Source organism: Pan troglodytes, chromosome 22 (assembly GCF_028858775.2).
Source record: "Pan troglodytes isolate AG18354 chromosome 22, NHGRI_mPanTro3-v2.0_pri, whole genome shotgun sequence".
In the NCBI taxonomy this organism is placed as follows: Eukaryota; Metazoa; Chordata; class Mammalia; order Primates; family Hominidae; genus Pan; species Pan troglodytes.
Genome location: NC_072420.2, coordinates 14,047,137 through 14,119,225, shown reverse-complemented (window position 1 = coordinate 14,119,225; position 72,089 = coordinate 14,047,137).

Sequence of the window (72,089 nt, the reverse complement as noted above, 5' to 3'; positions counted from 1 at the left end):
ATTTGAAAACACTGTTTTTGTAGAATCTGCAAGTGGACATTTGGAGCACTTTGCAGCCAATGGTAGAAAAGGAAATATCTTGACATAAAATCTACACAGAAGCAATCTGGGAAACTTCTTTGTGATGTGCACCCTCATCTCACAGAGTTAAACCTTTCTTTTGATTGAGCAGTTTTGAAACTCTCTTTTTGTAGATTCTGCAAGTGAACATTTGGAGCGGTTTGAGACCTGTGGTGGAAAAGGAAATATATTCACATAAAAACTAGATAGAATCAATATGAGAAACTACTTTGTGATATGTGCATTCATCTCCCAGATTTGAACCTTTCTTTTGATGGGCCAGTTATTTATTACTCTTTTTGTGGAATCTGCAAGTGGACATTTCAAGCCCCTTGAGGCCTACCGTGGAAAATGAAATACATTCACATAAAAACTAGACAGAAGAAATCTGAGAAACATCTATGTGATGTGTGCGTTCAACTCACAGAGTTAAACTTTTTTTGATCGAGCAGTTTGGAAACACACTTTTTGAACAATCTGCAAGTGGACATTTGAAGCTCTTTGAGAACTGTGGTGGAAAAGGAAATATCTTCACATAAAAACTAGACAGAAGAATACTGTGAAATCACTTTGTGATGCGAGCGTTCATCACACAGAGTTGAAAGTTTCTTTTCATTGGGCTGTTTGGAAACACTCTTTTTGTAGAATCTACATGTGGACAATTTTAGCACTTTGCAGCCTATGGTAGAAAAGGAAATATCTTCACATAAAATCTAGACAGAAGCAATCAGACAAACTTCTTTGTGATGTGTGCATTCATCTCACAGAGTTAAACCTTTCTTTTTATTGAGCAGTTTTGAAACTCTCTTTTTGTAGTATCTGCAAGTGGACATTTCGAGCCCTTTTAGGCCTGTGGTAGAAAAGGAAATCTCTTCACATAAAAACTAGACAGAAGAATTCTGAAAAACTTCTTTGTGATGCGTGCTTTCATCTCCCATAGTTGAAACTTTCTTTTGATACAGCCGGTTGGAAACACTCTTTTGTAGAATCTGCAAGTGCACATTCGGAGCGCTTTGCGGCCTGTAGTAGAAAAGGAAATATCTTCACATAGAGTCTAGACAGAAGAAATCTGAGAAACTTCTTTGTGATGTGTGCATTCATCTCATGGAGTTAAACTTTTCTTCTGATTGAGCAATATTGAAGCTCTGTTTTTGTAGAATCCGCTAGTGGATATTTGGAGTTCTTTGAGGCCAACAGTGGAAAAGGAAATATCTGCACATAAAAACTAGACAGAAGAATTCTGAGAAACTTCTTTGGGACTTGTGCATTCATCTCACAGATTTGAACCTATCTTTTGATTGAACAGTTTGGAAACACTCTTTCTGTAGAATATGCAAGTGGACATTTGGAGAACTTTGTGGCATATGGTAGAAAAGGAAATATCTTCACATAAAATCTAGACAGAAGCAATCTCAGAAACTTCTTTGTGATGTGTGCATTCATCTCACAGAGTTAAACCTTTCTTTTGATTGAGAAGTTTGGAAACACTCTTTTTGTAGAATCTCGTAGTGGACATTTGGAGGGCTTAGAGGCCTATGGTGGAAAAGGAAATATCTTCACATAAAAACTAGACAGAAGAATTCTGATAATCTTCTTTGTGATGTGTGCGTTCATCTCACAAAGCTGAAATTTTCTTTTGATTGAGCAGTTTGGAAACACTCTTTTTGTAGAATCTGCAAGTGGACATTTGCAATGCTTTGTGGCCTATGGTTGAAACAGAAATATCTTCACATAAAATCTAGACAGAAACAATCTGAGAAACTTCTTTGTGATGTATGCATTCATCTCACAGAGTTAAACCTTTCTTTTGATTGAACGGTTTTGAAACTCTCTTTTCGTAGAATCTGCAAGTGGACATTTAGAGCGCTTTGAGGCCTATGGTGGAAAAGGTAATATCTTCACATAAAAACTAGACAGAAGAATTCTGACAAACTTCTTGGGAATGTGTGCATTCATCTCACAGACTTGAACTTTCTTTTGATTGAGCAGTTTGGAAACACTCTTTTTTGTAGAATCTGCAAATGGACATTTGAAGCGCTTTGCGACCTATGGTAGAAAAAGTAATACCTTCACATAAAATCTAGAGAGAAGCAATCGGAGAAACTTCTTAGTGATGGGTGCATTCATCTCACAGAGTTTAAACTTTCTTTTGATTCAGCAGTTTTGAAACTCTCTTTTTATAGAATCTGCAAGTGGACATTTGGAACGCTTTGAGGCCTATGGTGGAAAAGGAAATATCTTCACATAAAAACTAGAAAGAAGAATTCTGACAAACTTCTTTGTGATGTGTGCGTTCTTCTCACAGAGTGGAACCGTTCTTTCAATTGAGCAGTTTGGTACCACTCTTTCTTGTAGAGTCTGCAAGTGGACATTTGGAGCGCTTTGCGGTCTATGGTAGAAAAGTAAATATCTTCACATAAAATCTAGATAGAAGCAATATGAGAAACTTGTTTGTGATATATGCATTCATCTCACAGAGATAACCCTTCCTTTTGATTGAGCAGTTTTGAAACTCTCTTTTTGTAGAATCTGCAAGCGGACATTTAGAGCGTCTTGAGGCTCATGGTGGAACAGGAAATATCTTCACATAAAAATTAGACAGAAGAATTCTGAGAAACTTCTTTGTGATGAGTGTGTTCATCTCACAGAGTTGAACGTTTCTTTTGATTAAGTAGTTTGGAAACACTCTTTTTGTAGAATCTGCAAGTGAACATTTAGAACTCTTTGCGGCCAATGGTAGAAAAGGAAATATCTTCACATAAAATCTAGACAGAAGCAATCTGAGAAACTTCTTTGTGATGCGTGCATTAATCTCACCGAGTTAAACCTTTCTTTTGATTGAGCAGATTGGAAACTCTCTTTTTGTAGAATCTGCAAGTGGACATTTGGCAGCGCTTTGAGGCCTGTGGTGGAGAAGGAAGTATCTTCACATAAAAAGTAGATAGAAGCATTCTGAGAAAGTTCTCTGTGATGTCTGCATTCATCTCCTGGAGTTCCAACTTTCTTTAGGAGAACCAGTTTTCATATACTCTTTTTGGAGAATCTGCAAGGGGACATTTCAAGCACCTTGAGGCTTAAGTTGGAAAAGGAAATATCTTCACAAAAAAAAACAGAAGAATTCTGAGAATCTTTTTTATGATATGTACGTTCATCTAACAGAGTTGAAACTTTCTTTTGATTGTGTAGTTTGGAAACACCCTTTTTGTAGAATCGGCAAGTGGACATTTGGAGCGCTTTGCGGCCTATGATAGAAAAGGAAATATCTTCACATAAAATCTAGAAGGAAGCAATTTCAGAAACTCCTTTGTGATGTGTGCATTCATCTCACAGAGTTGAAACTTTCTTTTGATTGAGCAGTTTTGAAACACTCTCTTCGTGGAATCTGCAAGTGGATATTTGGAGCCCTTTGAGGCCTATTGTGGAAAAGGAAATATCTTCACATAAAAACTACTCAGAAACATTCTGAGAAACACCACAGTGATGTTTACATTCAACTCACAGAGTTGAAACTACATTTTGTTTGAGCAGTTTTGAATCTCTCTTTTTGCAGAAACTACAAGTGTATGTTTGGAAAGCTTTGAGGCCTATTGTGGAAAAGGAAATATCTTCACATAAAAACTACACAGAAGCATTCTGAGAAACTACTTTGTGAGGTGTGCATTCAACTCACAGAGTTGAAATTATCTTCTCTTTGAGGAGTTTTCAGTCTCTCTTTTTGTAGAATCTGCAAGTGGATATTTGAAGACCTTTGCACCGTATGGTGGCAAAGGAAATATCTTGAAATAAAAACTATGCAGTAGGATTCAGAGAAACTTCTTTGTGATATGTGCACTCAACTCACAGAGTTGAACCTATCTTTTGATTGAGCAGTTTTGAATCTCTCTTTTTGCACTATCTAAAGGTGGATATTTCCAGCCCTTTGAGGCCTACAGTGGAAAAGCAAATATCTTCACATAAAAACTATGCAGAAGCATTGTGAGAAACTACTTTGTGAGGTGTGCATTCAACTCACAGAGTTGAACTTATCTTCTCATTGAGCAATTTTTGAATTTATCTTTTGGTAGAATATCCACGTGGATATTTGGAGCCCTTTGCACCCTATGGTGGAAAAGGAAATATCTTCAAATAAAAACTACACAGAATCACTCAGAGAAACTGCTTTGTGATGTGTGCATTCATCTCACAGAGTTGAAACTTTCTTTCGATTGAGCAGTTTTGAAACACTCTTTCTGTTGAATCTGCAAGTGGATATTTGGAGCCCTCTGCAGCTTATGGTAGAAAAGGAAATGTCTTCAAATAAAAACTACACAGAAGCATTCTCAGAAACTTCTTCATGATGTATGCGTTCAATTCACAGAGTTGAACCTATCTTTTGATTGAACAGTTTTGAATCTCTCTTTTTGTAGAATCTGCAAGTGGATATTTGGAGTGCTGTGAGGCCTACTGTGGAAAATCAAATATGTACACATAAAAACTACAGAGAAGCATTCTGAGAAACTTCTTTGTGCTGGGTGCATTCAACACACAGAGTTCAACCTGTCTTTCAATTGAGCAGTTTTGAATCTCTCTTTTTGCAGAATCTGCAAGTGGATGTTGGGAGAGCTTTGAGGCCTATGGTGGAAAAGGAAATATCTTCACATAAAAACTACAGAGAAGCATTCTGAGAAACTTCTTTGTGATATGGGCATTCAACTCACAGAGTTGAACCTATCTTTTGATTGAGCAACTTAGAGTCACTCTTTTTCTAGAATCTGCAAGTAGATATTTGGAGCCCTTTGCACCCTATGGTTGAAAAGGAAATATCTTCAATAAAAACTACACAGAAGCATTCTAAGAAACTTCTTCATGATGTGTGCATTCAACTGACTGAGTTGAACTTATCTTCTCATTGAGTAGTTTTCAATCTTTGTTTTGTAGAATCTGGAAGTGGATGTTTGGAGCCCTTTCACCCTATTGTGGAAAAGGAAATATCTGCAAATAAAACTACGCAGAACCATTCAGAGAAACTTCTTTGTGATGTATACACTCAACTCACAGAGTTGATCCTATCTTTTGATTGAGCAGTTTTGAATCCCTCTTTTTGCAGAATCTGCAGGTGGATATTTGGAGCCTTTTGAGGCTTACTGTGGAAAATCAAATATGTTCACATAAAAACTACACAGAAAGATTCTGAGAAACTTCTTTGCGTTGTGTGCATTCAAGTCACAGAGTTGAACCTATCTTTTGATTGAGCAGTTTTGAATCTCTCTTTTTGTAGAATCTGCAAGTGGATATTTGGAGCCCTTTGAGCCCTGTGGTGCAAAAGGAAATATCTTGAAATAAAAACTACAAGGAAGCATTCAGACAAACTTCTTTGTGATGTATGCATTCAACTCACAGAGTTGAACGTATCTTTTGATTGAGCAGTTTTGAATCTCTCTTTTTGCAAAATCTGCAGGTAGATATTTGGAGCCCTTTGAGGCCTACTGTGGAAAAGCAAATATCTTCACATAAAAATTACACAGAAGCATTCTGAGAAACTACTTCATGACGGGTGCATTCATTTCACAGGGTTGAATCTATCTCATGATTGAGCAGTTTTGAAACACACTTTTTGTAGAATATGGAAGTGGATATTTGGAGCCCATTGAGGCCTATAGTGGAAAGGAAATATCTTCACATAAAAACAACACAGAAGGATTCTGAGAAACTTCTTTGTGATATGTGCATTCATCTCACTGAGTTGAACCTTTCTGATGTTCAACTCTGAGTTGAACTCTTTCTGATGTATGCATTCAACTCACAGAGTTGAACCTATCTTTTGATTGAGCAGTTTTGAATACCTCTTTTTGCAGAATCTGCAGGTGGATATTTGGAGCCTTTTGAGGCCTGCTGTGGAAAATCAAATATGTTCACATAAAAACTACACAGAAAGATTCTGAGAAACTTCTTTGTGATGTGTGCATTCAACTCACAGAGGTGAACTTATCTTTTGTTTGAGCAGTTTTGAATCTCTCTTTATGCAGAATCTGCAGGTGGATATTTGGAGACCTTCAAGACCTACTGAGGAAAAGGAAATAACTTCAAATAAAAACTACACAGAAGCATTCTCAGAAACTTCTCCGTGATGTATGCATTCAACTCACAGAGTTGAACCTATCTTTTGATTGAACAGTTTTGAATCTCTCTTTTTGCACAATCTGCAAGTGGATATTTGGAGCGTTGTGAGGCCTACTGTGGAAAATCAAATATGTTCACATAAAAACTAAACAGAAGCATTCTGAGAAACTTCTTTGTGATGTGTGCATTCAACTCACAGAGTTGTACCTATCTTTTGATTGAGCAGTTTTGAATCTCTCTTTTTGCAGAATCTGTTAGTGGTTGTTTGGAGAGCTTTGAGGACTATTGTGGAAAAGGAAATATCTTCACATAAAAACTACACAGAAGCATTCTGAGAAACTTCTTTGTGAGGTGTGCATTCAACTCACAGAGTTGATCTTATCTTCTCATTGAGCAGTTTTGAATCTCTCTTTTTGTAGAATCTGCAAGTGGATATTTGGAGCCCTTTGAGCCCTATGGTGGAAAAGGAAATATCTTGAAATGAAAACTACACAGAAGCATTCAGACAAACTTCTTTGTGATGTGTGCATTCAACTCACAGAGTTGAAAGTATCTTTTGATTGAGCAGTTTTGAACCTCTCTTTTTGCAGAATCTGCAGGTGGATATTTGGAGCCCTTTGAGGCCTACTGTGGAAAAGCAAATATCCTCACATAAAAATTACACAGAAGCATTCTGAGAAACTACTTCGTGACGTGTGAATTCATCTCACAGGGATGAATTTATCTCATGATTGAGCAGTTTTGAAACACTCTTTTTGTAGAATATGGAAGTGGATATTTGGAGCCCACTGAGGCCCATAGTGGTAAGGAAATATCTTCAGATAAAAACAACACAGAAGCATTCTGAGAAACTTCTTTGTGATGTGTGCATTCATCTCACAGGGTTGAAACTTTCTTTTCATTGCGCAGTTTTGAAACACCGTTTTTGTAGAATCTTCAAGTGGATATTTGGAGAACTTTGAGGCATATTGTGGAAAAGGAAACATCTTCACATAAAAACTACTCAGAAGCATTCTGAGAAACTTCTTTGTGATGTGGGCATTCAACTTACAGAGTTGAACCTATCTGTTGATTGAGCAGTTTAGAGTTTCTCTTTTTCTAGAATCTGCAAGAGGATATTTGGAGCCCTATGCGCCCTATGGTGGAAAAGGAAATATCTTCAATAAAAACTGCACAGAAGCATTCTAAGAAACTTCTTCATGATGTGTACATTCAAATCACTGAGTTGAAATTATCTTCTCAATGAGCAGTTTTGAATCTCTGGTTTTGTAGAATCTACAAGTGGATATTTGGAGCCATTTGTGCCCTATGGTGGAAAAGGAATTATCTTTAAATAAAACTACACTGAACCATTCAGAGAAACTGCTTTGTGATGTATGCATTCAACTCACAGAGATGAACCTATCTTTTGATTGGTCAGTTTAGAATCTCTTTTTTGAAGAAACTGCAAGTGCATATTTGGAGCCCTTTGGGCTCTGTGTTGGAAAAGGAAATATCTTTAAATAAAAACAACACAGAAGTAGTCAGAGAAACTTCTTTGTGCTGTGTGCATTAAACTCAGAGAGTTGAAACTTCCTTTTGGTAGAGCAGTTTTGAAACACTCTTTTTGTAGAATCTGCAGGTGGATATTTGGAGCGCTTTGAGGCCTATGGTAGAAAAGGAAATATGTTCATACAGAAACTAGATAGAAGCATTCACAGAAACTACTTTGTGATGTGTGCATTCAACTCAAAGAGTTGAACATTCCTTTAGTCAGAGCAGTTTTGCAGAATTCTTTTTGTAGAATCTGCAAGTGGATACTTCGACTGCTCTGAGGCCTATGTTGGAAAAGGAAATATCATCACACAAAAACTAGACAGAAGCATTCTAAGAAACTTCTTTGTGATTTGTGATTCAACTCACGAAGTTCGCCATTCCTCTTGACAGAACAGTTTTGAAACACACTTTTTGTAGAATCTGCAAGTGGATATTTGGAGTGCTTTGAGGCCTTCAGTGGAAACGGGAATACCTTCACATAAACACTAGACAGAAGCATTCTCAGAAACTTCTTTGTGATGTGTGCATTCAATTCACAGAGTTGAACCTTCTTTTTGATAGAGCAGTTTTGAGACACTGTTTTTGTATAATCTGCAAGTGGACATTTGGATCGCTCTGAGGCCTACGGTGGAAATGGAAATATTTTTACATAAAAACCAGACAGAAGAATCCTTGGAAACTTCTTTGTGATGTGTGCATCCAACTCAGAGAGTTGAACTTTTCTTTTGATAGAGCAGGTTTGAAATACTCTTTTTGTAGAATCTGCAAGTGGACATTTGCAGTGCTTTGAGGCCAATGGTGGAAAAGGAAATAACTTCACATAAAAACTAGACAGAAGCATTCTCAGAAACTTCTTTGTGATGTTTGCATTCAACTCACATATTTGAACATACCTTATCATAGAGCAGTTTTGAAACACTCTTTTAGTAGACTTCGTAAGTGGATATTTGGACCGCTCTGAGGCCTTTGTTGGAAACGGGAATACCTTCACATAAAGACTAGACAGAAGCATTCTCTGAAACCTCTTAGTGAGGTTCAACTCACAGAGTTGAACTTTTCTTTTGATAGAGCAGATTTGAAACACTCTTTTTGTAGAATCTGCAAGTTCGCATTTGGAGACCTTTGAGGCATATGGTGGAAAAGGAAATATCTTCACACAAAAACTAGACAGAAGCATTCTCAGAAACTTCTTCAGGATGTTTGCATTTAACTCACAGAGTTGAACATACCTTTTTATGGAGCAGTTTGGAAACACACTTTTTGTAGAATCTGCAATTGGATATTTAGACCGCTTTGAGGCCTTCGCTGGAAACGGGAATATCTACACATAAACACTAGAGAGAAGCATTCTCAGAAACTCCTTTGTGATGTGTGCATTCAAATCACAGAGTTGAACCTTTCCTTTGATAGAGCTGGTTTGAAACACTCTCTTTGTAGAATCTGCAAGTGGACATTTGGAGTGATTTGAGGCCTATGGTGGAAAAGGAAATATCTTCACATAAAAACTAGACAGAAGCATTCTCAGAAACTTCTTTGTGGTGTTTTCATTAAACTCACAGAGTTAAACTTTCCTTTTCATAGAGCAGTTTTGAAACACTCTTTTCGTAGGATCTACAAGTTGACATTTGAACTGCTTTGAGGCCTATGGTGGAAAAGGAAATAGCTTCACATAAAAACTAGACAGAAGCAATCTGAGAAACTTCTTTGTGATGTGCGAATTAAACTCACAGAGTTGAACCTTTGTTTTTATAGAGCAGGTTTGAAACACTCTTTTGCAGAACCTACAAGTGGACATTTCGAGCTCTTTGAGGCCTACGGTGGAAAAGGAAATATCTTCACATAAAAAGTATACAGAAGCATTCTCTAAGACTACTTTGTGATGTGTGCATTCAACTCATGGAGTTGAACAGACTTTATCTTAGAACAGTTTTGAAACACTCTTTTAGTAGAATCTGTAGGTGGATATTTGGACAGCTTTGAGGCCTTCCTTGGAAACTGGAGTATCTTCACATAATCACTAGACAGAAGCTTTCTCAGAAACATCTTTGTGCTGTGTGGATTGAACATACAGATTTGAAACTTTCTTTTGATAGAGCAGCTTTGACACAATCTTTTTGTAGAATCTGCAAGTGGACATTTGGAGCGCTTTGAGGTCTATGGTGGAAAAGGAAATATCTTCACATAAAACGTGGAAAGAAGCATTCTCAGAAACCCCTTTGTAATGTGTGCATTTAACTCACAGAGTTGAAACTTTCTTTTGATAAAACAGCTTTGAAACACACTTTTTGTAAAATCTGCAATTGGACATTTGGAGAGCTTTGAGGCCTATGGTAGAAAAGGAAATGTCTTTACATAAAAACTAGACAGAAGCATTCTCAGAAACTTCTTTGTGCTGTGTGCATTCAACTCACAGAGTTGAACCTTTCTTTTGATAGAGCAGGTTTGAAACACTCTTTTTGTAGAATCTGCAGGTGGACATTTGGAGCGCTTTGAGGCTTATGGTGGAAAAGGAAATATCTTCACATAAAAACTCGACAGAAACTTTCTCAGAAACTTCTTTGTGATGTGTGCATTCAACTAACAGAGTTGAATCTTTCTTTTCATAGAGCAGTTTTCAAACACACTTTTGGTAGAATATACAAGTGGACATTTGGAGAGCTTTGAGGCCTATGGCAGAAAAAAAAATCTCCACATAAAAACTACATGGAAACATTCTGAGAAACTTCTTTGTGATGTGTGTATTCAACTCACAGAGTTGAAACTTTCTTTTGATAGAGCAGGTTTGAAACACTCTTTTTGTAGAATCTGAAAGTGGACATTTGGAGAGCTTTGAGGACCATGGTGGAAAAGAAATATCTTCACACAAAAAATAGACAGAAGCATTCTCAGAAACTTCTTTGTGATGTTTGCATTCAACTCTCAGAGTTGAACATACCTTTTCATGGAACAGTTTAGAAACACTCCTTTTGTAGAATCTGCAAGTGGATATTTGGACCGCTTTGAGGCCTTTGTTGGAAACGGGAATATCCTCACATAAACACTAGAGAGAAGCATTCTCAGAAACTACTTTCTGATGCGTGCATTCAACTCACAGAGTTGAACCTTTCCTTTGATAGAGCAGGTTTGAAACACTCTTTTTGTAGTATCTGCAAGTGGACATTTGGAGCGCTTTGGGGCCTCTGGTGGAAAAGAAAATGTCGTCACATAAAAACTAGACAGAAACATTCTCAGAAACTTCTTTGTGATGTCTGCATTTAACTCACAGAGTTAAACCTTTCTTTTGAAAGAGCAGTTTTGAAACACTCTTTGTAAAATCTGCAACTGCACATTTGGAGAGCTTTGAGGCCTATGGTAGAAAAGGAAATGTCTTCACCTAAAAACTAGACAGAAGCATTCTCAGAAATTCCTTTGTGATGTGGGCATTCAACTCACAGAGTTGAAAATTTCTTTTGATAGAGCAGGTTCGAAACACTCTTTTTGTAGAATCCGCAAGTGGACATTTGGAGAGCTTTGAGGCCTATGTTGGTAAAGGAAATATCTTCATATAAAAACTAGACAGAAGCATTCTCAGAAACTTCTTTGTGATGTGTGCATTCAACTCACAGAGTTGAACCTTTCTTTTCGTAAAGCAGGTTTCATACACACTTTTTGTAGAATCTGCAAGTGGATATTTGGACCGCTTTGAGGCCTATGGTGGAAAAGGAAGTATCTTCCCTTAAAAACTAGACAGAAACATTCTCAGAAACTTCTTTGTGATGTTTGCCTTCAACTCACAGAGTTCAACGTACCTTATCATATAGCAGTTTTGAAACCCTCTTTTAGTAGAATCTGCAAGTGGATATTTGGAACGCTTTGAGGCCTTGGTTGGAAACGAGAACATCTTCACATAAACACTAGACAGAAACATTCTCAGAAACTTCTTTTCATGTGTGCATTCAACACACAGAGTTGAACCTTTCTTTTGATAGAGCAGTTTGAAACACTCTTTTTGAATAATATGCAAGTGGACAATTGGAGCACTTTGAGTGCTATGGTTGAAAAGCAAATATCTTCACATAAATTCTAGACAGAGGCATTCTCAGGAACTCCTTTGTGATGTTTGCATTCAACTCACAGAGTTTAACACACCTTATCATAGAGCAGTTTTGAAACAGTGTTTTAGTAGAATTTCCCAGTGGATATTTGGACCGCTTTGAGGCCTTCTTTGGAAACGGGAATATATTCATATAAAAACTAGACAGAAGCATTCTCAGAAACTTCTTGGTGATGTCTGCATTCCACTCACAGAATTGAACCTTTCTTTTCATATAGCATGTTTGAAACACTGTTTTTGTAGAATCAACAAGTGGTCATTTAGAGAGCTTTAAGGACCATGGTGGAAACGGAAAAATCTTTATGTAAAAACCAGACAGAAGAATTCTCAGAAACTACGTTGTGATGTTTCCATTCAACTCACAGAGTTGAACATACCTTTTCATAGAGCAGTTTTGAAACACTCTTTTTGTAGAATTTGCAAGTGGATATTTGTACCGCTTTGAGGCCTTCGTTGGAAACGGGAATATCTTCACATAAACACTAGACAGAAGCATTCTCAGAAACTTCTTTGTGATGTGTGCATTCAACTCACAGAGTTGAACGTTGCTTTTGATAGAGCAGTTTTGACACACTCTTTTTGTAAAATCTGCAATTGGATATTTGGAGAGCTTTGAGGCCTATGGTCGAAAAGGAAATATCTTCCCATAAAAGCTACAGAGAAGCATTCTCAGAAACTTCTTTGTGATGTGTGCTTTCAACTCACAGAATTGAACCTTGCTTTTGATAGAGCAGGTTTGAAACACTCTTTTTGTGGAATCTGCAAGTGGATATTTGGACCACTTTGAGGCCTTCATTGGAAACGGGAATATCTTCACATAATCACTAGACAGAAGCTTTCTCAGAAACTTCTTTGTGCTGTGTGCATTCAGCTCAGAGAGTAGAACTTTTCTTTTGATAGAGCAGGTTTGAAACTCTTTTTTCATGGAATCTGCATGGGGATATTTGGACCGCTTTGAGGCCTTCGTTGGAAACGGGAGTATTTTCACTTAAACACTAGACAGAAGAATTCTCAGAAACTAATTTGTGATGTGTGCATTCAACTCACAGAGTTGAACCTTCCTTTAGATAAAGCACGTTTGAAACACTCATTTTGTAGAATCTGGAAGTGGACATTTGAAGAAATTTGAGGCCTACAGTGGGAAAGGAAATGTCATCACATAAAAACTAGACAGAAGCATTCTCAGAAACGTCTTTGAGATGTGTGCATTAAACTCACAGAGGTGTACATTCCTTTTCATAGAGCATTTTTTTAAACACACTTTTCGTAGATTCTGCAAGTGGATATTTGGACCGCTTTGAGGCCTTCGTTAGAAACGGGAATATCTTCACATAAAAACTAGACAGAAGCATTTCAGAAACTTCTTTGTGATGTGTGCATTCAACTCACAGAGTTGAACCTTTCTTTTGATGGAGAAGGTGTTAAACACTGTTTTTGCAGGATATAAAAGTGGACATTTGGTGCACTTTGAGGCCTGTGGTGGAAAAGGAAACATCTTCACATAAAAACTAGACAGAATCATTCTCAGAATCTTGTTTTTGATGGGTGCATTCAATTCACAGATTTGAACATGCTTTATATAGAGCAATTTTGAAACACTCTTTTAGTAGAATCTGTAAGTGGATATTTGGACCGCTTTAAGGCCTTCTTTGGAAACAGGAATATCTTCACATAAACCCTAGACAGAAGCATTCTCAGAAACTTCTTCATACTGTGTGCATTCAACTCGGTGAGTTGAACCTTTCTTTTGATAGAGCAGTTTTGAAACACTCTTTTTGAAGAATCTGCATGTGGATATTTGGACCGCTTTGAGACCTTCTTTGGAAACGGTAATATCTTGACATAAACACTAGACAGAAGCATTCTCAGAAACTTCTTTCTGATGTGTGCATTCAACTCACAAATTTGAACGTACCTTATCATGGAGCTGTTTTGAAACTCTCTTTTAGTGGAATCTGCAAGTGGATATTTGGACCGCTTTGAGGTCTTCGTTGGAAACAGGAATATCTTCACATAAACACTAGACAGAAGCATTCTCAGAAATTTCTTATTGATGAGTGCATTCAACTCACAGAATTGATCTTTTCTTTTGACAGAGCACGTTTGAAACACTCTTTTTGTAGATTCTGCAAGTGGACATTTGGAGAGATTTGAGGCCTGTGGTGGAAAAGGAAATATCTTCATATAAAAACTAGACAGAAGAACTCTCCGAGACATCTTTGTGATGTTTGCATTCAATTCACAGAGTTGAACATATCTTTTCATAGAGCAGTTTTGAAACACTCTTTTCGTAGAATCTGCAAGTGGATATTTGGAATGCTTTGAGGCTTACGTGGGAAACGGAAATATCTTCACATAAAAACTATACAGAAGCATTCTCAGAAACATCTTTGTAATGTGTGCATTAAACTCACAGAGTTGAATCTTTCTTTATATAGAGCAGGTTTGAAACACTCTTTTTGTAGAATCTGCAAGTGGACATTTGGAGCACTTTGATTCCTATCGTGGAAAAGGTAATATCATCACATAAAGACTAGACTGTAGCTTTCTCAGAAACTTCTCTGTGATGTTTGCATTCAACTCACAGAGTTGAACATACCTCTTCATAGCGCAATTTAGAAACTCTCTTTTTGTAGAATGTGCAAGTTGATATTTGGAATTCTGTGAGGCCTTCGTTGGAAACGGGAATATCTTCACATAAACACTAGACAGAAGCTTTCTCAGAAACTTCTTAGTGATGTGTGCATTCAACTCACAGAGTTGAACCTTTCTTTTGATAGAGCAGGTTTGAAACAATCTTTTTAGAGGATCTGCAATTGAACTTTTGGAGAGCTTTGAGGCCTATGGTGGAAAAGGAAGTATCTGTATATAAAAAGCAGGCAGAAGAATTCTCAGAAAATTCTTTGTGATCTTGCATTCAACTCACAGAGTTGAACATACCTCTTGATAGAGCAGTTTTGAAACACTCTTTTAGTAGAATCTGCATGTGGATATTTTAACCGCTTTGAGGCCTTCGTTGGAAACGGGAATATCTTCACATAAAAAATAGACAGAAGCATTCTCAGAAACTTCTTTGTGATGTTTTTTTCAACTCACAGATTTCAACGTACCTTATCATAGAGTAGCTTTGAAACACTCTTTTAGCAGAATCTGCACGTGCACATTTGGAGAGATTTGAGACCTGTGGTGGAAAAGGAAATATCATCATATAAAAACTAGACAGAAGAATTCTCAGAAACATCTTTGTGATGTTTGCATTCAACTCAAAGAGTTGAACATACCTTTTAATAGAGCAGTTTTGGAACACTCTTCGTGGAATCTGCAAGTGGATATTTGGAACGCTTTGAGGCCTTCGTTGGAAACAGGAATATCTTCCCATAAAAACTAGACAGAAGCATTCTCAGAAAATTCTTTAGGGTGGTTGCATTCAACACACAGAGTTGAACATACCTTGTCCTAGAGCAGTTTTGAAACACTCTTTTTGTAGAATCTGCCAGTGGATATTTGGACCGCTTTGAGGCTTTCGTTGGAAACAGGAATATCTTCACATAAACAGTAGACACAAGGATTCTCAGACTCTTCTTTGTAATGTGTGCTTTCAACTCACAGAGTTTAACATTTCTTTTGATAGACAAGGTTTGAAACACTCTTTTTGTAGGATCTGCAATTTGACATTTTGAGAGCTTTGAAGCCTATGTTTCAAAAGGAAATATCATCACATAAAAAGTAGACAGAAGCATTCTCAGAAACTACATTGTGATGTTTGCATTCAACACACAGAGTTGAACATGACTTTTCATGGAGCAGTTTTGAAACACTCCTTATGTAGAAGCTGCAAGTGGATATTTGGATAGCTTTCAGGACTTCGTTGGAAACGGGAATATCTTCACATAAAAATTAGACAGAAGCATTCTCAGAAACTAGTTTGTGAGGTTTGCATTCAACTCACAGAGTTGAACATACTTTATCATAGAGCAGTTTTGAAACACTCTTGTAGTAGAAGCTGCAAGTGGATATTTGGACCGCTTTGAGGTCATCGTTGGAAATGGGATTATCTTTACATAATCACTAGACAGATGCTTTCTCAAAAACTTCTTTGTGCTGAGTGCATTCAACTCACAGAGTTAACCTTATTTCATAGAGCAGGTATGAAACACTCTTTTTGTAGAATCTGCAACCGGACATTTGGAAGGCTTTGAGGCCTGTGGTGGAATAGGAAATATCTTCATATAAAAACTAGGCAGAAGCATTCTCAGAAACATCTTTGTGATGTTTGCATTCAACTCACAGAGTTCAAAATCCCTTTTCATAGAGCAGTTTTGAAACACTCATTTTGTAGACTCTACAAGTGGATATTTGGACTCCTTTGAGGCCTTCGTTTTAAAAGGGAATATCTTCACATAAAAACTAGACAGAAGCATTCTCAGAAACTTCTTTGTGATGTGTGCATTCAACTCACCGAGTTGAACATACTTTGACATAGAGCAGTTTTGAAGCACTCTTTTAGTTGAATCTGCAAGTGGATATTTGGACCGCTTTGAGGCCTTCATTGGAAACGGGAATATCTTCACATAAAAACTAGACAGATGCATTCTCAGAAACTTCTTTGTGATGTGTGTATTCAACATCAAGATTTGAACTTTTCTTTTAATAGAGCAGGTTTGAAACACTCTTTTTGTAGAATCTGCAAGTGGACATTTGGAGAGCTTTGAGGCCTATGGTGGAAAAGGAAATATCTTCACACAAAAACTAGACAGAAGCGTTCTCAGAAACGTCTTTGTGATGTTTGCATTCAACTCACAGAGTTGAAGATACCTTTCCATGGAGCAGTTTTGAGACACTCTTTTTGTAGAATCTGCAGGTGGATATTTGGACTTCTATGAGGCCTTCGTTAGAAACGGAAATATCTTCTCATAAACACTAGACAGAAGCATTCTCAAAAACTTCTTTTTCATGCGTGCATTAAACTCAAAGAGTTGAACCTTTCTTTTGATAGAGCAGCTTTGAAACACTCTTTTTGTAGAATCTGCAAGTTGACATTTGGAGAGCTTTGAGGCCTATGGTATAAAAGGTTATATCTTCATTAAAAAATTAGAGAGAAGAATTCTCAGAAACTTCTTTGTGATGTTTGCATTCAACTCAGAGTTGAACATACCTTTCCATAGAGCAGTTTTGAAACACTCTTTTCGTAGATTCTGCAAGTGCATATTTGGAATGCTTTGAGGCCTTCTTTGGAAACGGGATTATGTTCACACAAAAACAGGCAGAAGCATTCTCAGAAACTTCTTTGTGATGTGTGCATTCAACTCAAAGAGTTGAAACTTTCTTTTGATAGAGCATGTTTGAAACACTTTTTTTGTAGAATCGGCACCGGATATTTTTAGAGCTATGAGGCCTATGGTGGAAAAGGAAATATCTTCAAATAAAAACCAGACAGAGGAATTCTAAGGAACTACATTGTGATGTTTGCATTCAACTCATAGAGTTGAACATACCTTTTCATAGAGCAGTTTTGAAACACTCTTCTTGTAGAATCTGCAAGTGAATATTTGGACCGCTTTGAGGCCTTCATTGGAAACGGGAATATCTTCACATAATCACTAGACAGAGGCTTTCTCAAAAAATTTTCGGACTGTGTGCATTCAACTCAGGGACTTGTACCTTTCTTTTGATGGAGCAGGTTTGAAACACTCTTTTTCTAGAATCTGCAAGTGGACATTTGGAGTGCTTTGAGGCCTATGCTGGAAAAGGAAATATCTTCCCATAAAAACTAGACAGAAGCATTCTCAGAAAGTTCTTATGATGTGTGAATTCAATTCACAGAGTTGAACATACCTTATCATAGAGCACTTTTGAAACACTCTTTTCGTAGAATCTGCAAGTGGATATTTGGACCACTTTGAGGCCTTCATTGGAAACGGGAGTATCTTCACATAAACCCACGACAGAAGCATTCTCAGAAACTCCTTTGTGATGTGTGCATTCAACTCACAGAGTTGAACCTTCCTGTTCATAGAGCAGGGTTGAAACACTCCTTTTGCAGGATCTGCAAGTGGACATTTGGAGCTCTTTGAGGCCTATGGTGGAGAAGGATATATCTTCACATAAAAACTAGACAGAAGAATTCTTATAAAATTATTTGTGATGTGCACATTCAAATCACAGAGTTGAATCTTTATTTTGGTAGAGCAGGTTTGAAACATTCATTTTGTAGAATCTGAAGTGGACATTTGGAGAGCTTTGAGGCCTATGGTGGAAAAGGAAGTATCTTCACATAAAAACTAGAGAGAAGCGTTCTCAGAAACTTCTTTGTGATGTGTGCATTCAACTCATAGAGTTGAACCTCTCTTTTCATAGAGCAGGTTTGAAACACTCTTTTTGTAGATTCTGAAAGTGGACATTTGGAGAGCTTTGAGGCCTATGGTGGAAAAGGTTATATCTTCACACAAAAACTAGACAGAAGCTTTCTCAGAAACGTCTTTGTGATGTTTGCATTCAACTCACAGAGTTGAAGATACCTTTCCATGGAGCAGTTTTGAGACACTCTTTTTGTAGAATCTGCAAGTGGATATTTAGACCGCTATGAGGTCTTCGTTAGAAACGGAAATATCTTCTCATAAACACTAGACAGAAGCATTCTCAAAAACTTCTTTGTCATGTGTGCATTAAACTCAAAGAGTTGAACCTTTCTTTTGATAGAGCAGCTTTGAATCACTCTTTTTGTAGAATCTGCAAGTTGACATTTGGAGAGCTTTGAGGCCTATGGTATAAAAGGTTATATCTTCATATAAAAATTAGAGAGAAGAATTCTCAGAAACTTCTTTGTGATGTTTGCCTTCAATTAAGAGTTGAACATACCTTTCCATAGAGCAGTTTTGAAACACTCTTTTCGTAGAATATGCAAGTGGATATTTGGAACGCTTTGAGGCCTTTGTTGGAAACGGGAATATGTTCACACAAAAACAGGCAGAAGCATTCTCAGAAACTTCTTTGTGATGTGTGCATTCAACTCAAAGAGTTGAAACTTTCTTTTGATAGAGCACGTTTGAAACACTCTTTTTGTAGAATCGGCACCGGACATTTTTAGAGCTATGAGGCCTATGGTGGAAAAGGAAATATCTTTACATAAAAACCAGACAGAAGAATTCTAAGGAACTACATTGTGATGTTTGCATTCAACTCATAGAGTTGAACATACCTTTTCATAGAGCAGTTTTGAAACACGCTTTTTGTAGAATCTGCAAGTGAATATTTGGACCGCTTTGAGGCCTTCGTTGGAAACGGGGTTATCTTCAAATAATCACTAGACAGAAGCTTTCTCAAAAACTTTTTTGTACTGTGTGCATTCAACTCACAGAGTTGTACCTTTCTTTTGATGGAGCAGGTTTGAAACACTCTTTTTCTAGTATCTGCAAGTGGACATTTGGAGTGCTTTGAGGTCTATAGTGGAAAAGGAAATATTTTCCCATAAAAACTAGGCAGAAGCATTCTCAAAAAGTTCTTATGATGTTGCCATTCAATTCAGAGAGTTGAACATACCTTATCATAGAGCACTTTTGAAACACTCTTTCAGTAGATTCTGCAAGTGGATATTTGCACTGCTTTGAGGCCTTCTTTGGCAACGGGATTATCTTCACATAAACAATAGACAGAAGCATTCTCAGAAACTCCTTTGTGATGTGTGCATTCAACTCACAGAGTTGAACCTTTCTTTTCATAGAGCAGGTTTGAAACCCTCTTTTTGTAGAATCTTCAAGTGGACATATGGCAAGCTTTGAGGCCTATGACGGAAAAGGAAATATCATTATATAAAAACCAGACAGAATAATTCTTAGGAACTACTTTGTGATGTTTGCTTTCAAATCACAGGGTTGAACATACCTCTTCATAGAGCAGTTCTGAAGCACTCTTTTTGCAGAATCTGCAAGTGGATATTTGGAATGCTTTGAAGCCTTCAATGGAAACGGGAATATCTTCAAATAAACACTAGATAGAAGCATTTCAGAAACTTCTTTGTGATGTCTGCATTCAACTCAAAGAGTTGAAGCTTTCTTTTGATAGAGCAGGTTTGAAACACTCTTTTTGTAGAATCTGCAAGTGGATATTTGAACTGCTTTGAGGCCTTCGTTGGAAAAGGGGATATCTTCACATAAACACTAGACAGAATCGTTCTCAGAAACCTCTTTGTGATGTGCGCATTCCACTCACAGAGTTGAACCTTTGTTTTGATAGAGCAGGTTTGAAACACTTTTTTTGTAGAATCTGCAAGTTGACAGTTGGAGAGCTTTGAGGTCTATGGTGGAAAAGGAAATATCTATAAATAAAAACTAGACAGAAGCATTGTCAGAAACTTCTTTGTGATGTTTGCATTCAACTCACAGAGTTAAACCTCCTTTTTCATAGAGCAATTTTGAAACACTCTTTTCTTATTATCTGCAAGTGGATATTTGGACTGCTTTGAGGCCTTCATTGGAAACGGGAATATCCTCACATAAAAACTAGACAGAAGCATTCTGAGAAACTACTTTTGATGTATGCATTCAACTCACAGAGTTGAACCCTTCTTTTCATAGAGCAGGGTTGAAACACTCTTTTTGCAGGATCTGCAAGTGGATATTTGGAGCTCTTTGAGGCCTATGGTGGAAAAGGATATATCTTCACATAAAAACTAGACGGAAGCATTCTCATAAACTTATTTGTGATGTGTGCATTCAAATCACAGAGTTGAACCTTTCTTTTGATAGAGCAGGTTTGAAACATTCATTTTGTAGAATCTGGAGTGGACATTTGGAGAGCTTTGAGGCCTATGGTGGAAAAGGAAGTATCTTCACATAAAAACTAGAGAGAAGCGTTCTCAGAAACTTCTTTGTGATGTGTGCATTCAACTCACAGAGTTGAACCTCTCTTTTCATAGAGCAGGTTTGAAACATTTTTTTCTTAGTATCTGCAAGTGGACATTTGGAGAGCTTTGAGTCCTATGGTGGAAAAGAAAATATCTTCACACAAAAACTAGACAGAAGCGTTCTCAGAAACGTCTTTGTGATGTTTGCATTCAACTCACAAAGTTGAAGATACCTTCCCTTGGAGCAATTTTGAGACACTCTTTTTATAGAATCTGCAAGTGGATATTTGGACCGCTATGAGGCCTTCGTTGGAAACGGGAATGTCTTCACATAAACACTAGACAGAAGCATTCTCAAAAACTTCTTTGTCATGTATGCATTAAACTCAAAGAGTTGAACCTTTCTTTTGATAGAGCAGCTTTGAAACACTCTTTTTGTAGAATCTGCAAGTTGACATTTGGAGAGCTTTGAGGCCTATGGTGGAAAAGGTTATATCTTCATATAAAAATAAGAGAGAAGAATTCTCAGAAAATTCTTTATGATGTTTGCATTCAACTCACAGAGTTGAAGATACCTTTCCATAGAGCAGTTTTGAGACACTCTTTTCATAAAATATGCAAGTGGATGTTTGAAATGCTTTGAGGCCTTTGTTGGAAACGGGAATATGTTCACACAAAAACAGGCAGAGTCATTCTCAGAAACATCTTTGTGATGTGTGCATTCAACCCCAAGAGTTGAAACTTTCTTTTTATAGAGCATGTTTGAAACACTCTTTTTGTAGAATCTGCAAGTGGACATTTGAGAGCATTGAGGCCTATGGTGGAAAAGTAAATATCTTCACATAAAAACTAGAGAGAAGCATGCTCAGAAACTTCTTTGCGATGTGTGCATTCTACTCACAGAGTTGTACCTTTCTTTTGATAGAGCAGTTTTGAAACACTCTTTTTGTAGAATCTGGAAATGTATATTTGGGCCGCTTGGAGGCCTTCTTTGGAAACGGGAATATCTTCACAAAAACACTAGACAGAAGCATTCTCCGAAACTTCTTTGTGATGTGTGCATTCAACTCACAGAGTTGAATCTTTCTTTTGATAGAGGAGGTTTGAAACACTCTCTGTAGAATCGGCACCAGAGATTTTTAGAGCTATGTGGCCTATGGTGGATAATGAAATATATTTAAATAAAAAACAGACAGAAGTATTCTAAGGAACTACATTGTGATGTTTGCATTCAACGCATAGAGTTGAACACACCTTTTCATAGAGCAGTTTTGAAACACTCTTTTTGTAGAATCTGCAAGTGAATATTTGGACCGATTTGAGGCCTTTGTTGGAAAGGGAAATATCTTCACATAATCACTAGACAGAAGCTTTCTCAAAAACTTTTTTGAACTGTGTGCATTCAACTCACAGAGTTGAACCTTTCTTTTGATAGAGCAGGTTTGAAACACTCTTTTTGTAGAATCTGCAAGTGGATATTTGAACCGCTTTGAGGCCTTCATTGGAAAAGGAGATATCTTCACATAAACACCAGACGGAATCATTCTCAGAAACCTCTCTGTGATGTGTGCATTCCACTCACAGAATTGAACCTTTCTTTTGATAGAGCAGGTTTGAAGCACTTTTTTTGAAGAATCTGCAAGCAGACATTTGGAGAGCTTGGAGGCCTATGGTGGAAAAGGAAATATCTATAAATAAAAACTAGACAGAAGCATTGTCAGAAACTTCTTTGTGATGTTTGCATTCAACTCACAGAGCTGAACCTCCCTTTTCATAGAGTAGTTTTGAAACACTATTTTCGTAGAATCTGCAAGTGGATATTTGGACCGCTTTGAGGCCTTCGTTGGAAACCAGAATATCTTCACATAAAAACTAGACAGAAGCATTCTCAGAAACTACTTTGTGATGTGTCCATTCAACTCACAGAGTTGAATCTTCCTTTTCATAGAGCAGGGTTGAAACACTCTTTTTGCAGGATCCGCAAGTGGACATTTGGAGCTCTTTGAGGCCTATGGTGGAAAAGGATATATCTTCACATAAAAACTAGACAGAAGCATTCTCATAAACTTATTTTTGACGTTTGCATTCACCTCTCAGAGTCTAACATACTTTATCATACAGCAGTTTTGAAACACTCTTTTAGTAGTATCTGCAAGTGGATAATTGGAGGGCTTTGAGGCCTTCGTTGGAAAAGGGAGTATCTTTACATAATGATGCTTTCTCAGAAACTTCTTTGTGATGTGTGTATTCAACTCACAGAGTTGAACATTTTTTATAGAGCAGGTTTGAAACACTCTTTTGCAGAATCTACAAGTGGACATTAGGAGCGCTTTGTGGCCTATGGAGGAAAAGGAAATATCTTCACATAAAAACTAGACAGAAGCATTCTCATAAACTTATTTGTGACGTTTGCATTCAACTCTCAGAGTTCAACATACTTTATCATAGATCAGTTTTGAAACACTCTTTTTGTAGTATCTGCAAGTGTATAATTGGACCGCTTTGAGGCCTTCGTTGGAAACGGGAGTATCTTCACACAATGAAGCGTTCTCAGAAACTTCTTTGTGCTGTGTGCATTCAACTCACAGAGTTGAAATTTTCTTTTGATGGAGCAGATTTGAAACACTCTTTTTGTAGAATTTGCAAGTGGATATTTGGACAGCTTTGAGGCCTTCCCTGGAAATGGGAGTTTCTTCACATAAAAACTAGACAGAAGCATTCTAGGAAAATTCTTTTTGATGTGTGCATTCAACTCAGAGAGTTGACCTTTTCTATTGATAGAGCAGGTTTAACACTCTTTTTGCAGAATCTGCAAGTGGACATTATGAGCGATTTGATGCCTATGGTGGAAAAGGAAATATCTTCACATTAAAACTAAACAGCAGCATTCTCAGAAACTTCTTTGTGATGTTTGCCTTCAATCCTTGGAGGTGAACATACTTTATCCTAGAGCAGTTTTGAAACACTCTTTTAGTAGTATCTCCAAGTGGATATTTGGACCACTTTGAGGACATCATTGGAAACGGGAGTACCTTCACATGATCACGACACAGAAGCATTCTCGGAAACTTCTTTGTGATGGGTGCATTCAGCTCACGGATTTGAACCATTCTTTTGATAGAGCAGGTTTGAAACACTCTTTTTGTGGAATCTGCAAGTGGACATTTGGAGAGCTTTGAGGCCTGTGGTGGAAAAGGAAATATCTTCACACAAAAACTAGACAGAAGCATTCTCAGAAACTTCTATGGGTTGTGCGCATTCAACTCACAGATTTGAACATATCTTTCCATGGAGCAGTTTAGAAACACTCTTTTTGTGGAATCTGCAAGTGGATATTTGAACCGCTTTGAGGCCTTCGTTAGAAATGGGGATATCTTCACATAAACACTAGACAGAAGCATTCTCAGAAACTTCTTTGTGATGTGTGCATTCAACTCACAGAGTTGAACCTTTCTTTTGATAGAGCAGGTTTGAAACACTCTTTTCGTAGAATCTGAAACTGGACATTTGGGGTACTTTGAGGCCTATGGTGGAAAATGAAATATCTTCTCATAAAAACTAGACAGAGGCATTCTATGAAACTTCTTTGTGATGTTTGCATTCAACTCACAGAGTTGAACATTCCTTACCATAGAGCAGTTTTGAAACACTCTTTTTGAAGAATCTGCAAGTGGATATTTGGACAGATTTGAGGCCTTTGTTAGAAACAGGAATACCTTCACATAAAAACTAGACAGCAGCATTCTCAGAAACTTCTTTGTGATGTGTGCATTCAACTCACAGAGTTGAACTTTTGTTTTGATAGTGCACGTTTGAAACACTCTTTTTGCAGAATCTGCATATGTGCATTTGGAGAGCTTTGAGGCGTATGGTGGGAAAGGAAATATCTTCACACAAAAACTAGACAGAAGCATTCTCAGAAACTTCTTTGTGATGCGTGCATATAACTCACCAAGTTGAACCTTCCTTTTCATAGAGAAGGTATGAAACACACTTTTTGTAGGATCTGCAAGTGGACATTTGGAGCGCTTCTATTCCAATGGTGGAAAACGAAATATCTTCTCATAAAAACTACACAGAAGCATTCTCAGAAACTTCTTTGTGACGCTTTCATTCAACTCTCAGAGTTGAACAAACTTTATCACAGAGCATTTTTGAAACACTCTTTTAGTAGTCTCTGCATGTGGGTAATTGAACCGCTTTCATGTCTTTGTTGGAAAGGAGAGTATCTTCACATAAAAACTAGAGCAAATTATTCTCGGAAACTTCTTTGTGATGTGTGCATTAAACTCACAGAGTTTAACCTTTATTTTGATAGAGCAGGTTTGAAACACTCTTTTGCAGAAACTACAAGTGGACATTTGGATTGCTTTGAGGCCTAAAGTTGAAAAGAAAATAACTTAACATAAAAATTAGACAGAAGCATTCTGAGAAACTGCTTTGTGATGTGTGCATTCAACTCACGGAGTTGAACAGACTTTATCATAGAGTAGTTTTGAAATACTCTTTTAGTAGAATCTGCAAGTGGAAATTTGGACCTCTTTGAGGCCTTCATTGGAAAAGGGAATAGCTTCATGTAAATACTAGACAGAAGCATTCTCAGAAACTACTTTGTGATGTGTGCATTCAACTCACAGAGTTGAACATACCTTATTATAGAGTAGTTTTGAAGCACTCTTATAGAGGAATCTGCAACGGGATATTTGGACAAATTTGAGGCCTTCGATGGAAACGAGAATATCTTCACATAATCACTAGATAGAAGCTTTCTCAGAAACTTCTTTGTGCTGTGTGGAGTCAACTCACGGAGTTGAACCTTTCTTTTGATAGAGCGGGTTTAAAACCCTCTTTTTGTAGAATCTGCAAGTAGACATTTGGGGCGGTTTGAGGCCTATGTTGGAAAAGGAAATGTCTTCATATAAAAACTAGACGGAAGCGTTCTCAGAAACTTCTTTGTGATGTTTGCATTCAACTCACAGAGTTGAACATACCTTATCATAGAGCAGTGTTGAAACACTCTTTCAGTAGAATTTGCAAGTGGATATTTGGACCGCTTTGAGGCCTTCGTGGAAACGTGAATATCTTCACATAAACACTTGACAGAAGCATTCTCAAAAACTCCTTAGTGATGTGTGCATTCCATTGACAGAGTTGAACCTTTCTTTTGATAGAGCAGGTTTGAAACACTCTTTTTGTAGATTCTGCTAGTGGATATTTGGACCGCTTTGAGGCCTTCGTTAGAAACGGGTATATCTTCACATAAACACTAGACAGAAGCATTTTCAGAAACTTCTTTTTGATGTTTGCATTCAACTCACAGAGTTGAACCTTCCTTTTCATAGAGCAGTTTTGAAACACTCTTTTCGTAGAATTTGCCTGTGTATATTTAGACGGCTTTGAGGCCTTCATTGGAAATGGGAATATCATCACACAAAGAGTAGACAGAAGCATTCTCAAAAACTTCTTTGTGATGTGTCCATTCAACTCACAGAGTTGAACCTTCCTTTTGACGTAGCAGTTTGAAACACTCTTTTTGTAAAATCTGCTTTTGGACATTTGGAGAGCTTGAGGCCTCTGGTAGAAAAGGAAATATCTTCGCATAAAAACTAAACAGAAGCATTCTCAGAAATTTCTTTGTGATGTATGCATTCATCTCACAGAGTTGAACCTTGCTTTTGATAGAGCAGGTTTGAAACACTCTTTTTGGAGAATCTGCAAGTGGATATTTCGACCGCTTTGAGGCCTTCATTGGAAACGGGTGTATCTTCACAGAAATACTAGACAGAAGCCTTCTCAGAAACTTCTTTGTGATGTTTGCATTCAACTCACAAAGCTGAACCTTTCTTTTGATAGAGCAGGTTTGCAACACTCTTTGTGCAGAATCTGCATGTGGACATTTGGAGAGCTTTGAGGCCTATGGTGGAAAAGGAAATATCTTCACATAAAAACTATACAGAAGCATTCTCAGAAATTTCTTTCTGATGTTTGCATTCAACTCACAGAATTGGACATACTTTATCACAGGCCATTTTTGAAAAACTCCTTCAGGAGGATCTGCAAGTGGATATTTGGAACGCCTAGAGGCCTTCATTGGAAACGGGAATATCTTCACATAAATACTAGACAGCAGCATTCTCAGAAACTTCCTTGGATGTGTACATTCAACTCACAGAGTTGAACATTTCTTTTGATAGAGCAGTTTTGAAACACTCTTTTTGCAGAATCTGCAAGTGGATATGTGGACTGCTTTGAGGCCTTCGTTGGATACAGGAATATCTTCACGAAAAAACTAGACAGAAGCATTCTCAGAAACTTCTTTATGATGTGTGCATTCAACTCACAGAGTTGAAACTTTCTTTAGATAGAGCAGATTTGAAACACTCTTTTTGTAGAATGTGCAAGGGGATATTTGGACAGATTTGAGGCCTTCACTGGAAGAGGGAGTATCTTTATATAAAAACTAGACAGAAGAATTCTCAGAAACTGCTTTGTGATGTTTGCATTCAACTCACAGAGTTGAACATTCCTTTTGATAGAGAAGTTTTGAAACAATCTTTTTGTAGTATCTGCAAGTGGACATTTGGAGTTCTTTGAGGCCTATGGTGAAAAAGGAAATATCTTCACATAAAAAGCAGACAGAAGCATTCGCAGAAACTACTTTGTGATGTGTGCATTCAACTCACAGAGTTGAATCTTCCTTTCCATAGGGCAGTTTTGAAACACTCTTTTTATAGAATCTGCAAGTGGACATTTGGAGTGCTTTGAGGCCTTCGTTCGAAACGGGAATATCTTCACATAATAATTAGAGAGACGCATTCTCAGAAAATTCTTTGTGATGTTTGCATTCAACTCACAGAGTTGAACATTCCTTTTCATAGAGCAGTTTTGAAACACTCTTTTTGTAGAATCTGCAAGTAGACATTTGGAGCGCTTGGGGACCTAAGGTGAAAAAGGAAATATCTTGAAATAAAAACTAGACAGAAGCATTCTCAGAAACTTCTTTGTGATGTGTGTACTCAACTCACAGAGTTAAACTTTTCTTTTGATAGAGCAGTTTTGAAACACTCTTGTTGTAGAATTTACAAATGGATATTTGGGCAGCTTTGAGGCTTTCGTTGGAAACGCGAATATCTTCACATGGAAACTAGACAGATGCATTTTCCAAAATTTCTTTGTGAAGTGTGCATTCAAGTCGCTGTGTTGAAGGTTTCTTTTTATAGAGCAGATTGGAAACACTGTTTTTGTGGGATTTGCAAGTGGATATTCCGACAGCTTTGAGGCCTTCGCTGGAAACGGCAGTATCTTTATATAAAAAGTAGACAGCAGCATTCTCAGAAACTTCTTTGTAATGTTTGCATTCATCTCACAGAGTTGAACATTCCTTTTCATAGAGCAGTTTTGAAACACTCTTTTTGTAGTATGTGCCAGTGCACATTTGGAGCTCTTTGAGGCCTATGGTGAAAAAGGAAATATCTTCATATAAAAACTAGACAGAAGCATTCACAGAAACTTCTTTGTGATGTGTGCATTCAACTCACAGAGTTGAACATTCCTTTCCATAGGGCAGTTTTGAAACAGTCTTTTTGTAGAATCTGCAAGTGGACATTTGGAGCGCTTTGAGGCCTTTGTTCGAAAGGGGAATATCTTCACATAATATCTAGACAGAAGCAATCTTAGAAACTTCTTTATGATGTGTGCATTCAGCTCAAAGAGTTGAACCCTGCTTTTGAGAGAGCAGTTTTGAAACACTCTCTTTGTAGAATCTGAAAGTGGACATTTGCTGTGCTTTGAGGCCTATGGTGAAACACGAAATATCTTAACATAAATACTAGACAGAAGCATTCTCAGAAACTTTTTTGTGATGTGTGTACTCAAGTCACAGAGTTAAACCTTTCTTTTGATAGAGCAGCTTTGAAACACTATTCTTGTAGAATTTACAAGCGGATATTAGGACAGCTTTGAAGCTATCTTTGGAAACGGGAATATCTTCAAAGAAAAACTAGATAGAAGCACTCTAGGAAACATCTTTTTGATATTTGCATTCAACTCACAGAGTTGAACGTTACTTTTCAGAGAGCAGTTTTGAAACGCTCTTTTTGTAGAATCTGCAAGTGGACATTTGGAGCACTTTGAGGCCTATGGTGGAAAAGGAAATATCTTCACATAAAAACTAGAGAGAATCACTCTCAGAAACTTCCTTGTGTTGTGTGTACTCAACTCACAGAGTTGAACCTTTCTTTTAATAGAGCAGTTTTGGAACACTCTCTTTGTAGAATCTGCAAATGGATATTTGGACACGTTTCAGGCTTTCGTTGGAAAAGGGAATATCTTCACATAAAAACTAGAGACAAGCATTCTCAGAAACTTCTTTGTGATGACTGCATTCAACTAACATTGTTGAACATTCCTTTTCATAGAGGAGATTTCAAACACTCTTTTTGTTGTATCTGCAAGTGGACATTTGGAGTGCTTTGAGGCCTATGGTGAAAAAGGAAATATCTTCACATAAAAACTAGACAGAAGCATTCTCAGAAATTTCTTTGTGATGTGTGCATTCAACTCACAGAGTTGAACAGTCCTTTTCATAGAGCAGTTTTGAAACACTCTTTTTGTAGTATCTGCAAGTGGACATTTGGAGCACTTTGTGGCCTTTGTTGGAAACGGGAATATGTTCACATAAAAACTAGACAGAAACATTCTCAGAAACTTCTATGTGATGTTTGCGTTCAACTCATAGAGTTGAACATTCCTTTTCATAGAGCAGTTTTGAAACACTCTTTTTATGGAATCTGCAAGTGGACATTTGGAGCATGTTGAAGACTTCATTCGAAACGGGCATATCTTCACATAAAAACTAGACAGAAGCATTCTCAGAAACTTCTTTGTGATGTGTGCATTCAACTCACAGAGTTGTACCCTTCTTTTGATAGAGCAGTTTTGAAACACTCTCTTTGTAGAATCTGCTAGTTGACATTTTGTGTGCTTTGAGGACTATGGTGAAAAAGGAAATATCTTAGCATAAAAACTAGACAGAAGCATTCTCAGAAACTTCTTTGTGATGTGTGCACTCAACACACAGAGTTAAACCTTTATTTGATAGAGCGTTTTTAAACACTCTTTCCATACAATCTGCAAGTGGACATTTAGAGCGCTTTGTGGCCTTCGTTGGAAACGGGAATATATTCACATAAATATTAGACAGAAGGATTCTCAGAAACTTCTTTGTTATGTGTGCATTTAATTCACAGAGTTGAATATTCCTTTTCATAGAGCAGGTTTCAAACACTCTTTTTGTAGAATCTCCAACTGGATATTTGGAAAGCTTTAAGCCTTTCTTTGGAAACAGTATTATCTTCAAATAAAAACTAGACAGAGGCATTCTCAGAAACTTCTTTGTCATGCTTGCATTCAACTCACAGATTTGAACATTCCTTTTCATAGAGCAGTTTTGAAACACTCTCTTTGTAGAACGTGCAAGTGGACATTTGGAGTGCTTGAGGCATATGGTGAAAAACGAAATATCTTAAGACAAAAACTAGACAGAAGAATTCTCATAAACTTCTTTGTGATGTGCACACTCAACTCACAGAGTTAAACCTTTCTTTTCATAGAGAAGTTTTGAAGCACTCTTTTTGTAGAATCTGCAAGTGAATATTTGGGAGCTTTGAGGGTCTTGTTGGAAACGGGAATATGTTCACAAAAAACTAGACAGTGGCATTCTCAGAAACTTCTCTGTGATGTTTACATTCAACTCAAAGAGTTGAATACTCCTTTTCAGAGAGTAGTTTTGAAACACTCCTTTGTAGTATCTGCAAGTGGACATTTGAAGCGCTTTGACGCCTTCGTTCGTAACGGGCATATCTTCACATGAAAACTAGACAGAAGCAGTCTCAGAAACTTCTTTGTGATGTGTCCACTCAACACACAGAATTGAACCTTCTTTTTGATAGAGCGTATTTAAACACTCCTTTTGTAGAATCTGTATGTGGACATTTGGAGCGCTTTGTGGCCTTCGTTGGAAATGGGAATATATTCACATAAAAACGAGACAGAAGCATTCTCAGAAACCTCTTTGTGATGTTTGCATTTAACTCAGAGTTGAACATTCCTTTTCATAGAGCAGTTTTGAAAGACTCTTTTTGTAGAATCTGCAAGTGGACATTCGGAGTGCATTGAGGCCTATGGTGAAAAAGGAAATATCTTCACATAAAAACTAGACAGAGGCATTCTCACAAACTTCTTTGTGATGTGTGTATTCAACTCACAGAGATGAAACTTTCTTTTTCTAGAGCAGTTTTGAAACACTCTTTTTGCAGCATTTACAAGGGGATATTTGGACAGCTTTGAGGCTTTGGTTGGAAACGGGAATATCTTCACATAAAAACTAGACAGAAGCATTCTCAGGAACTTCTTTTTGATGTGTGTACTAAACACACAGAGATGAACTTTTCCTTTGCTAGAGCAGTTTTGAAACACTCTTTTTACAGCATTTACAAGTGGATATTTGGACAGCTTTGAGGCTTTCGTTGGAAACGGAAATATCTTCACATAAAAATTAGACAGAAGCGTTCTCAGAAACTTCTTTGCGATGTTTGCATTCAACTCACAGGGTTGAACATTCCTTTTCCTAGAGCAGTTTTGAAACACTCTTTTTGTAGAATCTACAATGGACATTTGAAGCGCTTTGAGGTCTATGGTGAAAAAGGAAATATCTTCACATAAAAACTAGACAGAAGCATTCTCAGATACTTCTTTGTGATGTGTGTACTCAACTCACAGAGGTGAACCTATCTTTTAATAGAGCAGATTTGAATCACTCTTTTTGTAGCATTTACAAGTGGATATTTGGACAGCTTTGAGGCTTTCGTTGGAAACGGGAATATCTTCACAAAAAAACTAGACAGAAGCATTCTCAGACACTCCTTTGTGGTGTGTGCATTCAATTCACAGTGTTGAAACTTTCTTTTGATAGAGCAGATTGGAAACACTCTTTTTGCAGAATTTGCAAGTGGATATTTGGACAGCTTTAAGGCCTTCGCTGGGAAAGGGAGGATCTTCACATAAAAACTAGACAGAAACATTCTCAGAAACTACTTTGTGATGTGTATACTCACAGATTTGAACATTTCTTTTGATTGAGAAGTTTCCAAACACTCTCTTTGTAGAATCCGCAACTGGATATTTGGACAGTTTTGAAGCCTTCACTGGAAAAGGGACTATTTTCTAATAAAACTAGACAGAAGCATTCTAGGAAAGTTCTTTTTGATGTTTGCATTCAACTCACAAAATTAAACATTTCTTTTCATAGAGCAGTTTTGAAACACTCTTTTTGTAGAATCTGCAAGTGGACATTTGGAGTGACTTGAGGCCTGTGGTGAAAAATGAAATATCTTCGCATTAAAAACTAGACAGAATCATTCTCAGAAACTTCTTTGTGATGTGTGTACTCAACTCACAGAGTTGAACATTTCTTTTGATAGAACAGTTTTGAAACACTCCCTTGTAGAATCTGCAGGTGTATATTTGGACAGCTTTGAGTCTTTCGTTGGAAACGGGAATATCTTCTCATAAAAACTAGACAGAAGCATTCTCAGAAACTTCTCTGTGATGTTTGCCTTCAACTCTCAGAGTTGATCATTCTTTTTCATAGAGCAGTTTTGAAACACTCTTTTTGTAGAATCTGCAAGTGGACATTTGGAGCACTTTGCGGCCTGTGGTAAAAAAGGAAATATCTTCACATGAAAACTAGACAGGAGCATTCTAAGAAACTTATTTGTGATGTGTACACTAAACTCACAGAGTTGAACTTTTCATCTGATAGAGCAGTTTTGAAACACTCTTTTTGTGAATCCTGCAAGTGGACATTCGGAGTGCTTTGAGGCATTCTTTGGAAACGGGAATATCTTCACATAAAAACTAGAAAGAAGCATTCTCAGAAACTTCTTTGTGAGGTTTGCATTCAACTCACAGAGTTGAACTTTTCTTTTGATAAAGCAGTTTTGAAACACTCTCTTTGTAGAATCTGCTAATGGATATTTGGACAGCTTTGAGGTTTTCGTTGGAAACGGGAATATCTTCACATAAAAACTAGACAGAAGCATTCTCAGAAACTTCTTTCTGATGTGTGTCCTCAACTCACAGAGTTGAACACTTCTTTTGATCTAGAAGTTTTGAAACACTCTCTTTGTAGCATCTGCAAGTGGACATTTGGTGTGCGTTGAGACGTATGGTGAAATAGGAAATATCTTAACATAAAAACTAGACAGAAGCATTCTCAAACACTTCTTTGTGATGTTTGCATTTATCTCACAGATTTGAGCATTCCTTTTCATAGAGCAGTTTTGAAGCACTCTTTTTGTAGCATCTGCAAGTGGACATTCTGAGCACTTGGAGGCCTATGGTGACAAAGGAAATATCTTCACATAAAAACTAGACAGAAGCATTCTCAGAAATTTCTTCTTGATGTGTGTACTCAACTCACAGAGATAAACCTTTCTTTTGCTGTAGCAGTTTTGAAACACTCTTTTTGCAGCATTTACAAGTGGATATTTGGACAGCTTCGAGGCTTTCGTTGGAAAAGGGAATATCTTGAAATAAAAACTAGACAGAAGCATTTTCAGAAACTTCTTTGTGATGTGTGTATTCAACTCAAAGAGTTGAAACTTTCTTTTGATAGAGCAGATTTGAAACACTATTTTTGTAAAATTTGCAAGTGGATATTTGGACAGCTTTGTCGCCTTCACTGGAAACGGGACTATCTTCACATAAAAACTAGACAGAAGTATTCTCAGAAACATCTTTGTGATGTTTACATTCAACTCACATAGTTGAACATTCCTTTCAATAGAGCAGTATTGAAACACTCTGTTTGTAGTATCTGCTAGTGGACATTTGGAGCGCTTTTAGGCCTCTGGATAAAAAGGAAATATCTTCACATAAAAACTAGACAGAATCATTATCAGAAACATCTTTGTGATGTGCGCACTCAACAAAAAGAGTTGAAAATTTCCTTTGATGGAGTGTTTTTAAACAGTGTTTTTGTAGAATATGCAAGTGGACATTTGGAATGCTTTGAAGCCTTCTTTGGAAACAGGAATACCTTCACATAAAAACTTTACAGAATCATTCTCAGAAACTTCTTTGTGATGTGTGTACTCAACTCACAGAATTGAACTTTTCTTTTGATAAAGCAGTTTTGAAACACTCTCTTTGTGGAAACTGCAAATGAATATTTGGACAGGTTTGAGGCTTTCATTGGAAACAGGAATAGCTTCACATAAAAACTAGACAGAAGCATTCTCAGAAACTGCTTTGTGATGTGTGCACTCAACTCACAGAGTTGAACCTTTCTTTTCACAGAGCAATTTTGAAACACTCTTTTTGTGGAATCTGCAAGTGGACATTTGGAGCGCTGTGTGGCCTTCATTGGAAACGGGAATAACTTCACAAAAAACTAGACAGAAGCTTACTCACAACCTTCTTTGTGATGTTTGCATTCAACTCACAGAGTTGAAACTTTTATTTTGATAGAGTAGATTTGAAACACTGCTTTTGTGGAATTTGCAAGTGGATATTTCGACAACTTTGAGGCTTTCGCTTGAATCTGGAGTATCTTCACATAAAAACTAGACAGAAGCTTTCTCGGAAACATCTTTTTGATGTTTGGATTGAACTCAAAGAGTTGAACATTCGTTTTCATAGAGTAGTTTTGAAACATTCTTTTTATAGTATCTGCAAGTTGACATTTGGAGCGCTTTGAGTCCTATGGTGATAAAGAAAATATCTTCAAATGAAAATTAGACAGAAGCATTCTCAGAAACTTCTCTGTGATGTGGACATTCAACTCACAGAGTTGAAAATTCCTTTTCATAGAGCAGTTTTGAAACACTCTCTTTGTAGAATCTGCAAGTGGACATTTGGAGTGTTTGAGGTTTATGGTGAAAAAGGAAATATCTTCACATAAAAACTAGACAGGATCATTCTCAGAAACTTCTTTGTGATGTGTGTACTCAACTCACAAAGTTGAACATTTCTTTTGAGAGAGCAGTTGTCAAACACTCTTTAAGTGGAATCTGCAAGTGGATACTTGGAGCGCTTTATGACCTTTCTTGGAAACGGGAGTATCTTCACATGAAAACTATACAGAAGCATTGTCAGAAACTTCTTTGTGATGTGTGCATTTAACTCACAGAGTTGAACCCTTCTTTTGATAGAGCAGTTTGGAAACACTCTCTTTGTAGAATCTGCAAGTTGATATTTGGACAGCTTTGAGGCATTCATTGGAAACGGGAATATCTTCACATAAAATCTAGACAGAAGAATTCTCAGAAACTTCTTTGTGATGTTTTCATTCAATTCACAAAGTTGAACATTCCTTTTCATAGAGCAGTTTTGAAAAACTCTTTATATATTATCTGCAAGTGGACATTTGGAGTGCTTTGAGGCCTATGGTGAAAAATGAAATATCTTCACATAAAAACTTGACAGAAGCATTATCAGAAACCCCTTTGTCATGTGTGTACTCAACTCACAGAGTTAAACATTGCTTTTGATACATCAGTTTTGAAACACTCTTCTTGTAGAATATACAAGTGGATATTAAGACCGCGTGTGAAGCTTTCGATGGAAACGGGAATATCCTCACATAAAAACCAGACTGAAGGCATTCTCAGAAACTTCTTTGTGATGTGCACATTCAACTCACAGAGTTGAAACTTTCTTTTGATAAAGCAGCTTTGAAACACTCTTTTTGTAGAATTTGCAAGTGGATATTTTGAAAGCTTTGAAGCCTTCACTGGACACGGAAGTATCTTCCCATAAAAACTAGACAGAAGCATTCTCAGAAACTTATTTGTGATGTTTGCATTCAACTCACAGAGTTGAACATTCCTTTTCATTGAGCACTTTTGAAACACTCTTTTTGTAGTATCTGCAAGTGGACATTTGGACAGCTTTGAGGCCTATAGAGAAAGTGGAAATATCTTCACATAAAAACTAGACAGAAGCATTCTCAGAAACTTTTTTTGATGCTTGTATTTAACTCACAGAGTTGAACATTCCTTTTCATAGAGCAGTTTTGAAACACTCTTTTTGAAGGATCTGTAAGTGGAAACATGGAGCTCTTTGAGGCATATGTTGAAAAAGGAAATATCTTCCAATAAAAACTAGACAGAAGAATTCTCAGATACTTCTTTCTGATGTCTGTACTCAATTCACAGAGTTGAACTTCTCTTTTGATAGAGCAATTTTGAAACACTCTTTTTGTCAAGTGTGCAAGTGGATATTTGGTTAGCTTTGAGGATTTCGTTGGAAACGGGAATATCTTCACATAAAAACTAGAGAGAAGCATTCTCAGAGACTTATTTGTGATGCTTGCATTCATTTCACAGAGTTGAACATTCCTTTTCATAGAGCAGTTTTGAAACACTCTTTTTGAGGAATCTGCAAGTGGATATTTGGAGCGATTTGAGACCTATGGTGAAAAAGGGAATATCTTCACATAAAAAGTAGACAGAAGCATTCTCAGAAACTACTTTGTGATGTGTGTACTCAACTCACAGAGTTAAACCTTTCCTTTAATACAGCAGTTTTGAAACACTCTTCTTGTAGCATTTACAAGTGGATATTAAGACAGCATTGAGGATTTCTTTGGAAACGGGAATATCTTCACAAAAAACTAGACAGAAGCATTCTCAGAAACTTTTTTGTGATGTGTGCATTCAACTCACAGAGTTGAAATTTTCTTTTGATAGAGGAGATTGGAAACAATCTTTTTGTAGTATTTGGAAGTGGATATTTGGACAGATTGGAGGCCTTCGCTGGAAACGGGTATATCTTCACATAAAAACCACACAGAAGCATTGTCAGAAACTTCTTTATGATACTTCCATTCAACTCACAGAATTGAACATTCCTTTTCATAGAGCAGTTTTGAAACACTTTTTTTGTAGAATGTGTAAGTGGAACCTTGGAGGGCTTTGGGGTCTGATAAAAAAAATATCTTCCCATAAAAAATAGACATAAAAATTCTCAGAAACTTCTTTGTGAGGTGTGTACTCAACTCACAGAGTTGAACTTTTCTTTTGATAGAGCAGTTTTGAAACACTCTTTTTGTAGAATCTGCAAGTGGATATTTGGATAGCTTTGAGGATTTCGTAGGAAACGGGAATGCCTTCACATAAAAACTAGACAGAAGCATTCTCAGAAACTTCTTTGTGATGTTTGCATTCAACTCACAGATTTGAAAATTCGCTTACATAGAGCAGTTTTGAAACACACTTTTTGTAGTATCTGGAAGTGGACATTTGGAGCGATTTGAGGCCTATGGTGAAAAAGGAAATATCTTCACATAAAAACTAGTCAGAAGAATTATCAGAGACTTTTTGTGATGTGTGTACTCAATTCACAGAGTTGAACTTTATTTTGATAGACCAATTTTGAAACAATCTTTTTGTAGTATCTGCAAGTGGATATTTGGATAGCTTTGAGGATTTCTGTGGAAATGGGAATATCCTCACATAAAAACTAGAGAGAAGCATTCTCAGAAACTTCTTTTTGATGTTTTCATTCAACTCACAGAGTTGAAAATTCCCTTTCATAGAGCAGTTTTGAAACACTCTTTTTGTAGGATCTGCAAGTGTTCATTTGGAGTGCTTTGAGGCCTTCGTTCGAAACGGGACTATCTTCACATAAAAACTAGACAGAAACATTATCAGAAAAACCTTTCTGATGTGTGCATTCAACTCACAGAGTTGAACCATTCTTTTCTAGAGCAGTTTTGAAACACTCTCTTTGTAGAATCTGCAAGTGGACATTTGATATGCTTTAAGGCCTTTGGTGAAAAAGGAAATATCTTCACATAAAAATTAGACAGAAGCATTGTCAGAAACTTCTTTGTGATGCTTGCATTCAACTCACAGAGTTGAAAATTCCTTTTCATAGAGCGGTTTTGAAACACTCTTTTTGTAGAATCCGCAAAAGGTCATTTGGAGCACTCTGAGGCCCTCGTTCGAAACGTGAATACTTCACATAAAATTTAGACAGAATCATTATCAGAAACACCTTTGTTATGTGTGCAATCAACTCACAGAGTTGAACCCTTCTTTTGATAGAGCATTTTTGAAACACTATTTTTGTAGGATCTGCAAGTGGACATTTTGTGTGTTTTGAGGCCCATGGTGAAAAAGGAAACAACTTAGTATAAAAACTAGGCAGAATCATTCTCAGAAACTCCTTTGTGATGTGTGCATTCAACTTACAGTGTTGAAACTTTCTCTTGATAGAGCCGATTTGATACACTCTTTTTGTAGAATTTGCAAGTGGATATTTGGACAGCTTTGAGACCTTCGCTGGAAACGGGAATATCTTCACATAAAAACTAGACAGAAGCATACTCAGAAACATCCTTGTGATGTTTGCATTCAATTCACGGAGTTGAACATTCCTTTTCATAGGGTAGTTTTGAAACATACTTTTTGTAGTATCTGCAAGTGGACTTTTGGAGCGCTTCGAGGCCTATCGTGAGAAAGGAAATATCTTCACATAAAAACTAGACAGAAGAATTCTCAGAATCTTCTTTGTGGTGTGTGTACTCAACTCACAGAGTTGTACCTTTCTTTTGATAGAGGAGATTTGAAACATTCTTTTTGTGGAATCTGCAAGTGGACATTTGGAGTACTTTGTGGCCTTCGTTGGAAACGGGTATATCTTCATATAAAAACGAGACAGAAGCATTCTCAGAAACATCTTAGTGAAGTTTGCATTCACCTCACAGAGTTGGAAATTCCCTTTCATAGAGCAGTTTTGAAACACTGTTTTTGTAGTATCTAGAATTGGACACTTGGAGCGCTTGCAGGCCCATGGTGAAAAAGGAAATATATCCACATAAAAACTAGACAGAAGTATTCTCAGAAACTTCTTTGTGATGTATGTACTCAAATCACAGTGTTAAATCTTTCTTTTGATAGAGCAGTTTTGAAACACTCTTTTTGTAGAATCTGCAAGTGGATATTTGGATAGGATTTAGGCTTTCATTGGAAAGGGGAATATCTTCACATAAGAACTAGACAGAAGCATTCTCAGAAACTTCTTTGTGATGTTTGCATTCAACACACAGATTTGAACATTCCTTTTCATAGAGTAGTTTTGAAACACTCTTTTTGTAGAATCTGCAAGTGGTCATTTGGAGCACTTTGAGGCCCTCGTTCGAAAAGGGAATACCTTCACATAAAAACTAGAAAGAATCATTATCAGAAATACCTTTGCGATATGTGCATTGAACTCACGGAGTTGAATCCGTCTTTTGATAGAGCAGTTATGAAACACTCTCTTTGTAGGATCTGCAAGTGGACATTTGGTGTGTTTTGAGGCCTATGGTGAAAAAGGAAATAACATAAAAACTAGACAGAAGCATTCTCAGAATCTTATTTGTGATGTGTGCACTCAACTCACGTATTTGAACCTTTCTTTTGATAGAGCAGATTTGAAACACTTTTTTTGTGTAATCTGCAAGTGCACATTTATAGCGCTTTTTGGCCTTCGTTGGAAACGGGAATATCTTCACATAAAAACTAGACAGAAGCATTCTCAGAAACTTCTTTGTGATGTGTGTACTCAACTCACTGAGTTTAACCGTTCTTTTGATAGAGAAGTTTTGAAACAATCTTTTTGTAGTGTCTGCAATTGGATATTTGGATAGCTTTGAGGCTTTCATTGGAAACGAGAATATCTCCACATCAAAACTAGACAGAAGCATTCTCAGAAACTTCTTTGTGATGCTTGCATTCAACTTACAGAGTTGAACATTCCTTTTCATAGAGCAGTTTTGAAACACTCTTTTTGTAGAATCTGCAAGTGGTCATTTGGAGCACTCTGGGGCCCTCGTTCGAAACGGGAATACCTTCACATAAAAACTACACAGAATCATTATCAGAAACATCTTTGTTATATGTGCAATCAACTCACGGAGTTGAACCCTTCTTTTGATAGAGCATTTTTGAAACACTCTTTTTGTAGGATCAGCAAGTGGACATTTTGTGTGCTTTGAGGCCTATGGTGAAAAAGGAAATATCTTTACATAAAAACTAGACAGGAGCATTCTCAGAAACTTCTTTGTTATATGTGTACTCAACTCACAGAGATGATTCTTTCTTTTCATAACGCATTTTTCAATCACTCTTTTTGAAGCATTTACAAGTGGATATTTGGACTACTTTGAGTCTTTCATTGGAAACGGGAATATCTTCTCATAATAACTAAACAAAAGCATTCTAAGAAAATTCTTTGTGATGTGTGCATTCAACTCACGGAGTTGAACCTTTCTTTTGATAAAGCAGATTTGAAAAACTCTTTTTGTAGAATTTGTAAGTGGATATTTGGACAGCTTTGAGGCCTTCGCTGGAAACGGGAATATCTTCACATAAAACCTAGACAGAAGCATACTCAGAAAGTTGTTTTTGATGTTTGCATTCAACTCACGGAGTTGAACATTCCTTTTCATAGGGCAGTTTTGAAATACACTTTTTGTAGTATCTGCAAGTGGACGTTTGGAGCTCTTTGAGGTGTATCGTGAAAAAGGAAATATCTTCCCATAAAAATTACACACAAGAATTCACAGAAATTTCTTTGTGATGTGTGTACTCAACACACAGAGTTTAACCATTTTTTTGATAGAGGAGATTTGAAACACTCTTTTTCTGGAATCTGCAGGTGGACATTTGGAGCGCTTTGTGGCCTTCGTTCGAAACGGGAATATCTTCACATAAAAACTAGACAGAAGCGTTCTCAGAAACTTCTTTGTGATGTTTGCATTCAACTCACAGAGTTGAACATTCCCTTTCATAGAGCAGTTTTGTAACACTCTTTTTGCAGTATCTGGAAGTGGACATTTTGAGCGCTTTGAGGCCTACGGTGAAAAAGGAAATATCTTCACATAAAAACTAGACAGAAGCATTCTAAGAAACTGCTTTGTGATGTGTGTACTCAACTCACAGTGTTAAACCTTTCCTTTGAAAGAGCACTTTTGAAACACTCTTCTTGTAGAATTCACAAGTGGATATTAGGACATCTTTGAGGCTTTCATTGGAAACCGTAATATCTTCACATAAAAACCAGACAGAAGCATTCTCAGAAACTTCTTTGTGATGTTTGCATTCAACTCTCAGAGTTGAACATTTCTTTTCATAGAGCAGTTTTGAAACACTCTTTTTGCAGAATCTGCAAGTTGTCATTTGCAGCACTTTGAGGCCTTCGTTCGAAACGGGAATATCTCCACATAAAAACTAGACAGAATCATTATCAGAAACATTTTTGTGATGTGTGCATTCAACTCACAGAGTTGAACCTTTCTTTTGATACAGCAGTTTTGAAACACTCTGTTTGTAGCATCTGCAAGTGGACATTTGGTGTGCTTTGTGGCCTATTGTGAAACACGAAATAACATAAAAACTAGGACAGAAGCATTCTCAGAAACTTATTTGTGAAGTGTGCACTCAACTCACATATTTGAACCTTTCTTTTGTTAGAGCAGTTTTGAAACACTCTTTTTGTGGAATCTGCAAGTGCACATTTGGCACGCTTTGTGCCTTTTGTTGGAAACAGAAACATCTTCACACTAAAACTCGATAGAACCATTCTCAGAAACTTCTTTGTGATGTTTGCATTCAATTCAGAGAGTTGAACATTCCCTATCATAGAGCAGTTTTGAAACATTCTTTTTGTAATATATGGAAGTGAACATTTGGAGCGCTTTGAGGCCCATGGTGAAAAAGGAAATATCTTCCCATAAAAACTAGACAGAAGAATTCTCAGAAACTTCTCTGTGATGTGTGTACTCAACTCACAGAGTTGAACTTTTCTTTTGAGAGATAAGTTTTGAAACACTCTTTTTGTAGAATCTGCTAGTGGATATTTGGATAGCTTTGTGGATTTCGTTGGAAACGGGAATATCTTCACAAAAAATAGTCAGAAGCATTCTCAGAAACTTCTTCGTGATGTTTGCATTTAACTCACAGAGTTGAACTTTCCCTTTCATAGAGCAGTTTTGAAACACTCTTTTTGTAGTACCTGGAAACGGACATTTGGAGCACTTTGAGGCCTATGCTGAAAAAGGAAATATATTCACATAAAAAGTACACAGAAGCATTCTCAGAAACTTCTCTGTGATTTGCGTACCCAACTCAAAGAGTTGAACCTTTCTGTTGATACTGCAGTTTCAAAACACTCTTTTAGTATAATCTGCAAGTGGATACTTGGATAGCTTTGAGGCTTTCGTTGGAAACGGGAATGTCTTCACATAAAAACTAGACAGAAACATTCTCAGAAACTTTTTTGTGATGCTTGTATTCAACTCACAGAGTTGAACATTCCTTTTCATAGAGCAGTTTTGAAACACTCTTTTTGAAGAATCTGTAAGTGGAAACTTGGAGCTCTTTGATGCATATGCTGAAAAAGGAAACATCTTCCAATAAAAACTAGACAGAACAATTCTCAGATACTTCCTTGTGATGTGTGTACTCAACTCACAGACTTGAACTTTTCTTTTGATAGAGCAGTTTTGAAACACTCCTTTGGAGAGTGTGCAAGTGGATATTTGGATAGCTTTGAGGATTTCATTGGAAACGGGAATATCTTCACATAAAAACTAGAGAGAAGCATTCTCAGAAACTTATTTGTGATGCTTGCATTCATCTCACAGAGTTGAAAATTCCTATTCATAGAGCAGTTTTGAAACACTCTTTTTGAGGAATCTGCAAGTGGATATTTGGAGCGATTTGAGACCTATGGTGAAAAAGGAAATATCTTCACATAAAAAGTAGACAGAAGCATTCTCAGAAACTACTTTGTGATGTGTGTACTCAACTCACAGAGTTAAGCCTTTGCTTTGATACAGCTGTTTTGTAACACTCTTCTTGTAGAATTTACAACTGGATATTAAGACAGCATTGAGGATTTCTTTGGAAACGGGAATATCTTCACAAAAAACTAGACAGAAGCATTCTCAGAAACTTTTTTGTGATGTGTGCATTCAACTCACAGAGTTGAAATTTTCTTTTGATAGAGCAGATTGGAAACAATCTTTTTGTAGATTTTGTGCGTGGATATTTGGACAGATTGGAGGCCTTCACTGGAAACGGGTATATCTTCACATAAAAATTACACAGAAGCATTGTCAGAAACTTCTTGTGATGCATAAATTCAAATCACAGAAGTGAACTTTTTTTTCACAGACCAGTTTTGAAACACTTTTTTTGTAGAATATGTAAGTGGAACTTTGGAGGGCTTTGAGGTCTATGATAAAAAAGAAAATATCTTCCCATACAAAATAGACATAAGAATTCACAGAATCTTCTTTGTGAGGTGTGTACCCAACTCACACAGTTGAACTTTTCTTTTGAAAGAGCAGTTTTGAAACACTCTTTTTGTAGAATCTGCCAGTGGATATTTGGATAGCTTTGAGGATTTCATAGGAAACGGGAATGCCTTCACATAAAAACTAGACAGAAGCATTCTCAGGAACTTCTTTGTGATGTTTGCATTCAACTCACAGATTTGAAAATTCGCTTACATAGAGCAGTTTTGAAACACACTTTTTGTAGTATCTGGAAGTGGACATTTGGAGCGATTTGAGGCCTATGGTGAAGAAGGAAATATCGTCACAAAAAAAACTAGACAAAAGCATTCTCAGAAACTTCTTTGTTATGTGTGTACTCAACTGACGGAGTTGAACCTTTCTTTTGATACAGCAGTTTGGAAACACTCTTTTTGTAGAATCTGCAAGTGGATATTTAGGTAGTTTTGAGGCTTTCGTTGGAAACGGGAATGTCTTCACATAAAAAGTAGATAGAGGCATTGTCGGAAACTTTTTTGTGATGCTTATATTCAACTCAGAGAGTTGAACATACCTTGTCATAGAGCAGTTTTGAAACACTCTTTTTGAAGCATTTGTAAGTGGAAACTTGGAGCTCTTTGAGGCATATGCTGAAAAAGGAAATATCTTCCAATAAAAACTAGACAGAAGAATTCTCAGAAACTTCCTTGTGATGTGTGTACTGAACTCACAGAGTTGAACTTTTCTTTTGATGGAGCAGTTTTGAAACACTCTTTTTGTAGAGTGTGCAAGTGGATATTTTGTTAGCTTTGAGGATTTCTTTGGAAACGGGAATATCTTCACATAAAAACTAGAGAGAAGCATTCTCAGAAACTTATTTGTGAAGGTTGCATTCATTTCACAAGGTTGAACATTCCTTTTCATAAAGCAGTTTTGAAACACTCCTTTTCAGGAATGTGCAAGTGGATATTTGGAGCGATTTGAGACCTATGGTGAAAAAGGAAATATTTTCACATAAAAAGTAGACAGAAGCATTCTCAGAAACTTCTTTGCAATGTGTGTACTGAACTCACGGAGTTGAACCTTTCTTTTGATACAGCAGTTTGGAAACACTCTATTTGTAGAATCTGCAAGTGGATATTTGGATAGCTTTGAGGCTTTCGTTGGAAACGGAATTATCTTTAGATAAAAACTAGACAGAAGCATTCTAAGAAACTTCTTGTGATGTTTGCATTCAACTCACAGAGTAGAACATTCCTTTTCATACAGCAGTTTTGAAACTTTTTTTTTGTAGAATCTCCAAGTGGACATTTGGAGGGATTTGAGACCTACTGTGAAAGAGGAAATATTTTCACATAAAAAGTAGACAGAAGCATTCTCAGAAACTACATTTTGATGTGTGTACTCAACCCACAGAGTTAAACCTTTCCTTTGACACAGCAGTTTTGAAACACTCTTCTTGTAGAATTTACAATAGGATATTAGGACAGCGTTGAGTATTTCGTTGGAAACGTGAATATCTTCACATAAAACTAGACAGAAGCTTTCTCAGAAACATATTTGTGATGTTTGCATTCAACTCAAGAGCTGAACATTCCCTTTCATAGAGCAGTTTTGAAACTCTCTTTTTATAGTATCTGGATGTGGACATTTGGAAGGCTTTGAGACCTATGGTGAAAAAGGAAATATCTTCACTTAAAAACTAGACAGAAGCATTCTCAGAAACTTCTTTGCAATGTGAGTACTCAACTCACAGAGTTGACCCTTTCTTTTGTTCCAGCAGTTTTGAAACAATCTTTTTGTGTAATCTGCAAGTGGATGTTTGGATAGCTTTGAGGATTTCGTTGGAAACGGGAATATCTTAACATAAAAAATAGAAGCGTTCTCAGAAACTTCTTTGGGATGTTTGCATTCAACTCACAGAGTTGAACATTCCTTTTGATAGAGCAGTTTTGAAACGCTCTTTTTATGGAATCTGCAAGTGGACATTTGGAGCGATTTGAGACCTATGGTGAAAAAGATAATATCTTCACATAAAAAGTAGACAGAAGTATTCTCAGAAACTACTTGTTTTCTGTACTCAACTCACAGTGTTAAACCTATCCTTTGATACAGCAGTTTTGAGACACTCTTCTTGTGGAATTTAGAAGTGGATATAAGGACAGCCTATAGGATTTCATTGGAAACGGGAATATCTGCACATAAAACTAGAGAGAAGAATTCTCAGAAACTTCTTTGTGATGTGTGCATTCAACACACACAGTTGAAATTTTCCTTTGGTAGAGCAGATTGGAAACACTCTTTTTATAGAATTTGCAAGTGGATATTTGGACAGCTTTGGGGCCTTTGCTGGAATCAGGTATATCTTCACATAAAAACTAGAAAGAAGCATTCTCAAAAACTACTTTGTGATGCATGCATTCAACTCACAGAGTTGATCATTCCTTTTCATAGAGCAGTTTTGAAACACTCTTTTTGTAGAATCTGTAAGTGGAAACTTGGAGCACTTTGAGGCCTATGGTGAAAAAGGAAATATCTTCCCATAACAACTAGACAGAAGAATTCTCAGAAACTTCTTTGTGATGTGTGTACTCAACTCACAGATTTGAACTTTTCTTTTGATGGAGCTGTTTTGAGACACTTTTTTTGTAGAATCTGCAAGTGGATATTTGGACAGCTTTGAGGCTTTCTTTGGAAACGGAAATATCTTCACATAAAAACTAGACAGAAGCATTCTCAGAAACTTCTTTGTCATGTGTGTCCTGAACTCACAGAGTTGAAATTTTCTTTTGAAAGAGCAGATTTGAAACACTCTTTCTGTAGAATCTGCATGCAAGTGGATATTTCAATAGCTTTGAGGATTTCGTTGATAACGGGAATATCCTCATGTAAAAACTAGAGAGAAGCATTCTCAGAAATGTCTTTGTGATGTTTGCATTCATCTCACAGAGTTGAAAATTCCCTTTCATAGAGCAATTTTGAAACACTCTTTTCATAGTATCTGGAAGTGGACATTTGGAGCGCTTTGGGGCCTATGGTGAAAAACGAAATATCTTCACATAAAAACGAAACAGAAGCATTCTGAGAAACTTCTTGGTGATGTGTGTACTCAACTCACAGAGTTGAATCTTTCTTTTGATACAGCAGTTTTGAAAAATTTCTGAAGGATCTGCAAGTGGATATTTGGATAGCTTTAAGTCTCTCATTGGAAACGGGACTATCTTCTCATAAAAACTAATCAGAAGCATTCTCAGAAACTTCTTTGTGATGCTTGCATTCAACTCACAGACTTTAACGTTCCTTTTCATAGAGCAGCTTTGAAACACTCTTTTTGAAGAACCTGTCAGTGGAAACTTGGAGCGCTTTGAGGGCTCTGTTGAAAAAGGAAATATCTTCCCATAAAAACTAGACAGAAGAATTCTCAGAAACTTCTTTGTGATGTATGTACTCAACTTATAGGGTTGAACTTTTCTTTTGATAGAGCAGTTTTGAAACACTCTTTTGGTAGGGTTTGCAAGTGGATATATAGATCGCTTTGAGTATTTCCTTGGAAGTGGGAATATCTTCACATAAACACTAGAGAGAAGCATTCTCAGAAACTAATTTGTGATGTTTGCATTCAACTCACAGAGATGAACATTCCCTTTCATAGAGCAGTTTTGAAACACTCTTTTTGTAGTATCTGGAAGTGGACATTTGGAGCGCTTTGAGGCCTTTGGTTTAAAAGGAAATATCTTCACAGAAAACTAGACAGAAACATTCTCAGAAACTCCTTTGTGATGTGTGTACTCAACTTACATAGTTGAACTTTTTTTTTTTGATACAGCAGTTTTTAAACCCTCTTTTTGTAGAATCTGCAAGTGGATATTAGGATAGCTATGAGGCTTTTGTTGGAAACGGGAATATCTTCACAGAAAAACTAGACAGAAGCATTGTCAGAAACTTCTTTGTGACGCTCGCAATCAACTCACAGTGTTGAACATTCCTTTTCATAGAGCAGTTTTGAAACACTCTTTTTGCAGTATCTGGAAGTATACATTTTGAGCGCTTTGAGGTCTATGGTGAAAAAGGAAATATCTTCACATAAAAACTAGACAGAAGCATTCTCAGAAACTTCTTTATGATGTGTGTACTCAACAAACAGAGTTAAAACTTTCCTTAACACAGCGGTTTTGAAACACTCTTTTTGTAGAAACTGCAAGTGGATAATTGGATATCTTTGGGTATTTCATTGGAAGCGGGAATATCTTCACATAAAAACTAGAGAGAAGCATTCTCAGAAACTTCTTTGTGATGTTAGCATTCAACTCACAGATTTGAACATTCCTTTTCATGGAGCAGTTTTGAAACACTTTCTTTGTCGTATCTGAAAGTGGACAATTGGAGCGATTTGTGGCCTATGGTGAAAAAGGAAACATCTTCATATAAAAACTAGACAGAAGCATCCTCAGAAACTTCTTTGTGATGTGTGCACTCAACTCACAGAGTTGAACTTTTCTTTTGAAACAGGAGTTTTGAAGCACTCTTTTGTAGACTCTGCAAGTGGATATTTGGATAGCTTTGAGGATTTTGTCGCAAAAGGGAATATCTTCAATTAAAAACTATACAGAAGCATTCTCAGAAACTTCTTTGTGATGTCTGCATTCAACTCACAGAGTTGAGTCTTTCTTTTGATAGAGCAGATTGGAACCACTTTTGTTGTAGTATTTGCAAGTGGATATTTGGACAACTTTGAGGCCTTCGTTGGAAACGGGTATCTCTTCACATAAAAACTAGACAAAAGCATTGGCAGAAACTACTTTGTGATGCTTGCATTCAACTCACAGAGTTGAACATTCGTTTTCATAGAGCAGTTTTGAAACACGCTTTTTGTAGAATCTGTAAGTGGAAACTTGCAGCCCTTTGAGGCCTATGGTGAAAAAGGAAATATCTTCCCATAAAAACTAGACAGAAGAATTCTCAGAAACTTCTTTGTGATGTGTGTACTCAACTCACAGAGTTGAAGTTTTCTTTTGATACAGCAGGTTTGAAACACACTTTTTGTGGAATCTGCAAGTGGATATTTGGAGAGTTTTGGGGATTTCATTGAAACGGGAATACCTTAACTTAAAAACTAGACAGAAGTATTCTCAGAAACTTCTTTGTGTTGTTTGCATTCAACTCACAGAGTTGAACATTCCCTTTCATAGAGCAGCTTTGAAACACTCTTTTTGTAGTATCTGGAGGTGGACATTTTGAGAAATTTGAGGCCTATGATGAAAAAGGAAATATTTTCACATAAAATCTAGACAGAAGCATTCTCAGAAACTTCTTTGTGATGTGTGCACTCAATTCGCAGAGTTGAGTTGAACCTATCTTTTGATACAGCAGTTTTGAAACACTCTTTTTATAGAATTTTCAAGTGGATATTATGACAGCATTGAGGATTTCGATGGAAATGGGAATATCTTCACATAAAACTAGACAGAAACATTGTCAGAAACTACTTTCTGATGTGTTCATTAAACTCACAGTGTGGAAACTTTCTTTTGATTGAGCAGATGGGAAACCTTCTTTTTGTAGAATTTGCAATGGATATTTGGACAGCTTTGAGGCCTTTGCCGGAAACGGGTATATCTTCACATAAAAAGTAGACAGAAGCATTCTCAGAAACTTCATGGTTATGCTTGCATTCAACTCACAGAGTTGCACATTCCTTTTCATAGAGTAGTTTTGAAACACTCTTTTTGTAGAATCTGTAAGTGGAAAATTGGAGCAATTTGAGGCCTATGGTGAAAAAGGAAATATCTTCCCATAAAAACTAGACAGAAGAATTCTCAGAAACCTCCTGGTGATGTGTGTACTCAACTTACAGAGTTGAACTTTTGTTTTGAAAGAGCTGTTCTGAAACACTCCTTTTGTTATATCTGCATGTGGATATTTGGAAAGCTTTGTGGATTTCGTTGGAAAGCGGAATATCTTCACGTAAAAATTAGACAGAAGCATTCTCAGAAGCTTCCTTGTGATGTTTGCATTCAACTCACATAGTTGAACATTCCCTTTCATAAAACAGTTTTGAAACTCTCCTTTTGTAGTATATGGAAGTGGATCTTTGGAGCACTTTGAGGCCTATGGTGAAAAAGGAAATATCTTCACACAAAAACTACACAGAAGCATTCTCACAAACTTCTTTGTGATGTGTGTACTCAACTCACAGAGTTGAATCTTTCTTTCTTTTGATACAGCAGTTTTAAAACACTCTTTGTGTAGAATCTGCATGTTGATATTTAGATAGCTTTGAGAATTTCATTGGAAAAGGGAATATCTTCACATAGAAACTAGACAGAAGCATTCTCAGAAAAGTCTTTGTGATGCTTGCATTCAAGTCACATAGTTCAACATTCCCTTTCATAGAACAGTTTTGAAACATTCTTTTTCTCATCTGGAAGCAGACATTTGGAGTGCTTTGAGGCATATGGTGAAAAAGCAAATATCTTCACATAAAAACTAGACAGAAGCACTCTCAGAAACTTCTTTCTGATGTGTGTACTCAACTCACAGAGTTGAACCTTTCTTTTGATACAGCAGTTTTGAAACACTCTTTTGGTAGAATCTGCAACTGGTTATTTGCATAGCTTTGAGGATTTCGTTGGAAACAGGAATATCTTCACATAAAAACTAGACAGAAGCATTCTCAGAAACTTCTTTGTGATATTTGCATTTAACTCACAGAGCTGAACTTTCCTTTTCATAGAGCAGTTTTGAAACTTTCTTTTTGTAGAATCTACAAGTGGTCATTTGGAGCTATTGGAGACCTATGGTGAAAAAGGAAATATCTTCACATAAAAAGTAGACAGAAGCATTCTCAGAAACTACTTTCTGATGTGTGTACTCAACTCACATAGTTAAAACTTTCCTTTGATACAGCAGAATTGACACACTCTTCTTGTAGAATTTACAAGTTGATATTAGGACAGCATTGAGGACTTCGTTGGAAACGGGACTATCTTCACATAAAACTAGACAGAAACATTGTCAGAAACTACTTTCTGATGCAAGCATTCAACTCACAGAATTGAAACTTTCTTTTGATAGAGCAGATTGGAAATACTCTTTTTGTAGAATTTGCAAGTGGATATTTGGACACATTTGAGGCCTTCGCTGGAAAAGCGTACATTTTCACATAAAAACTAGACAGAAGCATTCTCAGAAACTTCTTTGTGATGCTTGCATTCAACTCACAGAGTTGAGCATTCCTTTTCATAGAGCAGTTACAAAACCCTCTTTTTGTAGAATCTGTAAGTGGAAACTTGGAGCACTTTGAGGCCTGTGGTGAAAAATGAAATATCGTCCCATAAAAACTAGACAGAAGAATTCTAAGAAACTTCTTTGTGATGTGTGTACTCAACCTACAGAGTCAAACTTTTGTTTTGATACAGCAGTTTTGAAACACTCTTTTTCTACAATCTGCAAGCGGATATTTGGATTGCTTTGAGGCTTTCGTTGGTAACGGGAATATCTTCACATAAAAAGTAGACAGAACCATTCTCAGAAAATTCTTTGTGACGTTTGCATTCAACTCACAGAGTTGAACATTCTTTTAATAGAGCAGTATTGAAACACTGTTTTTGTAGAATCTGCAAGTGTACATTTAGCGCGAATTGAGACCTATGGTGAAAAAAGAAATATCTTCACACAAAAAGCTGACAGAAGCATTCTCAGAAACTGTTTTGTGATGAGTGTACTCAACTCACAGAATTAAATATTTCCTTTGATATAGCAGTTTTGAAACACTCTTCTTGTAGAATTTACAAGTGGATATTAGGACATCATTAAGGATTTCATTGGAAACGGGAATATCTTCATATGAAATCTAGACAGAAGCATTCTCGGAAACTTCTTTGTGATGTGTGCATTCAACTCAAAAATTTGAAACATTCTTTTGATAGAGCAGATTGGAAACTATCTTTTGTAGAATTTGCAAGTGGATATTTGGACAGCTTTGAGGCCTTCTATGGAAACAGGTATATCTTCACATAAGAACTAGACAGGAGCATTCTCAGAAACTTCCCTGTGATGCTTGCATTCAACTCACAGAGTTGAGCATTCCTTTTCATAGAGCAGTTTTGAAACTCTTTTTTTGTAGAATGTGTAAGTGGTAAATTGGAATGCTTTGAGGCCTACGGTGAAAAACGAAATATCTTCCCATAAAAACTAGACAGAAGAATTCTCAGAAACTACTTTGAGATGTGTGTACTCAACTCTCAGAGTTTAAATTTTCTTTTTACAGAGTGGTTTTGAAACTCAGTTTTTATAGAATCTGCAAGTGGATATTTGGATAGCTTTAACCGTTTGTTGGAAACGGGACTATCTTCACTTAGAAACTAGAGAGAAACATACTCAGAAACTTCTTCTTGATGTTGGCATTCATCTCACAGAGTTGAACATTCATTTTCATAGAGCAGGTTTGAAACACTTTTTGTAGTATCTGGAAGTGGACATTCGGATCGCTTTGAGGCCTATGGTGAAAAAGGAAATATATTCCCATAAAAACTAGACAGAAGCATTCTCAGAAACTAGTTTGTGATGTGTGTACTCAACTAACAGAGTTGAACCTTTCTTTTGATAGAGCAGGTTTGAAACACTGATTTTGTAGTATCTGTAACTAGACATTTGGAGCACTTTGTGGCCTATGGTGAAAAAGGAAGTATCTTCACATAAAAACTAGACAGAAGCATTCTCAGAAAGTAGTATGTGATGTGTGTACTCAACTCACAGAGTTGAGCCTTTCTTTTGATAGAGCAGTATTGAAACACTCTTTTTGTAGAATCTGCAAGTGGATATTTGGATAGTTTTAAGGATTTCGTTGGAAACGGGAATATCTTCATATAAAATCCAGAAAGAATCATTATCAGAATCTTCTTTGCGATGTTTGCATTCAAGTCACAGAGGTGAAAATTCCCATTCATACAGCAGGTTTGAAACACTCATTTTGTAGTATCTGAAACTGGACATTTGGAGCGCTTTGTGACCTATGGTGAAAAAGGAAATATCTTCCCATAAAAATTAGACAGAAATATTCTCAGAAACTAGTTTGTGATGTGTGTACTCAATTAACAGAGTTGAACCTTTCTTTTGATAGAGCAGTTTTGAAACACTCTTTTTGAAGAATCTGCAAGTGGATATTTGGATAGCTTTGAGAATTTCGTTGGAAACGGGAATATCTTCATATAAAATCTAGACAGAAGCATTATCAGAAATTTCTTTGTGATGTTTGCATTCAAGTCACAGAGTTGAAAATACCTTTTCATAGAGCAGGTTTGGAACACTGATTTTTTAGTATCTGGAAGTGTATATTTGGATCACTTTGTGGCCTATGGTGAAAATGGAAATATCTTCCAATAAAAACTAGACAGAAGCATTCTCAGATAGTAGTTTGTGATGTGTGCACTCAACTAACAGGGTTGAACCTATCTTTTCATAGAGCAGTTTTGAAACACTCTTTTTGTAGAATCTGCAAGTGGATATTTGGTTAGCTTTGAGGATTTGGTTGGAAACGAGTATATCTTTCTATAAAATCTAGATCGAAGCATTCTCAGAAACATCTTTGGGAAGTTTGCATTCAAGTCACATAGTTGAACATTCCCTTTCATAGCACAGGTTTGAAACACTCTTTTTGTAGTATCTGGAAGTGCACATGTTGAGCGCTTTGAGGCCTATGATGAGAAAGGAAATATCTTCCCATAAAAACTAGACAGAAGCATTCTCAGAAACTTGTTTAAGATGTCTGTACTCAACTAACAGAGGTGAAACTTTCTGTTGATAGAGCAGTTTTGAAACACTCTTTTTGTAGAATCAGCAAGTGGATATTTGACAACTTTGAGGATTTCGTTGGAAATGGGAATATCTTCATATAAAATCCAGACAGAAGCATTCTCAGAAACATTTTTGGATGTTTGCATTCAAGACTCAGAGTTGAACATTCCCTTTCATAGAGCAAGTTTGAAACACTCTTTTTGTAGTATCTGGAAGTTCACATTTGGATCGCTTTGAGGTCTAGGCTGAAAAAGGAAACATCTTTCCACAAAAATTAGACAGAAGCATTCTCATAAACTTGCTTGTGACGTGTGTACTCAAATAACAGTGTTGAACCTTTCTTTTGATAGAGCAGTTATGAAACAGTCTTTTTTGTAGACTGCAAGTGGATATTTGGATAGTTTTAAGGATTTCGTTGGAAACGGGAATATCTTCATATAAAATCTACACAGAAGCATTCTCAGAAACATCTTTGGGATGTTTGCGTTCAAGTCATAGAGTTGAACATTCCCTTTCATAGAGCAGTTTTGAAACACACTTTCTGTAGTATCTGGAAGTGCCCATTTGGAGCGCTTTGGGGCTGATGGTGAAAAAGGAAATATCTTCCCATAAAAACTACACAGAAGCATTCTCATAAACTTGTTTGTGATGTGTGAACTCAACTAACAGAGCTGAACTTTTGATAGAGCAGTTTTGAAACACTCTTTTTATAGAATCTGCAAGTGGATATTTGGAAAGATTTGAGGATTTCGTTGGAAACGGGAATATCTTCATATGAAATCTAGACAGAAGCATTCTCAGAAACATCTCTGTGATGTTTGCATTCAAGTCACAGAGTCGAACATTCCCTTTCACAGAGCAGGTTTGAAACACTGATTTTGAAGTATCTGGAACTGGACATTTGGAGTGCTTTGTGGGCAATGGTGAAAAAGGAAATATATTCCCATAAAAACTAGACAGAAGCATTCTCAGAAACAAGTTTGTGATGTGTGTACTCAACTCACAGAGTTGAACCTCTCTTTTGATACAGCAGTTTTGAAACACACATTGTGTAGAATCTGCAAGAGGATATTTGGATAGCTTTGAGGATTTCGTTGGAAACGGGAATATCTTCATATAAAATCTAGACAGAAGCATTCTCAGAAACACCTTTGGGACGTTTGCATTCAAGCCACAGAGTTGAACATTCCCTTTCATAGAGCAGTTTTGAAACACTGATTTTGTAGTATGTGGAACTGGACATTTGGAGCGCTTTGTGGCCTATGGTGAAAAAGGAAATATCTTCCCATGAAAACTACACAGAAGCATTCTCAGAAACTAGGTTGTGATGTGTGTAATCAACTAACAGTGTTGAACCTTTCTTTTGATAGAGCAGTTTTGAAACACTCTTTTTGTAGAATCTTCAAGTGGCTATTTGGATAGCTTTGAGATTTTGTTAGAAACAGGAATAACTTCATGTAAAATCTAGACAGGAGCATTCTCAGAAACATCTCTGTGATGTTTGCATTCAAGTCACAGAGTTGAATATTACCTTTCATAGAGCAGGTTTGAAAGAGTGACTTTCCCGTATCTAGAACTGGACATTTGGAGAACTTTGTGGCCAATGGTGAAAAAGAAGTACCTTCCCATAAAAACTAGATAGAAGCATTCTCAGAAACTAGTTTATGATGTATGTACTCAACTAACAGAGTAAATCTTTCTTTTTATAGAGCATTTTTGAAACACTCTTTCTGTAGAATCTGCAAGTGGATATTTGGAGAGCGTTGAAGATTTCGTTGGAAACGGGAATATCTTCATACAAAATCTAGACAGAAGCATTATTAGAAACATCTTTGTGATGTTTGCATTCAACTCAGAGAGTTGAACATTCCCTTTCATAGAGCACGTTTGAAACTCTGATTTTGTAGTATCTGGAACTGGACATAAGGAGCGCTTTGAGGCCTATGGTGTAAAAGGAAATATCTTCCCATAAAAACTAGACAGAACCATTCTCAGAAAGTAGTTTGTGCTGTGTGTACTCAACTCACAGTGTTGAATCTTTCTTTTGATACAGCAGTTTTGAAACACTCTTTTTGTAGAATCTGCAAGAGGATATTTGGATAGCTTTGAGGATTTTGTTGGAAACGGGAATATCTTCATATAAAATCTAGACAGAAGCATTCTCAGAAACATCTTTAGGATGTTTGCATTCAAGTAACAGAGTTGAACATTCCCTTTCATAGAGCAGTTTTGAAACACTGATTTTGAAGTATGTGGAAATGGACATTTGGAGCGCTTTGTGGCCTATGGTGAAAAAGGAAATATCTTCCCATAAAAACTACACGGAAGCATTCTCAGAAACTAGTTTGTGATGTGTGTACTCAACTCACAGTGTTGAACGATTCTTTTGTTAGAGCAGGTTTGAAACATTCTTTTTGTTTTATCTGGAATTGGACATTTGGAGCTCTTTGAGGCCTATGGTGAAAAAGGAAATATCTTCCCATAAAAACTAGAAAGAAGGATTCTCAGAAAGTAGTTTGTGATGTGTGTTCTCAACTCACAACGTTGAACCATTCTTTTGACAGAGCAGTTTTGAAACACTCTTTTTGTAGAATCTGTAAGTGGATATTTGGATAGCCTTGATGATTTCGTTGGAAACGGGTATATATTCATATAAAATCTAGACAGAAGCATTCTCAGAAACATCTTTGTGATCTTTGGATTAGAGTCACAGAGTTGAACATTCCCTTTCATAAAGCAGGTTTGAAACACTCTTTTTGTAGTATTTGGAAGTGCACATTTCAAGCGCTTTGAGGTGTATGGTGATAAAGGAAATATCTTCCCATAAAAACTAGATAGACACATTCTCAAAAACTTGTTTGTGATGTGTGTACTCAGCTAACAGAGTTGAACCTTTCTTTTGATAGAGCAGTTTTGAAAAACTCTTTTTGTAGAATCTGCGAATATTTGGATAACTTTGAGGATTTCGTTGGAAAAGGGAATATCTTCATACACAATCTAGACAGAAGCATTCTCAGAAACTTCTTTGTTATGTTTGCATTCAAGTTACAGAGTTGAACATTCCCTTTCATAGAGCAGGTTTGAAACACTGATTTTTCAGTATCTGGAACTGGACATTTGGAGTGCTTTGACGCCTATGGTGAGAAAGGAAATATCTTCCCATAAAAACAAGGTAGATGTATTCTCAGAAACTTGTTTAGGATGTGTGTACTCAACTAAGAGAGTTGAACTTTTCTTTTGATAGATCAGTTTTGAAACAACCTTTTTCTAGAATCTGCTAGTCGATATTTGGATAGCTTTGAGGATTTCATTGGAAACGGGAATATCTTCATATAAAATCTAAACAGAAGCATTCTGAGAAACTTCTTTGTGATGTTGGCATTGAAGTCCCAGAGTTGAACATTCCCTTTCATAGAACAGGTTTGAAACACTGATTTTGTAGTATCTGGAACTGGACATTTTGAGTGATTTTTGGCCTATGGTGAAAAAGGAAATATCTTCCCATAAAAATTACACAGAAGCATTCTCAGAAACTAGTTTGTGATGCGTATACTCAATTAACAGAGTTGAACCATTTTTTGATAGAGCAGTTTTGAAACACTCGTTTTGTAGAATCTGCAAGTGCATATTTGGATAGCTTTGAGGATTTTGTTGGAAACGGGAAGATCTGCCTATAAAATCTAGACAGAAGCCGTCTCAAAAACATCTCTGTGATCTTTCCATTCAAGTCTCAGAGTTGAAAATTCCCTTTCACAGAGAAGGTTTGAAACACTGATTTTGAAGTATGTGGAACTGAACATTTGGAGCGCTTTGAGGCCTATGGTGAGAAAGGAAATATCTTCCCATAAAAACTGGATAGAAGCTTTCTCAGAAAATTGTTTAGGGTGTGTGTACTCAACTAAGAGAGTTGAACATTTCTTTTGATAGTGCAGTTTTGAAACACTCTTTTTGTAAAGTCTGCAAGTGGATATTTGGACAGCTTTGAGGATTTCATTGGAAACGGGAATATCTGCGTATAAAATCTAGACAGAAGCATTCTGAGAAAACTCTTTGTGATGTTGGCATTCAAGCCACAGAGTTGAACATTCCCTTTCATAGAGGAGATTTGAAACACTCTTTTTGTAGAATCTGGAAGTAGACATTTAGAGCGCTTTCAGGCCTATGGTGAAAAAGGAAATATCTTCCAATAAAATCTAGACAGAAGCATTCTCAGAATCATGTTTGTGATATGTGTACTCAACTAACGGAGTTGAACCTTTCTTTTGATAGAACACTTTTGAAACACTGTTTTTGTAGAATTTGCAAGGGGATATTTGGATAGCTTTGAGGATTTTGTTGGAAACGGTAATGTCTTCTTAGAAAATCTAGACAGAAGCATTCTCAGAAACACCTTTGTGATGTTTGCATTCACGTCACAGAGTTGAATATTCTCTTTTGTAGAGCAGGTTTGAAACACTCTTTTTGTAGTATCTGGAAGTGGATGTTTGGAGCCCTTTGTGACCTAAGGTGAAAAAGGAAATATTTTCCCATAAACACTAGACAGAAGCATTCTCAGAAACATATTTGTGATGTGTGTACTAAACTAACAGATTTGAACCTTTTTTTTATAGAGCACTTTTGAAACATTCATTTTGTAGAATCTGCATGTGGATAATTGGATAGCTTTGAGGATTTCGTTGGAAACAGGAATAACTTCATATAAAATCTAGACATAAGCATTCTCAGAAACTTCTTTGTGGTGCTTGCATTCAAGTCACAGAGTTGAACATTGACTTTCATAGAGCAGGTTTAAAACACCCTTTTTGTAGTATCTGGAAGTGGACATTTGGAGCGCTTTGAGTCCTATGATGAAAAAGGAAATATCGTCCCATAGAAACTAGAAAGAAGCATTCTAAGAAACTTGTTTATGATGTATACATTCAACTAACAGAGTTGAATCTTTCTATTGATAGAGTAGTTTTGAAACACTCTTTTTGTGGAATCTGCAATTGGATATTTGTATAGTTTTGAGGATTTTGTTGGAAACGGGAATATCTTCATATAAAATCTAGACAGAAGCATTCTCAGAAACCCCTTTATGATGTTTGAATTCAAGTCACAAAGGTGAACATTCCCTTTCATAGAACAGGTTTGAAACACTCTTTTTGTAGTATCTGGAAGTGGACATTTGCAGCACTTTGACGTCTATGGTAAAAAAGGAAATATTTTCCCATAAAAATAGATAGAAGCCCTCTCAGAAACTTATTTATGATGTGTTTCCTCAACTAACAGAGTTTAACTTTGTTTTGATAGAGCAGTTTTGAAAAACTCTTTTTGTGGAATTTGCAAGCGGATATTTGAATAGCTTTGAGGATTTTGTTGGAAGCCGGAATATCTTCATATAAAATCTAGACAGAAGAATTCTGAGAAACTTCCTTTTGATATTTTCATTCAAGTCATAGAGTTGAACATTCTCTTACATAGAGCAGGTTTGAAACACTTTTTTTGTAGTATCTGGAAGTGGACATTTTGAGCACTTTGAGGCCTATGGTGAAAAAGGAACTATCTTCCAATGAAAACTAAATAGAAGCATTCTCAGAAACTTGTTTAGGATGTGTGTACTCGACTAACAGATTTGAACCTTTCTATTGTTAGAGCAGTATTGAAACACTGTTTTTGTGGAATCTGCAAGTGGGTATTAGGACAGCTTTGAGGATTTCCTTGGAAAAGGGAATATCTTAATATAGAAAGTAGACAGCAGCATTCTAAGAAACTTCTTTGTGATGTTTGCATTCAAGTCACAGAGTTGAACATTCCCTTTCAAAGAGCAGGTTTGAAACACACTTTCTGTAGTATCTGGAAGTGGACATTTTGAGCGCTTTCAGGCCTATGGTGAAAAAGGAAATATCTCCCCAAAAAATTAGACAGAAGCATTCTCAGGAACTTATTTGTGGTGTGTGTCCTCAACTAACAGAGTTGAACCTTTCTTTTGATACAGCAGTTTTGAAACCCTCTTTTTGTAGAATCTGCAAGCGGATATTTGGATAGCTTTGAAGATTTCGTTGGAAACGGGAATATCTTCATATGAAATCTAGACAGAAGCATTCTCAGAAACTTCTTTGTGATGTCTGCATTCAAGTCATAGATTTGTACATTCCTTTCATCGAGCAGGTTTCAAACACTCTTTTTGTAGTATGTGGAAGTGGATATTTCGATCGCTTTGAGGCCTATGGTGAAAAAGGAAATATCGTCCCATAAAAACTAGACAGAAGCATTCTCAGAAACTGGTTTGTGATGTGTGTACTCAACTAACAGGGTTGAAATTTTCTTTTGACCGAGCAGTTTTGAAATACTCTTTTTGTAGAAGCTGCAAGTGGATATTTGGATAGCTTTGAGGATTTCATTGGAAACCGGAATATCTTCAAACACAATCTAGACAGAAGCATTCTCAGAAACTTCTTTGTGTTGTCTGCAATCGAGTCACAGAATTGAACATTCCCTTTCATAGAACAGGTTTGAAAGACTCTTTTTGTAGTATCTGGAAGTGGACATTTGGAGAGCTTTGACGCCTATGGTGAAAAAGGAAATATGTTCCCATAAAAACTACACAGAAGCATTCTCAGAAACTTGTTTGTGATGTGTGTACTCAACTAACGGAGTTGAAACTTTCCTTTGACAGAACAGTTTTGAAATACTCTTTTTGTAGGAGCTGCGAGTGGATATTTGGATAGCTTAGAGGATTTCGTTGGAAACGGGAATATCTTTATCTAAAATCTAGACATAAGCATTCTCAGAAACTTCTTTGTGATGTCTGCATTCAAGTCATAGAGTTGAACATTCCTTTTCAAAGAGCAGGTTTGAAACACTCTTTTTGTAGTATCTGAAATTGGACATTTGGAGCGTTTTGATGCCTATGGTGAAAAAGGAAATATCTTCCCATAAAAACTAGACAGAAACATTCTCAGAAACTTATTTGTGATGTGTGTCCTCAACTAACGGAGTTGAACCTTTCTTTTGATAGAGCACTTTTGAAATACTCTTTTTGTACAATCTGCAAGTAGATATTTGGATACATTTGAGGATTTAGTTGGAAACGGGAATATCTTTATGTAAAATCTAGATAGAAGCATTCCGAGAAACATCTTTGTGATGTTTGCATTCAAGTCAGAGAGTTGAACACTCCCTTTCACAGAGGAGGTTTGACACACTATTTTTGTAGTATATGGAAGTGGAATTTTAGAGCGCTTTGGGGCCTATTGTAAAAATGGAAATATCTTCCCATAAATACTACCCAGAAGCATTCTCAGAAACTTGTTTGTGATGTGTGTCCTCAAATAACAGAGTTGAATCTTTCTTTTTACAGAGCAGCTTTGAAACACTCTTTTTGTGGAATCTGCAGGGGGATATTTCGATAGCTTTGAGGATTTCGTAGGAAACGGAAATACATACAAAAAGTAGACAGAAGCATTCTCAGAAACTTCTTTGTGATGTTTGCATTCAAGTCACAGAGTTGAACATTCCCTTTCATAGAGGAGGTTTGAAACACTCTTTCTGTAGTATCTGGAAGTGGACATTTCGAGTGCTTTCAGGCCTATGGTGAAAAAGGAAATATCTTCCCATAAACACTAGATAGAAGCATTCTCAGAAACTTATTTGTGATATGTGTCCTCAACTAACAGAGTTTGACCTTTCTATTGATACAGCAGTTTGGAAACACTCTTTTTGTAGAATCTGCAAGTGGATATTTGGACAGTTTGAAGGTTTCGCTGGACGCGGGAATATCTTCATATAAAATCTAGGAGAAGCATTCTCAGAAACTTCTTTGAGATGTTTGAATTCAAGTCACAGAGTTGAACATTCCCTTTCATAGAGCAGGTTTGAAACACTCTTTTCGTAGTATGTGCAAGTGGACCTTTCGAGCGCTTTGAGGCCTATGGTGAAAAGGAAATATATTCCCATAAAAACTAGATGTAAGCATTCTCAGAATGTTGTTTGTGATGTGTGTACTCAACTAACAGAGTTGAACCTTTCTTTTGACACAACAGTGTTGAAACACTCTTTTTGTAGAATCTGCAAGTGGATATTTGGATAGCTTTGAGGATTTCGTTGGAAACGGGAAATCATATAAAAAGGAGACAGCATCATTCTCATAAACTTCTTTATGATGTTTGCATTCAAGTCAGAGAGTCGAAAATTCCCTTTCATAGAGAAGGTTTGAAACATTCTTTCTGTAGTATCTGAAAGTGGACATTTCGAGCGCTTTCTGGCCTAAGGTGAAAAAGGAAATATCTTCACATAAAAACTAGACAGAAGCATTCTCAGAAACATATTTGTGATGTGTGTCCTCATCTAATAGAGTTGAATCTTTGTTTTGATACAGCAGTTTGGAAACACTCTTTTTGTAGAATCTGCAAGTAGATATTTGCATAGCTTTGAGGATTTCGTTGGAAAAGGGAATACATATAAAAAGTAGAGAGCAGCATTCTCATAAACTTTTTGTGATGTTTGCATTCAAGTCACAGTGTCGAACATTCCCTTTCATACAGCAGGTTTGAAACACTCTTTCTGTCGTATCTGGAGGATCACATTTCGAGCCTTTTCAGACCTACGGTGAAAAAGGAAATATCTTCCCACAAAAACTAGACGGAAGCATTCTCAGAAACTTGTTTGTGATATGTATACACAGCTAACAGAGTTGAACCTTTCTTTTTACAGAGCAGTTTTGAAACACTCTTCTTGTAGAATCTGCAAGTGGATATTTGGAGAGCTTTAATGATTTCGCTGGAAACGGGAATATCTTCATTTAAAATCTAGACAGAAGCATTCTCAGAAACTTATTTGTGATGTTTGCATTCAACTCATAGAGTTGAACATTCCCTTTCAAAGAGCAGGTTTGAAAGACTCTTTTTGTAGTATGTGGAATTGGACATTTCGAGCGCTTTGAGGCCAATGGTGAAAAAGGAAATATCTGCCTATAAAAACCAGACAGAAGCATTCTCAGAAACTTGTTTGTGATATGTGTACTCAACTAACAGAGTTGAAACTTTCTTTTGACAGAGCAGCTTTGAAACACTCTATTTTTAGAATCTGCAAGTGGATATTTGGATAGATTTGAGGATTTCGTTGGAAACGGGAATATCTTCATATAAAACCTAGACAGAAGCATAATCAGAAACTGCTTTGTGATGTCTGCATTCAAGTCACAGTGTTGAACATTCCCTTTCATAGAGCAGGTTTGAACGACTCTTTTTGTAGCATTTGGAAGTGGACATTTCGAGCCCTTTGATGCCGATGGTGAAAAAGGAAATATCTTACCATAAAAACTAGACAGAAGCATTCTCAGAAACTTGATTGTGATGGGTGTACTCAACTAACAGAGTTGAACCTTTCTTTTCACAGAGCAGTTTTGAAACACTCTTATTGTAGAATCTGCATGTGGATATTTTGATAGCTTTAAGGATTTCATTGGAAACGGGTATATCTTCATATGAAATCTAGACAGAAGCATTCTCAGAAACTTATTTGTGAGGTCTGAATTCAACTCACAAAGTTGAACATTCCCTTTAATAGAGCAGGTTTGAAACACTCTTTCTGTAGTATCTGGAAGTGGACATTTTCAGCGCTTTCAGGCCTATGGTGGAAAAGGAAATATCTTCACATAAAAACTAGACAGAAGCATTCCGAGAAACTTATTTCTGATGTGTGTCCTCAACTAACAGAGTTGAACCTTTCTTTTGATACAGCAGTTTGGAAACACTCTTTTTGTAGAATCTGCAAGTGGATATATGGATATCTCTAATGATCTCGTTCGAAACGGGAATATCTTCATGTAAAATCTAGACAGAAGGACTCTCAGAAACCACTGTGTGATATCTGCATTCAAGTCACAGAGCTGAACATTCCCTTTCTTAGAGCAGCTTTGAAATACTCTTTTCATAGTGTCTGGAAGTGGACATTTGGAGCGCTTTGACGCCTTTGGTGAAAAAGGAAATATCTTCCCATAAAAACTAGACAGAAGCATTCTGAGAAACTTCTTTGTGATGTATGTACACAAATAACAGACTTGAACCTTTCTATTCATAGAGCAGTTGGAAACACTCTTTTTGTGGAATCTGTATGTGGATATTTTGATTGCTTTAACGATATCATTGGAAACGGGAATATCTTCATATAAAATGTAGACAGAAGCATTCTCAGAAACTTCTTCGTGATGTGTGTCCTCAACTAACAGAGTTCAACCTTTCTTTTGATACAGCAGTTTGGAAACACTCTTTTTGTAGAATCTGCAAGTGGATATTTGGATAGCTCTAACGATTTCGTTGGAAACGGGGATATCTTTATATAAAATCTAGACAGAAACACTTTCATAAACTACTTTGTGATATCTGCATTCAAGTCACAGAGTTGAACATTCCGTTTCTTAGAGCAGGTTTGAAATGCTCTTTTTCTGGAATCTGCAAGAGGATATTTGGATAGCTTTGAAGATTTCGTTGGAAATGGGATTACATATAAAAAGTAGACAGCAGCATTATCAGAAGCTTCTTTGTGATGTTTGATTTAAGTTACAGAGTTGAACATTCCCTTTCATAGAGCAGGTTTGAAACACTCTTTCTGCAGTATCTGGAAGTGGACATTTCGAGCGCTTTGAGGCCTATGGCGAAAAAGGAAATATCTTCCCTTAAAAACTAGACAGAAGCATTCTCAGAAACTTCTTTGTGATGTGTGTACTGAACTAACAGAGATGAACCTTTCACTTGACAGAGCAGCCTTGAAACACTCTTTTTGTATAATCTGCCACTGGATATTTGGATAGCTTTGTGGATTTCTTTGGAAACGGGAATATCTTCATATAAAGTCTAGACAGAAGCATTCTCAGAAACTGCTTTGTGATGTCTGCATTCAAGTCACAGAGTTGAACATTCCCTTTCATAGAGCAGCTTTGAAACACTGTTTTTGTAGTATCTGGATTTCGACATTTGGAGCGCTTTGATGCCTACAGTGAAAAACGAAATATCTTCTCATAAAAACTAGACAGAAGCATTCTTAAAAACTGTTTTGTGATGTGTGTCCTCAACTAACAGAGTTGAACGATTCTTTTTACAGAGCAATTTTGAAACACTCTTTTTGTAGAATCTGCAGGTGGATATTTGGATAGCTTTAAGGATTTCACTGGAAACGGGAATATCTTCATATAAAATCTAGACAGAAGAATTCTCAGAAACTTCTTTGTGATGTGTGTCCTCAACTAACAGGGTTCAACCTTTCTTTTGAAACAGCAGTTTGGAAACACTTTTTTTGTAGAATCTGCAAGTGGATATTTGGATAGCTCTAACGATTTCGTTGGAAACGGGAATATCTTCATATAAAATCTAGACAGAAGCAGTCTCAGAAACTACTTTGTGATATCTGCATTCAAGTCACAGAGTTGAACATTCCCTTTCTTAGAGCAGGTTTGTAACACTCTTTTTGTGGAATCTGCAAGAGGATATTTGGATAGCTTGGAGGATTTCGTTGGAAACGGGATTACATAGAAAAAGTAGACTGCAGCATTCTCAGAAGCTTCTTTGTGATGTTTGCTTTTAAGTCACAGAGTTGAACATTCCCTTACATGGAGCAGGTTTGAAACACTCTTTCCTTAGTATCTGGAAGTGGACGTTTCGAGCGCTTTCAGGCCTATGGTGAAAAAGGAAATATCTTCCCATTAAAACTAGACAGAAGCATTCGCAGAAACTTGTTTGTCATGTGTGTCCTCAACTAACAGAGTTGAACATTTCTTTTGACTGAGCAGTTTGGAAACATGCTTTTGTAGAATCTGCAAGTGGATATTTGCATAGCTTTGTGGATTTCGTTGGAAACGGGAATATCTTCACATAAACTCTAGACAGAAAGATTCTCAGAAACTGCTTTGTGATGCCTGCATTCAAGTCACGGTGTTGAACATTCTCTTTCATAGAACAGGTTTGAAAGACTCTTTTTGTACTATATGGATGTGGACATTTGCAGCGCTTTGACGCCTCTGGTGAAAAAGGAAATATCTTCCCATAAAAACTAGACAGAAGCATTCTCAGAAACTTGTTTGTGATGTGTGTCCTCAACTAACAGAGTTGAACCTTTCTATTTACAGAGAAGTTTTGAAACACTCTTTTTCTAGAATCTGCAAGTGGATATTTGGATAGCTTTAAGGATTTCATTGGAAACAGGAATATCTTCATATAAAATCTAGACAGAAGCACTCTAAGAAACTACTTTGTGATATCTGCATTCAAGTCACAGAGTTGAACATTTCCTTTCTTAGAGCAGGTTTGAAACACTCTTTCTGTGGAATCTGCAAGAGGATATTAGGATAGCTTTGAGGATTTCGTTGGAAAAGGGATTACATAGAAAAAGTAGACAGCAGCATTCTCAGAAGCTTCTTTGTGATGTTTGCTTCTAAGTCCAGTGTTGAACATTCCCTTTCATAGAGCAGGTTTGAAGCACTCTTTCTGTAGTATCTGGAAGTGGACATTTCGAGCGCTTTCACACCTATGGTGAAAAAGGAAATATTTTCCCATAAAAACTAGACAGAAACTTTTGCAGAAACTTGTTTGTGATGTGTGTCCTCAATTAACAGAGTTGAACATTTCATTTCACTCAGCAGTTTGGAAACACGCTTTTTGCAGAATATGCAAGTGGATATTTGCATAGCTTTGTGGATTTCACTGGAAACGGGAATATCTTCATATAAAATCCAGGAAGAAACATTCTCAGAAACTGCTTTGTGATGTCTGCATTCAAGTCACAGTGTTGAACATTCCCTTTCTTAGAGCAGGTTTGAAACACTCTTTTTGTAGTATCTGGAAATGGACATTTGGAGCGCTTTGATGTCTTTGGTGAAAAAGGAAATATCTTCCCATAAAAACTAGACATAAGCATGCTCAGAAACTTCTTTGGGATGTATGTACTCAATTAAAAGAGTGGAACCTTTCTATTTACAGAGCAGTTTTGAAACACCCTTTTTGTAGAATCTGCAAGTGGATATTTGGATAGATTTAAGGATTTCATTGGAAACGGGAATATCTTCATATAAAACCTAGGCAGAAGCATTCCCAGAAACTTATTCGTTATGTGTGTCCTCAACTAACAGAGTTGAACCTTTGTTTTGATACAGCAGTTTGGAAACACTCTTTTTGTAGATCTGCAAGTGGATATTTGGATAGCTTTGAAGATTTCATTGGAAACGGGAATATCTTCATATAAAATCAAGACAGAAGCATTCTCAGAAACTTCTTTGTGATGTTTGCATTCAACTCACAGAGTTGAACATTCCCTTTCATAGAGCAGGTTTGAAGCACTCTTTTTGTAATATTTGGAAGTGGACATTTGGAGCGCTTTGTGGCCTATGGTGTAAAAGGAAATATCTTCCCAAAAAAACTAGACGAAAGCATTCTCAGAATCTTGTTTGTGATGTGTGTACTCAACTAACAGAGTCGAATCTATCTTTTGACAGATCACTTTTGAAACACTCTTTTTGTAGAATCTGCAAGTGGATATTTGGATAGCTTTGAGGATTTCATTGGAAACGGAAATATCTTCATGTAAAATCTAGACGGAAGCATTCTCAGAAACTGCTTTGTGATGTTTGCATTCAAGTCACAGAGTTGAACATTCCCTTTCATAGAGCAGGTTTGAAACACTCTTTCTGTGGTATCTGGAAGTGGACATTTCAAGCGCTCTCAGGCCTACGGTGAGAAACGAAATGTCTTCAAATAAAAACTAGACAGAAGCATTCTCAGAAATTTATTCATGATGGGTGTCTCAACTAACAGAATTGAACGTTTGTTTTGAAACAGCAGTTTGCAAACACTCTTTTCGTAGGATCTACAAGTGGATATTTGGAGAGCTTTGAAAATTTCGTTGGAAACGGGAATATCTTCATATAAAATCTAGACAGAAGCATTCTCAGAAACTTCTTTGTGATGTTTGCATTAAACTCATAGAGGTGAACATTCCCTTTCATACAGCAGGTTTGAAACACTCTTTGTGTAGTATGTGGAAATGGACATTTCGAGCACTCTGAGGCCTATGGTGAAAAAGGAAATATCTTCCCATAAAAACTAGACAGAAGCATTGTCAGAAACTTCTTTGTTACGTGTGTACTCAACTAACAGAGTTGCACCTTTCTTTTGACAGAGCAGTTTTGAAACACTCTTTTTGTAGAATCTGCAAGTGGATATTTGGATAGCTTTGAGGATTTCATTGGAAACGGAAATATCTTCATGTAAAATCTAGACGGAAGCATTCTCCGAAACTGCTTTGCGATGTTTGCGTTCAAGTCACAGAGTTGAACATTCTCTTTCATAGAGCAGGTTTGAAACACTCTTTCTGTAGTTTCTGGAAGTGGACATTTCCAACGCTTTCAGGCCTATGCTGAGAAAGGAAATATCTTCAAATAAAAACTAGACAGAAGCATTCTCAGAAACTTATATGTGATGTGTGTCCTCAACTAACAGAGTTGAACCTTTGTTTTGATATAGCAGTTTGGAAACACTCTTTTTGTAGGATCTACAAGTGGATATTTGGAGAGCTTTGAAAATTGCGTTGGAAACGGGAATATCTTCATATAAAATCTAGACAAAAGCATTCTCAGAAACTTCTTTGTGATGTTTGCATTCAACTCATAGAGTTGAACATTACCTTTCATACAGCAGGTTTGAAACACTCTTTGTGTAGTATGTGGAAATGGACATTTCGAGCGCTCTGACGCCTATGGTGAAAAAGGAAACATCTTCTCATAAAATCTAGACAAAAGCATTCTCAGAAACTTCGTTGTGATGTGTGTATTCAACTAACAGAGTTGAACCTTCCTTTTGACAGAGCAGTTTTGAAACACTCTTTTGGTAGAATCTGCAAGTGGATATTTGGATAGCTTTGAAGATTTCGTTGGAAACAGGAATATCTTCATATAAAAGCAAGACAGAAGCATTCTCAGAAACTTCTTTGTGATGTTTGCATTCAACTCATAGAGTTGAGCATTCCCTTTCATAGAGCAGGTTTGAAATACTCTTTTTGTAATATTTGGAAGTGGACTTTTGGAGCGCTTTGTGTCCTGTAGTGAAAAAGGAAATATCTTCCCAAAAAACCAGATGAAAGCATTCTCAGAAACTTATCTGTGATGTGTGTTCTCAACTAACAGACTTGAACCATTGTTTTGATACAGCAGTTTGTAAACACTCTTTTTTTACAATCTGCAAGTGGATATTTGGATAGCTTTGAAGATTTCATTGGAAACGGGAATATCTTCATATAAAAGCAAGACAGAAGAATTCTCAGAAACTTCTTTGTGATGTTTGCATTCAACTCATGGAGTAGAACATTCCCTTTCATAGAGCAGGTTTCAAACACTCTTTTTGTAATATTTGGAAGTTGACTTTTGGAGCGCTTTGTGTCCTGTGGTGAAAAAGGAAATATCTTCCCAAAAAAACCAGACGAAAGCTTTCTCAGAATCTTGTTTGTGATGTGTGTACTCAACTAACAGAGTTGAACCTATCTTTTGATGGAGCAGTTTTGAAACACTCTTTTTGTAGAATCTGCAAGTGCATATTTGGATACGTTTGAGGATTTCGTTGGAAACGGAAATATCTTCATGTAAAATCTACACGGAAGCATTCTCAGAAACTGCTTTGTGATGTTTGCATTCAAGTAACAGAATTGAACATTCACTTTCATAGAGCAGGTTTGAAACACTCTTTCTGTAGTATCTGGAATTGGACATTTCTAGCGCTTTCAGCCCTATAAGTCTTCAAATAAAAACTAGACAGAAGCATTCTCAGAAACTTATTTGTGATGTGTGTCCTCAACTAACAGAGCTGAACCTTTGTTTTGATACAGCAGGTTGGAAACACTCTTTTTGTAGGATCTACAAGTGGATATTTGGAGAGCTTTGAAAATTTCATTGGAAACGGGAATATCTTCATATAAAATCTAAACAGAAGCATTCTCAGAAACTTCTTTGTGATGTTTGCATTCAACTCATAGAGTTGAACATTCCCTTTCATACAGCAGGTTTGAAACACTCTCATTTCGAGCGCTCTGATACCTATGGTGAAAAAGCAAATATCTTCCCATAAAATCTAGACAGAAGCATTCTCAGAAACTTCTTTGTCATGTGTGTACTCAACTAACAGAGTTGAACCTTCCTTTTGAGAGAGCAGTTTTGAAACACACTTTGTGTGGGATCTGCAAGTGGATTTTTGGATAGCTTTGAGGATTTCGTTGGAAACGGGTTACATATAAAAAGTAGACAGCAGTATTCTCAGAAACTTCTTTGTGATGTATGCATTCAAGTCACAGAGTTGAACATTCCCTTTCATAGAGCAGGTTTGAAACACACTTTCTGTAGTATCTGGAATTGGACATTTCAAGCGCTTTCAGGCTTATGGTGAGAAAGGAAATGTCTTCAAATAAAAACTAGACAGAAGCATTCTCAGAAACTTATTTGTGATGTGTGTCCTCAACTAACAGAGTTGAACCTTTGTTTTGATACAGCAGTTTGTAAACACTCCTTTTGTAGGATCTACAAGTGGATATTTGGAGAGATTTGAAAATTTCATTGGAAACGGGAATATCTTCATATAAAATCTAGACAGAAGCATTCTCAGAAACTTCTTTGTGATGTGTGTACTCAACTAACAGGGTTGAACTTTCCTTTTGACAGAGCAATTTTTAAACACTCTTTGTGTGGAATCTGCAAGTGGATTTTGGATAGTTTTGAGGATTTCGTTGGAAATGGTATTTCATATAAAAATTAGACAGCAGCATTCTCAGAAACTTCTTTGTGATATATGCATTCAAGTCACAGAGTTGAACATTCCCTTTCATAGAGCAGGTTTGAAACACACTTTCTGTAGTATCTGGAAGTGGACATTTTGTGCGCTTCAGACCTATGGTGAGAAGGGAAATATGTTCAAATAAAAACTTGACAGAAGCATTCTCAGAATCTTTTTTGTGATGTGTGTCCTCAACTAACAGAGATGAACCATTGTTTTGATAGAGCAGTTTGGAAACACTCTTTTTGTAGAATCTGCAAATGGATATTTGGATAGCTTTGAAGATTTCGTTGGAAACGGGAATATCTTCATATAAAAGCAAGACAGAAGCATTTTCAGAAAATTCTTTGTGATGTTTGCATTCAACTCATAGAGTTGAACATTCCCTTTCATAGAGCCGGATTGAAACACTCTTTTTGTAATATTTGGAAGTGGACATTTGGAGCACTTTTTGGCCCATGGTGAAAAAGGAAATATCTTCCAAAAAAACTAAACGAAGGCATTCTCAGAATCTTGTTTGTGATGTGTGTACTCAACTAACAGAATTGAACCTATCTTTTGACAGAGTGGTTTTGAAACACTCTTTTTGTAGAATCTGCAAGTGAATATTTGGATAGCTTTGAGGATATCAATCATTGGAAACGGGATTACATATAAAAAGTAGACAGCAGCATTCTCAGAAACTTCTTTGTGATGTATGCATTCAAGTCACAGAGTTGAACATTCCCTTTCATAGACCAGGTTTGAAACACTCCTTCTGTAGTATCTGGAAGCAGATATTTCAAGTGCATTAGGCCAATGGTGAAAAAGGAAATGTCTTCAAATAAAAACTAGACAGAAGCATTCTCAGAATCTTATTTGTGATGTGTGTCCTCAACGAACAGTGTTGAACCATTGTTTTGATACAGCAGCTTGGAAACACTCCTTTTGTAGGATCTACAAGTGGATATTTGGAGAGCTTTGAAAATTTCGTTGGAAACGGGGAATATCTTCATATAAAATCTACACAGAAGCTTTCTAAGAAACTTCTTTGTGATGTTTGCATTCAACTCATAGAGTTGAATATTCCCCTTCATACAGCAGGTTTGAAACACTCTTTGTGTAGTATGTGGAAATGGACATTTCGAGCGCTCTGAGGCCTATGGTGAAAAAGGAAATATCTTCCCATAAAATCTAGACAGAAGCATTCTCAGAAACTTCTTTGTCATGTGTGTACTCAACTAACAGAGTTGAACTTTCCTTTTGACAGAGCAGTTTTGAAACACTCTTTGTGTGGAATATGCAAGTGGATTTTCGGATAGCTTTGAGGAATTCATTGGAAACGGGATTACATATAAAAAGTAGACAGCAGCATTCTCAGAAATTTCTTTGTGATGTATGCATTCAAGTCACAGAGTTGAACATTCCCTTTCATAGAGCAGGTTTGAAACACTCTTTCTGTAGTATCTGGAAGTGGACATTTTAAGCGCTTTCAGGCCTATGGTGAGAAAGGAAATATCTTCAAATAAAAACTAGACAGAAGCATTCTCAGAAACTTATTTGTGATATGTGTCCTCAACTAACAGACTTGAACCATTGTTTTGATACAGCAGTTCGGAAACACTCTTCTTGTAGAATCTTCAAGTGGATATTTGGATAGCTTTGAAGATTTCGTTGGAAACGGGAATATCTTCATAAAAAAGCAAGACAGAAGCATTCTCAGAAACTTCTTTGTGATGTTTGCAAGCAACTCATAGAGTTGAACATTCTCTTTCATATAGCAGGATTGAAACACTGTTTTTGTAATATTTGGAAGTGGACTTTTGGAGCGCTTTGTGTCCTGTGGTGAAAAAGGAAATATCTTCCCCAAAAAACCAGATGAAAGCATTCTCAGAATCTTGTTTGTGATGTGTGTACTCAACTAACAGAGTTCAACCTATCTTTTGATGGAACAGTTTTGAAACACTCTTTTTGTAGAATCTGCAAGTGGATATTTGGATACGTTTGAGGATTTCGTTGGAAACGGAAATATCTTCATCTAAAATCTACACGGAAGCATTCTCAGAAACTGCTTTATGATGTTGGCATTCAAGTCACAGAGTTGAACATTCCCTTTCATAGAGCAGGTTTGAAACACTCTTTCTATACTAACTGGAAGTGGACTTTTCGAGCGCTTTCAGGCCTGTAAGTCTTCAAATAAAAACTAGACAGAAGCATTCTCAGAAACTTATTTGTGATGTGTTTCCTCAACTAACAGAGTTGAACCTTTTTTTCATACAGCAGTTTGGAAACACTCTTTTTGTAGGATCTACAAGTGGATATTTGGAGAGCTTTGAAAATTTCGTTGGAAACGGGAATATCTTCATATAAAGTCTAGACAAAAGCATTCTCAGAAACTTCTTTGTGATGTTTGCATTCAACTCATAGAGTTGAACATTCGCTTTCATAGAGCAGGTTTGAAACACTTTTTTTGTAATATTTGGAAGTGGACATCTGGAGCGCTTTGTGGCCTATGATGAAAAAGGAAATATCTTCCCAAAAAAACTAGACGAAAGCATTCTCAGAATCTTGTTT